The following is a 72089-nucleotide window of genomic DNA, read 5'->3' as shown; positions in this document are numbered from 1 at the left end:
ATCTCCAGCAAAGAATTCTAAATACGTCTCAATACTATTAATCTAAATATTCCTTAGGATGCAGCCACAGCAGGTAAGAGGAAACTGTAGCTGTATAGTTTGAAAGAGATCAAAGATTACAAATAAACTGTGTACACGTGGCCTTGCAGGAATAGGCTACATATAGGGCAAGGGTTATAATGTAAGCCTCTTCTGTTTGTCTTTTGAACTCCACCTTCCATTAGTATTCTCGGAGTTAATTAGATCAGGATCTCATGTTTCCCTCACAGCAACAAGTTTGAGCGTAAGAAATACAACCCCGAAGCTGAGGTGGAAATGCCATTTTTACAGCACTTTTTACAATGGTTCTTCCCGTCCCAGAGGCTGGCAGGATTCCAGAATGATGACAGAACAGCCCCAAGGATTTCATTTTTTCTATTGCTTAGTAGCCTTGCCACCACTGCCTTTTTTGCATGTTGCATAGATGAAACAGAAGACAGCCTTCCGTCTGAAGCAAAAAACAAATACAAGGCACCGATGCAGAGACTTATTTGAGCAGAGCCAGCATATTTAAGTATGACTCTGGAGACCAATGTTTGAATCCTCACTCAGACATGGAAACCCACTGAATGACCTTAGGCAAGTTAGCCTCTCTCAGGCCTCTTCCACACAGCTGAATAAAATCCCACATTTTCTGCTTTGAACTGGAATATATGGCAGTGTGGACCCAGATAACCCAGTTTAAAGCAGATATTGTGGGATTTTCTGCCTTGATATTCTGGGTTATATGGTTGTGTGGAAGGGCCCTCAGTTTCAGGGGAAGGCAAAGGGAAACCACTGCTGAACAAAACCTGCAAGAAAACCCTGTGATAGGTATGCCTTAGGTTTGCCTTGATTTAGAAATGAGGACACATAGCAACAGTAAAGCATATTAGAGCAACACGGAATAAACTTTGGGCTAATTTAGTGATCTACTTGAGCCTTTTTTGCCCCTCCCCCCAGCTTTCTTAATTCTCTGAGGTCTACCAACCAACTATTGTGTGTCTTCTAATAATTTCTGACTTATGGCAATCCTATCATTGAGTTTTCCTTAGAATATTTGTTCAGAAGGGGGTTGCCTTGCTTTCATTTGAGACCGATATGATGTGACTAGTTTAGCCATTGTTTCCATTTCTGGGAAGAAATCTGAACCCTTGTCCTCAGAGTCTAAACCAACACTTTTTTCGTGTCAGGAACGACTTGAGAAACTGCAAGTCTCTTCTGGTGTGAGAGAATTGGCTGTCTGCAAGGACATTGCCCAGGGGACACCCAGATGTGAGATGTTTTTACCATCCTTGTGGGAGGCTTCTCTTATGTCTCCGCAAGGGGAGCTGGAGCTGACAGAGAGAGCTCATCAGCGTTCTGCCTGGATTCAAACCTGCAACCTTCAGGTCAGCAACCCAACTTTCAAATCTGCAATCCTGCCAGCACAAGGATTTTAACCCATTGCGCCACTGAGGGCTCCACCTTAAACCAAGACTCAAACCACTAGATCATGGTGACCATCAACCCAAATGCAAAATGATGGGAAAAATTAGTCTGGATAAAGAACATACCACCTTCAAAGGAAAGACTGCATTCCTCAAAGCTCATGCTTGCTTACACATTTGTTTTCATCATCAGGTCTGAATGAACAGTTCCTTTAAACAAACAAGAACACTCCTTATTTTTCCTTAAGGCCTTTTAATTTCAGCAGCCTAATTTATTTACTTTTAATTTGCTGTTGTGGTTATTATACAACAGAGTCATCAGCTCTTCCTGATCTTACCAACAGACCTGGATCTACATTCTACTTGTCCCTGTTTTAGGCGGCTGAGGGCCTTTTTTTACACTGCAGACTCAAAACCCGTAATCCAGCGGGAGCCAAATGATGCCTCAGGTTAACCCGAATTAATCCAAAGTAAACTGGGATTTTCCAGTTTACTCTGGATTAATAAAACACCTGGATAGAGCTGGACCTTGCGGCAAGGTCTGGATCTTTCCAGGTGTTGTGCCTATGGAGATTGACTTTTGGGACCACCGTCTGCGACCCCAGGGGTCAATCCCCATTGCCATCCTGGTTCTTTGGGCTCTAGGAGCTGGATGGCACCCCCACCCTACCCTCCCAGCCCCCCTTTTCCCAGTAAACTTAGCAGAGGAGCCTGGCTGAAATTTCAGGTCCTTTGGAGAAAGCTCCAGACTGCAAGATCCGGATCTTTTGAGGTGTTGGGCCTGTGGGGATTGACTCTTAGGAGTGCCTTCTGCTATCCTGGGGGCCAATACTCATTGCCATCTCCGTGCTTCATGCTGTAATCCCCCCTTTCCTCCTAACATGTTATTTTGAGGTACCAGGAGCTTTTTCCGAAGGGCCTAAAGGTGCAGCCAGGTCTCTCCAGTGTGTTTGGAGTAACTAAGGCCCCTTCTAATCCAGGTCAAAGCAGATAATCTGGATTTTATATGGCAGTGTAGAAGGGGCTTAATACATTTAGTATTTGACCCAAAAGAGATTATAAATTTCTGCAATGAACTCAGTGAGAATGACAAATATCACATTATAGTAGCATGAAGTGAAGAGCCTGCACCAAGGCTACAGGAGAATAGGGTTCAAATGCTGGTTCAGTCATGTCTCACTCTGGGGGTTTCTAAGCCGAAGAGCCGGGGTTGTCCGTAGACACCTCCAAGGTCATGTGGCCGGCATGACTGCATGGAGCGCCGTTACTTTCCCGCCGGAGCGGTACCTATTGATCTACTCACATTGGCATGTTTTTGAACTGCTAGGTTGGACGAAGCTAAAGCTAACAGCAGTCGCTCATGCCGCTCCTGGGGTTTGAACCTGGCACCTTTCGGTCTGCAGGTTCAGCAGCTCAGTGCTTTAACAAACTTCGCCACTGGGGCTCAGCCATAGAAACTTCAAATAACACCTTAGGTTAATTTGGTTTAATCAAGAGTAAACTGGCAAGGGGCCCCTGGTGGTGGCGCAGTGTGTTAAAGCACTGAGCTGCTGAACTTGCAGACCGAAAGGTCCCAGGTTCAAATCCCGGGAGCGGAATGAGCGCCCACTGTTAGCCCCAGCTCCTGCCAACCTAGCAGTTCGAAAACATGCCAATGTGAGTAGATCAATAGGTACCGCTCCGGCGGGAAGGTAACGGCACGCCATGCAGTCATGCCGGCCACATGACCTTGGAGGTGTCTACGGACAACGCTGGCTCTTCAGCTTAGAAATGGAGATGAGCACCAACCCCCAGAGTCGGTCATGACTGGACTTAACGTCAGGGGAAAACCTTTACCTTTTACTAAACTGGCAAGGTCCAGATCTCTTGAGGTGTTGGGCCTGTGGGGATTGACCTTCTGCATTCCCAGGGAACAATCTCCAATGCAATCCCAGTTGTTTGGGCTCTCATCCCCCTCTCCTCTCCAAAACTCCTGGTATGTCATTTTGACATGTCAGAAACTTTCTCCGAAGGGCCTGAGGACACATGAAGGCCCCTCTGGCAAGTTTAGAGGGGAAATGGGGGGCGGAGGACTGGCTAGATGCCCTCACAGGTTGATCCCTGGTGGCCACCTCCCCTGCAACATCCCCCAGGGTTGGGGCTTCTGTGTGGTCCAGTTCCTGTTGGGAATTTTATCTGTCTGGAAGGGCCCTGAGGCTGGATCTATACTGTCCTATATCCCAGGAACTGATCCCAGATAATCTTATTCCAGATTGCCTAGTAGTGTATACTCATATAATCCAGTTCAAAGCAGATATTCTGGGATCGGAGCCTGGAATATAGGACAGTGTAGAGCCAGCCTAAGAAAAGCTACTTTTCCAAGCTCTTCAACTTTCCCAGTTCTGTCCAGCTTCCGAACTTTTGCCTTTTCCCCCCTGGTGTGATTTTTAGTGGCAAGCACTATTTCACTTTGCAAAATAGAATGGCAATTTCTAATTGCTTGTTCATGATGGAACCTGGCAGAGATGTAATGTTTTCCAACAAGTGAGGAAACTCCCTATTGATAAGGCTTAATTATTGGCTGATTTATTGATTTGACTGTACCAGGAAGTTTATCAAATCCAAATACATTTACTTACCTGCAGTTTTTAGAGCCAATGACGGTATGATTGATGCATGCAACATGGGTCAGAGCCTTGGTCCCACAGGTCCCATCCAATCCATTAGATCTGGTTGACAGAATGTTCACTTTCCCATTTCCTTCCATATGTCTCACCCCCTTCCTTGCCAGTTGGGATAAAATTCCCTTCTCTCATTAAATATGTAAATATTTAGTACCATACAAATTACTGATACTGTCACACCCAATTTTGCTATTTGTGTAATACCAATGGCCCTGAGAGTGGAATTAATGAAATGTCGGTATGAGTGACTACACCTAATTTTTCCGTGTCAAAAGGCACATGGAAAACGAAAGCTCACTCAGATAGAGGCTACTGTATTGTCACATAATTATCTCTCAGGCTGGATCTACATGGCTCTATATTCCAGGATCTGATTCCAGATTATCTGCTCTGAACTGGACAATATGAGACTACACTGCTGGATAACCTGGGATATGCAGAAAATCTGGGATCAGATCCTGGGATATAGTGTGGATCCAGCCTTAGAGATAAATTACTTTTCTATAGTACATTTTTACACCTTTGAAAGACATATGAATTCTCAAGTATCAATACAAATAGTTTGATTTCTGGTAAGGTTTTTGGGATGTATGGCCTTGTTCCAGTAGCATTATCTCATGACTTTTCACCTGCATCTGTGGCCGACATCTTCAGAGGCCTGTCGGGAGTGAGGCAAGTGGAGTGTATTGCCTCACTTGCAACACACCTCTGAAGATGCCGGCCACAGATGCAGGCAAAACGCCAGGAGAGAATGCTACTGGAACATGGCCATACAGCCTGAAAACCTCATAGTGACCCAGTGATTCTGGCCACGGAAGTCTTATAATAATAACAATAATGATGATGATGTTTACTTGTATCCTGCCACCATCTCCTTGAAGGGACTCAGGGTGGCTTACAAAGGCACTCCAGGGTACACATATAACATACAATAGGTAAAAACGGTACCTAAGTATAAAACAAGTCACATAAAATTATAACAACAATCCCTAAGGAGTGGACCATGTTCCCGGGCATCCCTTGATAGGAACCCGTACCTTGTCCTCCTGGCGCTGTCTGCCAGCCAGGCCTTCTGAGACTGGATCCATACTGCCATATAATCCAGATTATAAAAATAAATAATCCAGATTTTCTGTTTTGAACTGGATTATCTGAGTCTACACTACCATACAATTCAGTTCAAAGCAGATGATCTGAATTTTATACAGCAGTGTAGATGGAGCCTAAGAGCATGGCAAAACCAGGAAACTTACTTGGAGGGGCTGATCCTTATTGGCATTTATCAAAATTATTTTTATTAGTAGTGGACTAAGTGACTTGAAGGTTGGGTTGCTGACCTGAAAGCTGCCAGGTTCGAATCCCACCCAGGGAGAGTGCGGATGAGCTCCCTCTATCAGCTCCAGCTCCATGCGGGGACATGAGAGAAACCTCCCACAAGGATGGTAAAAACATCAAAGCATCCGGGCATCCCCTGGCCAACGTCTTTGCAGATGGCCAATTCTCTCACTCCAGAAGCAACTCAAGTTGCTCTTGACACGAAAAAAAATTAGAATATCATAATTGTAACAATAACACAGTTTGCTTTTTTTAACAGAACAAAATGTTGAAAAAAACTCACTGCACTTGTTCACATAAGAATTGAGGTTCAGCAAAAGAAAGCCACACAATCTGAGATTTATTAAAGGGACATCAAATTGGATTATTTCTTAATAATGATGATTGGTTTCTAATATGCATCCCCTACTTTTAATTTAAATGGGGAGAGGGATTCATTGTTGCTTGTCTTGTTGTTGCTTATCTTGTTGCTTATCTTTACCAGCAACAATGAATAACCCCCATACACATATTATTACACACTTTCAATGATTTTTTTTGCAGTTTAGAACTGAAAATTTCATGTATGTAAACATTGCTTTTGTGCAAAAATCTTACATGTTGCATGACATATGTGCATAAAAAAGTTCAAAAAGAATTATAAGGTGTGACAAATCTTATTGAGCCTGACTGTTTCCACAAAAATTCCAAATTTCAGATCATCCTCCATCCAAACTTGAAAATATAGCTTGTGATTTAAAAAAAAAAAAAACTGTGTGTGTTGGTGTGCCGAGACATTTTTTTAAAATATCAGTGATTTAATTTTATTACAGCACAGGAGAGAAGGATTTCAGTAGGCTGAGGAAGAAAAGGAAGTTTTCTTTCCCTTCCTCCTGAGTCCCTTCATCCCTCAACCCCATCAACACAGCAAGGTCTTGTTCCAGGAATTTAACCACTGAACAAGAAAACAACTGTTAAGAATGGTGGGGCCTTTAAAAAACTATTATTTAGTATATATAAAGTTAGAAACAAGTGTAATTAAAATAGACTGGTAGCATTCTGTGAGATAGATACCAGCACTTTAGTAAAGCTATTTGAGTCAACCTGTTATCATATATCAAATCTAAGAAAACAGTGGCCTCTACAGGTAGAGAAGTGTAATAGCTGAGGGTTTTTTAATTTTTTTTACAAGAAGTAGTAAGACTTTTTTATAGCACACTGACAATCTATAACAACAACAACAACAACAACAACAACTTTATTTTTATACCCCACTTCCATCTCTCTGAAGGTACTCAGGGCGGCTTACACTGGGACAAGCTCAGGTGGTTACAAACATAGTAATAAAACACATCAATATAAACATAGATAAACACAATAAAATCACATTAAAATAAAACATGCTTTGATAAAAGACCTGAGAAAGTTCATAAAAATGAACTGGGCCAGAGAAACAGTGAGGAATGTAAACTAGAGAAAGAAGTAAGTAACCCGGGACTATTATTATTGGTAAGGGGCTTGGGATGAGGTGAACATAGAAACTATTTCCAACTGAAGGAGTAGAATAAAGTGCAACAAATATATTATTGGTCACGAGGATGAGCATATGAGGGCGAGGATCATTCACCAAAGGCCTGTTGGAAGAGCCATGTTTTTAGGCTCTTCCAACACTTGCAATTAGATTTATGTATACAAACAACAGTCAAACAAGAGATTATGGCTCAAATTTACCGGATAATGCACATGACCATCATGAGTATGTGACATGATAGTCATATCCAGTCAGCACTGCCTTGCAGAATACTTAAGCACTTCTGAACGGAAGGTCCTACCACTCCTATAAAACCCACATCAATCTCATTTGCTGAACTTCATATTAATTTGTATATCAAAAGTAGATCAGTGTTGGATTAGATCTTCCCAGGAAGACAGCAGGTGTGTGACCACTTGCTCTTTTCCTCCCTTCCACCTATCCCCTGGAGAAACAGGTCTTTTAATTGAGCTATATTATTGCAGGGGTAATTATAAATATACACATATTGAATAGATGCTGAATTCACAAGACTAGGTAGTTTGTACACTAGTGCTAAATCACCTGTTTCCCAAGCACATAAGATATGGATATGTTCCAATATACATCTTTTGTATATCTGCCATCACTCACCTGTCCCATAGCATACAATAAGTAATATACCATATTTATGGTATGGATCAGATAAATTCAACCATATAAGAGTGAGCAGAATTTGACTTATGTTTTGAAATCGTATTAGCATCTGTATTTTTTCTTCTTCTGTAAGAGACCTCACTGCAGTCAACACTCCAGTTTCTGAATCCAGATTATCTGTCTGCTTTGAATAGGATTATATGGCAGTGTAGATCCAGCCTAAACAACCAGTCATAGTTAACTATCATACAAAAACGTGACCCTCAAGTGTACATCAATGAAAATCTCACACTGAAATCTTGCAACTCTATGTGGTACCAATGTTGGTATGAATGTTGGTATGAATGTTAGTATGAAGTAGAATGTAGACAATTCTGACAGGAATATTTATATCTGTTTTCCTAGTGATTCAGGTTTCAGCAAACAAAAGCATATGGATTCTTCTTATCTACTGTAAATCTATAAAAGGGCAACTACCAAAGTAGAGAAAAATGCTAACAATTAGGATATAAATCATGACCATCTCAGCTACATCAACACCATTTTTGGAAAATAACTTTTCAAGTAGTTGAAATATTTGTGTGTTTGTGTGTTGATATGGTTTAATTACTTTTAGACACACCTAGAATTTGAAATGTTGGTATATTTTTCAGATTAACACTTGCCAAGCTATCACTGTAATGACTTGTTTTGATGGGTGCTACCATGTCTAAATGGAGCCTGCATGGTGTACTGGTTTGAGGTTTGGACTATGACTCTGGAGAACAGGATTTGAATCCCTGGTGACCTCAGGAAGGTCACATATTTTTAACTCCAAAAAATGCTGTGATAGGTTGTAGGGCTGTGTTACATCAGAAATTGTTTAAACTGACAAAACAACAATGGACCATGATTTTCGTGGTATCTGTGTATTTTGTAAACACAGTCATAAATATCAATTCTTCTAAAACCTCTCCTTTTAGAGGTTTTAAAACCTCTAAAACAATATTAACCCTACTCCTTCTTCACTAGCCTTATTTGTATTTTTTAAGCAAGGCAAATATTCTGTCCTCAACCCCCCATCTCTGCTTAAAACAAAAAGTTCATTGATTATGTGCATAGCAAAATCAGCCAGAGTTCTTTGTTTTGCTGGTTTACATGGGAATGATGGTGGGCATTGGATAGAAAGATGGTCCATATTGTAGTTGATGAATGAAGCCAGAGTTCCATAAAGGTGTCTTTTGAAAATTGCTTTTCTGCTTCGTTGAAAATTGAAGGTTGATTTTCCGCGCCAATCCAATCATTAGATAAAATGATAATAATAATGAAATAATAATAATGAAATAATAATAATAATAATAATAATAATAATAATAATAATAATAATAATCTCCCTCGATGGGTGCCACCTTGTTGTGATGGGGGGGGGGACTTAACTGCTCCAAGGATGTGAGAGTTGTGCTGGCGGTAGTGTAACTACCGGCAGGTCCAACCAAGCCAGAGAGGTCTTAGTTGAGGAGTGGAACTAAGAGCACCTAACCCATTAGCACTATGGAGAAACAAACCAAAATGAAACCTACACTGGCTCGGTCGTCGCCCAGGATAAAAAGGACTGCAGTGGATGTTGCTGATTCTGGACATCCATCGACAAGTGGGCTACAAAATCAAAATACAAATGAACAGTCACAGAAGCGGCAGAAATATACAATGCCAGAAAACCGCACAGTTATGAAATGCTATTACAAATCAGAATCTCAGAATCGTGGCTAACAAAAAAGAATGCATCAACTGTGGAAACAAGAATACCCTGACTCACAGATAACAGAACCCCGACTCGCTGATCAATGAAAATTCATAATCAGAAACAAAGTGTTCAGTGAAGTTGAACTCAAAGAAATTTAGAAAATCTGCAAAGTAAATTACCATCAGGCCACAGTACAGACCAGGGCCGGCCCAAGGAAATTTTCAAGTGTAAGCGAAACAGGATTTTGGTGCCCCCCCCCCAAAAAAAACCCAATCACCGAGAAATAAAAGGTAGAAGGTAGAGGTGAATAGAATGGATAAAAGAGTTTACCTTACAACCAGAAGTTTATTAACAACATTATGTTCATATAGTAACATTACATAGAATTAACACCAATCTTGCATTTTAATAAATAAATATTTTAATAAACTTTGCAACAATTTTAATTTTTTTGTTATTTCTAGTCTACAAGTACTACACAAAGGTTTCCTGGTCATGATATCTCTTCAGAAGATTTTTCAGACTTCAGACTAGCTTCAGATCAGTTTTGTTTGGGAGAACGCAGCCCCAGGAGAATAGACACTTCCTTTCTCAGGAAGTGAACTCTTGTCCTTCAGAAGTGCCACGCCAGCGTGGACCATTGTAATGGGTGTAGCAAAGCAGGGGAAATCCAGTCATGAATCAATCAGGGCCAGCTAACACCTCCCAACAAAGTATTCCCATCATCAAAGTCTGGTAAATGCTCTGTTTTCTCACGGCCACAGACGGCAGAAGCACATACCATATCGCAAAGAACACCACTCTGAAAACGGGAATTCCAGACAGGAAACAATCAGGGTCAGCTAACACCTCCCAACAAAAAATTCACTCAGAGAGGAAACAGCCTGGCTGTAAATCTGCAAAGCCATTACATCCTTATCATTTTTCCTAATTGCAGCATTCATACTTACCTCTAACAGACAAAAAAAAATCAGAAATATTGTATATTCACAACCTTTAAGAAATAATATCCCCTGATGGCACAGCATGTGAAAGCGCTGAGCTGCTGAAATTCTGGACCGACAGGCTGCAGCAGGTTTGAATTGGGGGACCAGAGTGAGCCCTCACTGTTAGCCCCAGCTTCTGCCAACCCAGAAGTTCAAAAACATGCAAATGTGAGTGCATCAATAGGTACTGCTCCAGCGGGAAGGTAACGCCGCTCCATGCAGTCATCCCACATGACCTTGGAGGAGTCTACGGACAAGGCTGGCTCTTTGGCTTAGAAATGGAGATGAGCACCAAACCCCAGAATCAGACATGACTGGACTTAATGTCTGGGGAAAAACATTTACCCTTTAGGGTTGTTGTATGTCTTTCGGGCTGTGTGGCCATGTTCCAGAAGTATTCTCTCCTGACGTTTCGCCCACATCTATGGCAGGCATCCTCAGAGGTTGTGAGGTATACCTCACAACCTCTGAGGATGCCTGCCATAGATGTGGGCGAAACGTCAGGAGAGAATACTTCTGGAACATGGCCACACAGCCCGAAAGACATACAACAACCCTGTGATCCCGGCCATGAAAGCCTTCGACAACATGTTTACCCTTTACCTTAACTACCACAAGTTCCTCAATACTTTATTTCCCATACCACCATACTTCGCCACAACAAAGCGTGGTCGGGCACAACTAGTATATATAATATATAATTATTAAAACTATAAATCCCAGCAACTACAACTCCCTACTCAATTAATTAATTAACAAAACATTCAGTCACCAACTACAACTCCCAAAACAAGGGATTAAACATTAAACATGTAGAGTAGAGTTTCACTTATCCAACATAAGTAGGCCGGCAGAACGTTGGATAAGCAAATATGTTGGATAATAAGGAGAGATTAAGAAAAAGCCTATTGAACATCAAAATAGGTTATGATTTTACAAATTAAGCACCAAAACATCATGTTGGACAACAAATTTGACAGAAAAAGTAGTTCCATGCATAGTAATGCTATGTAGTAATCACAGTGGAGTCTCACTTATCCAACACTCGCTTATCCAATGTTCTGGATTATCCAACGCATTTTTGTAGTCAATGTTTTCAATATATCGTGAGAGGGCCAGCTAACACCTCCCAACAAAGTATTCCCATCATCAAAGTCTGGTAAATGCTCTGTTTTCTCACGGCCACAGACGGCAGAAGCACATAACATATCGCATAGAACACCACTCTGAAAACAGGGGAATTCCAGACAGGAAACAATCAGGGCCAGCTAACACCTCCCAACAAAAAATTCACTCAGGGAGGAAACAGCCAGGCTTTAAAGCTGCAAGGTCTTTACATCCTTATCATTTTTCCTAATTGCAGCATTCATACTTGCCTCTAACAGACAAAAAAAAACCAATCAGAAATATTGTATATTCACAACCTTTAGGAAATAATATCCCCTGATGGCACAGCGTGTGAAAGCGCTGAGCTGCTGAAATTCTGGACTGAAAGGCCGCAGCAGATTTGAATTGGGGGACCAGACTGAGCCCTCACTGTTAGCCCCAGCTTCTGCCAACCCAGAAGTTCAAAAACATGCAAATGTGAGTGCATCAATAGGTACTGCTCCAGCGGGAAGGTAACGCCGCTCCATGCAGTCATCCCACATGACCTTGGAGGAGTCTACGGACAAGGCTGGCTCTTTGGCTTAGAAATGGAGATGAGCACCAAACCCCAGAATCAGACATGACTGGACTTAATGTCAGGAGGAAAACATTTACCCTTTAGGGTTGTTGTATGTCTTTCGGGCTGCTTGCCCATGTTCCAGAAGTATTCTCTCCTGACGTTTCGCCCACATCTATGGCAGGCATCCTCTGAGGTTGTGAGGTCTGTTGGAAACTAAGCAAGAGAGGTTTATATATCTGTGGAAGGTCCAGGGTGGGAGAAAGAATTCTTGTCTGTTGGAGGCAAGTGTGAATGTTGCAATTAATCACCTTGATTAGAGTGAAAAGCCTTGCAGCTTCAAGGTCTGGCTGATTCCTACCTGTGGGAATCCTTTGTTGGGAGGTGTTACCTGGTTGTTTCATGTCTGGAATTCCCTTTTTCAGAGTGTGTTTCTTTATTTACTGTCCTGATTTTAGAGTTTTAAAATGATGTTTGCCAGATTTTGTTCATTTTCATGGTTTCCTCCTTTCTGTTGATATTGTCCACTTGCCTCCTCCTTGCCCAATTCTCCCTTCCTGGACGCGGCCGCAGGTCGCCAGGGCGAGCTGCGGCTGCGTCCAGGAAGTAAAGGAGGATTGGGCGATCTCTGCTGTGTGCATGCACACAGCAGGGATCGCCCAATTCTCCCTTCCTAGAGGCGGCCGCAGGTCGCCAGGGCGAGCTGCGGCCGCGTCCAGGAAGTAAAGGAGGATTGGGCGATCTCTGCTGTGTGCATGCACACAGCAGGGATCGCCCAATTCTCCCTTCCTAGAGGCGGCCGCAGGTCGCCAGGGCGAGCTGCGGCCGCGTCCAGGAAGTAAAGGAGGATTGGGCGATCTCTGCTGTGTGCATGCACACAGCAGGGATCGCCCAATTCTCCCTTCCTAGACGCGGCCGCAGGTCGCCAGGGCGAGCTGCGGCCGCGTCCAGGAAGTAAAGGAGGATTGGGCGATCTCTGCTGTGTGCATGCACACAGCAGGGATCGCCCAATTCTCCCTTCCTAGAGGCGGCCGCAGGTCGCCAGGGCGATCTGCGGCCGCGTCCAGGAAGTAAAGGAGGATTGGGCGATCTCTGCTGTGTGCATGCACACAGCAGGGATCGCCCAATTCTCCCTTCCTAGAGGCGGCCGCAGGTCGCCAGGGCGAGCTGCGGCCGCGTCCAGGAAGTAAAGGAGGATTGGGCGATCTCTGCTGTGTGCATGCACACAGCAGGGATCGCCCAATTCTCCCTTCCTAGACGCGGCCGCAGGTCGCCAGGGCGATCTGCGGCCGCGTCCAGGAAGTAAAGGAGGATTGGGCGATCTCTGCTGTGTGCGTGCACACAGCAGGGATCGCCCAATTCTCCCTTCCTAGAGGCGGCCGCAGGTCGCCAGGGCGATCTGCGGCCGCGTCCAGGAAGTAAAGGAGGATTGGGCGATCTCTGCTGTGTGCATGCACACAGCAGGGATCGCCCAATTCTCCCTTCCTAGAGGCGGCCGCAGGTCGCCAGGGCGAGCTGCGGCCGCGTCCAGGAAGTAAAGGAGGATTGGGCGATCTCTGCTGTGTGCGTGCACACAGCAGGGATCGCCCAATTCTCCCTTCCTAGAGGCGGCCGCAGGTCACCAGGGCGAGCTGCGGCCGCGTCCAGGAAGTAAAGGAGGATTGGGCGATCTCTGCTGTGTGCGTGCACACAGCAGGGATCGCCCAATTCTCCCTTCCTAGACGCGGCCGCAGGTCACCAGGGCGAGCTGCGGCCGCGTCCAGGAAGTAAAGGAGGATTGGGCGATCTCTGCTGTGTGCGTGCACACAGCAGGGATCGCCCAATTCTCCCTTCCTAGACGCGGCCGCAGGTCACCAGGGCGAGCTGCGGCCGCGTCCAGGAAGTAAAGGAGGATTGGGCGATCTCTGCTGTGTGCGTGCACACAGCAGGGATCGCCCAATTCTCCCTTCCTAGACGCGGCCGCAGGTCGCCAGGGCGAGCTGCGGCCGCGTCCAGGAAGTAAAGGAGGATTGGGCGATCTCTGCTGTGTGCGTGCACACAGCAGGGATCGCCCAATTCTCCCTTCCTAGACGCGGCCGCAGGTCGCCAGGGCGAGCTGCGGCCGCGTCCAGGAACTAAGGGAGAATTGGGCAATCTCTGCTGTGGCGCTATGGGCTGCTGTCGACACCTCGACAGCGCCCCTAGCGGCCAGCGCCCGAGGCCGCCGCGTCAGCAGCCTCATATGTCCAACCGGCCCTGGTACAGACAGTAGCAGAGACTCCAGCAACATTTGGAACGCTGGAGCAGACTGAACCAGAAGAAAATGTGGAGCTTTTGCAAGAATTTGAAGAACCAACACTTGAAGCACTTGGTGAGGTACCAGGAACATTGATAGCAAGACAGCAGGAGCTCAAGGATAAAATCATGGCCCGTGCTGCAGCAAATGCAGTAAGAAAGAGACTCCCAACTTTAAAAACAGTGAAGAACCTGCTTTGATTGAAGTCAAAAATCAGAAACTCCTCAAAGCACAGCAGACAAAGAATCAGTACAAGAAGACTGCACTACAAACTAGAGCTGACAGCTGGCATAACAAAGCATTGCATGGACAGTTCCTTGACAAAATTGAAGGAAAAGCTGATAAGGAGAAGACCTGGCTATGGCTCACCAATGGAACACTGAAGAAGGGAACAGAAGGCCTGATTATTGCAGCCCAGGAGCAAGACATCAGAACAAATGCAATTAAGGCCAAGATTGAAAAATCAGCTAGTGACCCAAAATGTAGACTGTGCAAGGAAGCTGACAAAACGATTGATCATATCCTCAGCTGCTGTAAGAAAATCGCACAAACTACAAACAGAGGCACAACTGTGTGGCCCAAATGATTCATTGGAACTTATGTCCCAAGTACCACCTGCCAGCAGTAAATAACTGGTGGGATCACAAACCTTCAAAGGCAGTGGAGAATGAGCACGCAAAGATACTGTGGGACTTCCGAATCCAGACTGACAAAGTTCTGGAACACAACACACCAGACATCATAGTTGTGGAAAAGAAAAAGGTTTGGATCATTGATGTCGCCATCCCAGGTGACAGTCGCATTGACGAAAAACAACAGAAAAAACTCAGCCGCTATCCGGACCTCAAGATTGAACTTCAAAGACTCTGGCAGAAACCAGTGCAGGTGGTCCTGGTGGTGATGGGCACACTGGGTGCCGTGCCAAAAGATCTCAGCCGGCATTTGGAAACAATAGACATTGACAAAATTACGATCTGTCAACTGCAAAAGGCCACCCTACTGGGATCTGCATGTATCATCCGAAAATACATCACACAGTCCTAGACACTTGGGAAGTGTTCAACTTGTGATTTTGTGAAACGAAATCCAGCATATCTATCTTGTTTGCTGTGTCATACAATATACTACTACTACAACTACTACTACTACTACTACTACTAATAATAATAATAATCCAATCATTAGAAAGAAATATTTTAAGGTCTGAATCAGTCCCATCTAACACTAATTAACAGCTGGTTTGCTTACTGGCAATCTTGTCTTCCAGCATTGACTGGGAGAAACCCAGATTCCCACAGCAGGTTTAAGATGAAATGAGGGAGAGAATAGCTTCTCGCAATTGTTTTAATTTGATCGTTGTCTCCCTGGCTACACACCAATATTTCAGGGAGTATATAGCTTTGGGGAGCCCCGGTGGTGCAGTGTGTTAAAGCGCTGAACTGCTGAACTTGCAGACCAAAAGGTCAGAGGTTCGAATCCGGGGAGCGGAGTGAGCGCCCGCTGTTAGCTCCAGCTTCTGCCAACCTAGCAGTTCGAAAACATGCAAATGTGAGTAGATCAATAGGTCTACTCTGGCGGCTCTTTGGCTTAGAAATGGAGATGAGCACCAACCCCCAGAATCAGACACAGCTGGACTTAATGCCAGGGGAAACCTTTACCTTTACCTTATCATAGAATCATAGAATAGTAGAGTTGGAAGAGACCTCATGGTCCATCTTTAGCCCAACTTTATAGCTTTAGCCCAACTACTAACATATCTTTCAAAGGGTTGGGGTTCTGGATTGTTTGGGCTTTTTATTACTATAATCTGTTTTTTCACAGAAGATGTTTTGAAAAAATAACTTTTCAACCTGTAGTTGCTGTTTGTCCACTCAAATAAACCCTCCCCTCCCCCACTCTCTCTCAGTATATGCATATCAGGATTCAATTAGATCCTCCAGAGGTATGTATAAAGTTAAGAGTGCTATTGTATAACCATGACCGAAATAAGGCCCCATCTACACTGTCATAAAAAAGTTGATTGTCTGCTATGAACTGGATTATATTAGCCCACACTGTCATATAATCCAGTTCAAAGCAGATAATCCAGATTTATAGGCCTAAGGTTCCACTGAAAATTTCATTGTCTCAAATTCTTAGCTTTGTAGCATTTAACACTGTGCATTCTTCTGTCTGCAGTGTTCATATTCCCTTAATTACATTGCACTCCTATTTCTTTTAGAAGCCTAAACTTTACTTATGAAAATCCTAAATGAAGTGTTATGTTGCTTTAATGGTAGAAATGTTCACTGCTGGGGCAAATTTGTATTTGGGGAGGCAACACCCTCATTTGCCCCTACTATACCCCAATATTTCCACTGAGAGACGTTCTGTCAGAGGACGTTGAAAGAAATGATTTCTCTTTCCACAGCACCCTGAAAGCATTGTCAGAGCAGAACCTAAGTGGCGTAAAGGCTGTGTGTGTTAAAGAGCAGAATTGAAATGGGAATGAGACAAATTCCTGGAACATATGTATTATTTGATGTTACATACTTGGATCCTCGCCATGATGCTTCTGATTTGGGAAAAAGGTGCAAGGTAACATTCCCGTGCTCTGAGGAATGCCTCCACCTGAGTTCTTCTGCTTTTGAAGGTGGGCCAGGCTTTACTTCAGTCATGTTTCAGATGGCTGAGCTCTGCCAAGCAGCTGTCTAATGCAGCTGTTTACCTCCCTTCCAGGAAAATCCTGTGGTCAGAAGGAAGTTAATTGAGTTCAATAGTAAGTAGAAATAGGGAAGCAATTTAAATCATTATGCATGTATTTTCATATTAAAATAGGAAAATTTATTAGGATCACACATTACTAGAGAAAATTTCCTCTTTGTTTGAATCTTTCCATGTTTTCTAAGGTTCAGTCACAGTCAGAAACACTTTCAAATGAGCATGCCATAGAAGGAAAACAAGACAAATATTGTTTTTCGTTTAGGAATGGCCTTCCTTAACACAGTTAAAGTCTCAAATTTAGGAAGACACCTACAAATAGTATAGTTTTACCATTTTTAAACAGTTCACAGCTTGGCAACCTGACACACTTTGACCCCTGTGCATATCTTTGGCTCACATCTATGTTGCCTTGTGTGGACATAATAACACAAACCAGGAAAAGAAGCTAGCTATAATTTATTGGAGCTAAGCATTTTTCCCTTCTGGGAACTGCCATGGAGAAGGGAAGTTTCTGAGCAATTGACTCCTGCTTTATTGGGATTGTTATGACACAGTTAATCTTGTTTTTTGATGTACTGACATCCTTTCTGGAGAAGTGTAAAAAGATCTGTAAGCATTTTTTTTTACATTCTTTTAATACTTGACTCAAATGTCTGGAGGGTAGTCATTAAATTAATGATTTAATGCTATAATTTTACGGGGGGGGGGGTCATATTTCATATTTGTTTTCCTTTTTTCTGATCCCCTTTGATACATATATAATTCCAGTTTCTTTGCTGAGGGATGGGAGGTTTAGAGCACTTTCAGTGCCAAAATCCACTCGGATTCCCATCCGAACTCCCCCACCCCAAAATCCGGGCTTTCTCGAGGAGGGTGGCTACATGCCATCCCAGTAACTACTCCAAAGCCCCCCAAAACAACCCTTAAAACTTTACAAACCTTACCCGGCCTACATTAAGGTGCTCATTGTGTCCTCCCGGTGAGAAGAAGTGATTTTCCTCCTTGCCCCCCCATCTCCTGGCGCGTCATTTCTTTGCCTCAAGAAGACTCACAGAGCACCTTAATGGTGGCTGGTTAAGTTTTTGGGGGGCTGGGGTGTTGGGTGCCATCCCAGACCTTTGGGCTCCAGGAGCCCAAAAGGTTCAGGGTGGCAAAAAGGTGGCACCCTGGAGCAGTTCTGGGTAGTCCTGGAACTTCCTGGGGGGGGGGGTGTGAGTCCCCACAGGCCAAATACCCCATTAGACCCAGAATTTTTAGGAAGGCCTGGATCTAATGGGGGTATTTAATTAATTTGGAATAACTGAGGTCATTACGAATTAATTAATTTTCCCAGCAACATTTTTAGATGACAAGAAAACCTAAAATTAATGCCTCAAAACTATAACAGAGAAACAAAATCATAACTTCAGTGATGTCCAAGAGAGTTCCCAACATAGACATCATTTGTTGAATATATTTTCAAATTAAAAAGCTAGTTTATATTCTGGTAAATTCAATGTAAACTATAATTGATTTTTTTCTGAGAAGTCTGCTAATGTATCTTTAAAAACTTTGAAGTTGAATCTTCTGTCTCAGCCTCCCAGCAGAAGGCCATCCAGACAGCCCCTTTAATGCGGGACTTACTGCAACAAAAAGGGGGCTGTCCAGACAATGTCTTTGGAAAACATGAATTCACTACAAACAAGGTAATTTTCAAGTGTAAGCAAGCAGTATTTTTGCCCCCCCCCCAAACCTATCACTCGCCGCTTCTCTCTTCGTTGCAGCAAGAAAGGAGGCCGGCACTTGGGGAAGGAGAGAAGCGGCGTTTTTCTGCTCCCCAAAGCATCGGTCTCCTTCCTTGCAAGAAGGAAGGGAGTCACCGCTTTGGGGAGTTTCTCTGCTCCCCAAAGTGCCGGACTCCTTCCTTGCAAGAGGGAAGGGGGTTGATGCCTTGGGGAGGAGAGAAGCAGCGTTTCTCTGCTCCACAAAGCGCTGGGCTCCTTCCTTGCAAGAAGGAAGGAGGTCGCCGCTTTGGGGAGGAGAGAAGCGGCGTTTCCTTCCCTCTTTTTGCAGCTGGAGTCTGGGCACCTGAATGCGCCTCAACTACGCCCCCTAGCGGATGGCGCCTTCAGAAAATGCGTAGTTCGCTTACCGCTTGAGCCACTCTGACGAGTAGCAATGTCGGGGGGGGGGGGCGGGGGGAGGAACGCTTTACTGTCAGTCGCTTTGATGCTCTTTTGTAGACAGAAAAGTGGGGTAATAATAATAACCTTGTTTCGCTCTGACCATTGTTCTGATGCAGCTAACCTTGTTTGATGCACTGAGGTGCCCTTTATTGTGAAGTGTGAGACAATTTGTATTTTTTTTTACCCCCTTTATTTACAATTCATCTTGATTCCCTTTGAAACAAGTTTGATCCTTAGTTGAGGGATGGAAGGTTCACTGTCTTATGTTTTGCCAATCTGCTTCGAGCTAGAATTCTTCAGGCCTACTTTCTAAATCCATTCACTCTTCAAACTCAGCCATACTGCAATGTATTTTCCATGCTGAATATTACCACTGAATAATTGTACACCTCTTAGGAACTTGGGATTTTTTTTTTTACCAACCTTCTATTTGTTGTCATTCAATTTACATGAGGTTGTAAAGAAGTGTAATGAAATCAGAACTGAAACAGTCTTAGGTATTACCTCTTCAGTAAGGGAATTTGAGTCATGCTGCTGTGATGTGCTTTCAACCTGAGAAAATAGCAGTCTCTACAAGCAAGGAAGTGAATATTTGTTTTTTGTGTTTAATGCAAAGCATCATAGAGAGCCAGTGTGACTTAGTGGACTACAGCTCTGGACATCAAAGTTCAGATCACCCATGAAAACCCACTAGGTGACTCTGGGTAAGTCGCATGCTCTCAGCCTCAAAAACCCATTGCTATAAATTGGAATAACAATAACAATATTTTACATTTATTTGTACCCAGAGCACTGAAACCCAAGGTGGCTCACAACTTTAAAACCATAAAACCATACAAAAGAGAAATATTAAAACAGAATTAAACATTACATGTTATGGCACTGAGAGAAGGACATTTCCTGATTGTTGAGATTTCAGCTAGGACTGCGGATAAGGAGGTCCATGCCTGGGGAGCTTTTCAAAACCAGATCAGCCCATATTGAGAACAAGAACTCAGGATTGAAGGCAAAGTTATAGAGGTTTATTACGATTTGGCCAAATAGGATGCAAGTACAAGCAATAATTTTCAAAAAAGTACAAGCACAAATTCATAGAAAAATACATGGCATTTTATACATTTCTGACAGTTATTTAGACTTCCCACTCCCTCCCCTGATTGGCTGAGAAGAGAGGCAAGCTAGGATCCATGCCAGGATTGCCTGGGGATTTCCTTACATTACAGTCTGCAGGAGGAGATTCCCATGGTAGGAAGAGATTCCCGTAGTTGGTCAACCTGAAGGACCAATCTTTTGCAGGGATGTCCTCTAGAGGGTGCAACCCTGGAGGAAATGGTGATGTGGATATGCTGATAAGGTTTTTTTGTTAACTCAAGTGTACAGTTCTGCGTGAGACCAAGGGTGCACGACCCATAAGATAAAGGTTGTAATTTTAGACAATCGAGTGCTTGGCTGCCCATTCAAAAAGTTAATAAATTCATGTTTACGGAGCCCCTTCTTCTGCGGGAGTGGCATACTCTCAACCTCAAGTTGAATGAAAATCATTCTGGGCTCATGCTGATGACAAAGAGAATAATCTATCTGCATATACACACAAAGGTTTTTATTTTAATTTTATTAGTGTTATGGTACATACCAGAACAACAGATCATAGCAGATATCATCAAGTAACAATAATACATGCATATCTACATTAGTCAAACAAGCTATCTTTGACATTGCATGCATATTAAAATCAGTAACTTAAAATACATAATTTAGTCTTGCTATTTCTACATATAAAGTTGCTACTTCTTATTGTTATCCACTATTTTCAGTCTATACTTTCTTCTCATTTAATTTTTCGTAATATAAGAGTTCACCATAACATTCAAACAACAACACACGATGTATTACAGACTATACACGCACCCAAAACCCCTATCCCACACAAAATAAAACCTCTTCCTCTATGTCACTAACTCTCCACTCAGATATGCCATGACCAACTTCCACTTTTCCAAAAAGTCCTCATTACTTTTGTTCCTCCTGTTATTGGCTAGGTTGACCATTAGCATATATTCCCACATTCTTTCACTCCAATCCTTTTTAGTTAAACCTTTTCCCCCTCACACACACAGGTGTTGATATTTATCTGGCTTCGGAAATAGCAAGAGGGACCCTAGCCATGTTATTCTTTCCCAAGGGATTATGCAAACTGAAGACAGAGGGAGGCAGCTGCCTTCAAGACACATTTTGATACATATATCTGATACAGTTTATATATTTAAGAATTGACACAATACATAAATGATACAAGTTGATACATTGATTGAAGGATTAGATTTGATAGAGTTTTAGGGTACAGCTGCTGCTAGGTCCACCCCAGAGCCTCTAAAAGCTTTGACATTTTGCAAGTTTGGAGTCATGGAAAAAATTTCAAAAATAACAAAAAAAATAATATCTTACTTGGAGTCTCTTTATGGTCTATAAATCTTTGAGGGGGGTGCTGTGGCTTGACAACATGATGATCTCAGAGCCTGGGCCAGTTCATACAGGGAGATGCAGTCTGCCAAATTGCTTGAACGTGAGCCATATAGAGCTTTATCGATCATAGCACAGCACCACTGGCAGTCATTGGAGTTGTTGCAAAAAGGGAGTGGTGTGCTCCTTGTAGAGTGTATTACAGTAATTTAAATGAGATGTAATTAAGGCACTTATTATCATAGCTAGATCCAGTATCTCAAGGAACAAGTACAGTTGGTGTATAGGTTTTAAACTGTGAAGCCACTCCTGGCCACCATAGAAACCTGGGCCTCCAGATTCAATGCTGAGTCCAGGATTATACTCAAATTGCAAACCTGTGTCTTTAGGAGGAGTGTAACCTGTTGTGCCTAGGTTTCTATGGTGGCCAGGGGTGGTTTTGCAATTTAAAACTTATGTACCAACTGTGCTTATTCCTTGAGATGTTGAATCTATGGCTTTAAATTTTGGTGGCCAGACAACAGACTCCCACTAAAGCATGTGAAAGAAATCTCTTAATGTGTATCAGTGCTCTGTCTATATATATAAAAGAGTGATGGCATCAGGGCAGTGGACAAAACAACAAAACTACAGGCCCCCCAACCTCGAAATTTGACAACACAACCCATCATCCACGCCTCAAGGTTGATACAACAAAAAGAAAAGAAAAATAAAGTCCTAATTAGAGGGAGAGCAATAATTGTTTTTATCCAATTGCTGCCAGTTTAGAGGGCTAATCTCTGCCCACTTCGTTGCCTAGCAACCAAGGGACAGCCAGGTTTCAGTTAGGGGACAGGCCGATGTAGGCTTCTTCCACAGATTATCTAATTTGCACTGGATTATATGGCAGTGTAGACTCAAGGCCCTTCCACACAGCTATAGAACCCATTTATAATCTTGTAGTTTATATAATCACTATCTGGGACTCAGAGTGGTTCCAGAATTTTCTGTGTAATAATCGGCACAGTGAAAACTCTTTCTTCAGTATTGGTTGAAACTGCATTAAATGGTCAGTGTAGATAGAGTATATGGGGCCTATGGCTAAGAAGTAAGAGGTAATGAAATAACACCAAAACACCTAGAGGGTCCTGACGTTTTGGAAAGGTCAGAAAGTTTAAAGTCTTTAACAAATACTTTGTACTTGCATGTTTCTGCTAGGGATTATGACTGAGACATAATAAATCATCCACTAGGTCTTTGTTTGAAGCGGGAACTATCATTAGCTTTCCCAAGTCCCAGTTTGTTTTCTCAAATGTGCCACAGACTGGTGTACATAATAGTCATTAACCCAGGGGCTGGGGAACCTCCTCTAAATGATATATTTTGCCATGCATTTACAGTAATATGAAGATAAATGTCACCAACAGTACCATTTTGCTATTTTTAATATAGTATCTGATATTTGAAGTTTATGCATGTATAGGATAAGTGAACAATGCTAACTAGTCTAGTAGAAGTATATGAAGCAGAAGATCACCTAGGTATGGAGTCCACCAGTTACCAAGAAGAAGATTTCTCATTTAGGATGTAGTAAAGCATTTCACAGTCCTTTGTTTTATGTCCTCTTGTAATATGGCTTTTGAAGTGATTTAAATTCCCGAAGAATACCAAAACTCTACAAGTAGGCAAAACCACCTTTGTAGGCAGAAATCTGGGGAGAAAACACACAATATTTCTGGTTAGCTCCAGGAGAAGAAGTTGTTTTTAGGACTGACCTCAAAATTATTCACTTCATCCTTTGTCCCAAGATTATTTGTCAGCTGGAAAGATACGGGTCTTTCAAAAGAACCATGTCTTTCCAGTTGTGGGGGCTGTGTGAATTGAACCCAGGGAACGTGTTGCACAACTTCCAGTCCCAATTCACACAGCTGTCTCAGGATTAATTGGCTCCTGGAGCCCAAGAACCCCAAGACAGCCCCAACCCCCTCCTAAAACCCCTTAAAAAGCCTTTTAAAAAGCAAAACAACTAATCAGGCTTTCTTTTTTTTCCTTTGGCCCTTTCCTGGGTTTTACCAATGATACACCTGGAAAAAAAGGGGGGGGGGGGAGGGGGAGGAAAATCGCTTCCTGCTCCCCCTTCCAGGTGCATCATTGGTACAACCCAGAAGATGGCCGGATAAGGGAAAATGGAGGTCTGGTGAGTTATTTTGCTTTTTAAAGGCTTTTAAATGGGATTTTATTTTGTTTCCAGGTGCCCTGGTGGAATTTTATATTTTAAATTTAGCATTGTTTGTAATTTCCCCCCAAACATTCATTTATATTTTTTTAAATGTTGCCTAATAAAGTTACTTAAAAAGAGGTCTACATGTGAATGACTTTGCCTTACTCTCTGAAATGCTAGAAATGGAGGGGCTGGTGAGGCAAAAATCTTATTTGAAGGACCATTACCTCCATTCCTCCCAGCCCTCACCAGCTCCACCACTGAGTGTTGAAGGTAGAGTTTTTCTTCCAACTGGCATGTCTTTGGTCACCCAATATCACTGTATCCAGGAACACCATCCAGAATGTATCTGGAGTCTCACCATGGAAATGGATGGAGAAACTTCATTCCAATGTCCATGAGTTTGGGGAGTGGAGTAGAGTGTTGTTCCTCCAACTGGCATCTTTATTGGGGAACCAATGAAAATTTTCTCCAGGAATTAGGTAAATTTGGACTCCCTCATCTGTCACTGGCTGGAGAAATTATTCCAAGATCTGGTGAATGGCATGAGCATAGGCATGAATCTGCCCTCGGAAGCCATGGACTACCTGAATGGCAGTGCTGTGCTTTCACAAGGAAATGAAGTCAAATATAACATTTTGCTTGCTTTAGCATAAAATGATAGGGACCTATAGTATACATGATCAACTATGAACATTCTTAGGGTAAGTAAGAAGAAAAAAACATACCAGTCTTCAAGAGGAAGTCCCGTTGAGTCCTTTGTGACTTGTCCTCTTTGAACTTCACCTCTGAAGTGATCTAGATTATTGAGGAGACCAAGATATTCTACAAGAAGGAAAACCACTTTTGCAGGAAGAAATCTGGAGAGAGAACAATGTAATATTTTAGATTTAGCTCAAAAAACACATCATTATTCTTAGGGCTGGCCAGGTAGCCTCCATTCCACCAGACTGAGGCTGTAATAGTCCTTTGTGCTTATGAGACATGAACTTAAAAATTTCAAAAACATCAATTTGGTGAGGGACTTAAGACATCATTAGATGGGACTTTTCCCTCTGACATATGCTGGTTGAGCTTTAGATGATCCACAGAGTCTGCCAGCTCCCATCTCATGATACACAATGCATGGCAATTCCGGCAGCTCATGTGACGATGCCACTCATTACATTAAAAGGGACTTACATTCATAGGAATAAAAAAAAATAGTCAAGCTGTTTCTTTTAAAACATCTTTCGCTCTTTCTTGCTTTGAGCATATATTTCCTACTGTTTTTGTTGCAATGGCAGATATTTCCCTCTGTCAGGATCAGCTCATGTCATATTACATCTGACAAGCAACCCAGGTGTATTGTGAGATGAGATAGTTATTGATGAAAAAGGATCAAGGCCATTGTGGGAAAGAATCAGCCCCAACAGTTCAACTTTGAAAACAAAGACAAGCCTCTGAATGTTTTGCCATTTTCCAATACCATAAAATAAAATATCGATGTCATATTGTCTCAGTTTCATATATGAAAACCAGGTCAGGTATGGCCAAATGATATTAGACTATGGTGAAGATAGTAAAAGTTAAAAATGAGGATGAACAAACAAGCTAGGCATGGCTTAGATAGCTTTTCCTGATCCTATTAGGAAAATGGGAAAAAATGTCCCTTCGCTCCTCTTTCCCCTACTGAAATAACTGAAACTGGGACATTTTTTAACAGTGTGGTGAAAAAATATAAGAGTATGTATTTGAATTTTCCATTTTAAATAAAAGCAGTTGGATTCTAACTTTGAAAGTCATCAAAAAGTATCCCACTCTACTCTGTTTGGGTCATTTTGTTTTACACAAGTGTCAAAGTTCATATGAAAATATTTTGATAATTATTTTAATTCTAGTTACCATACATTCAAGGCAGAAGCAAGCAACTCCTGCACACTTTGTGGGCAACTCCCTAGCTATAGGCAAACTTCACGTCCTGTTTTTCCAAACTTGTATTTAAAAAAATACTGAGAAAGTCTCTGTCATCCTCTAATGGCCCTGGTTGATCTGTTTCTGAAGTGTACTTTAAACATGTTGATTTTTGGATGCTAGAGAAAACTTTTTACATACTGAGAAGATTCTTTAAAAATATATCGATTGGATATTGAGGCTTGGCATATTTGTCCTTTATAGTCCAAATGTAGACATAGAGAGCACTCATCTATTTTAAAACTTGAGAGTTCATATATCCTATAACTGTTCAGTTGGTTATATACTTGTTTTAGATGGATGTCCTTAGTACGTTAAAACCATTAAAAATCTATTCAAAATAAATAGAACACCACACAACACACCCCGACTTGGTCTTTAAAATGATCTTCTTTAAAAGCCTGCTTGAATAAAAAAGACATGCTGCTGAAAGGACAACAGGAAGGGGTCATTTTGCTCTTCCTGGGCAAGGGGCTCTCTTGTATCCCAACCAACTGTGCTTGCGATGGTATTGCCACTCCTGAGGACTTCAGGGCTGGGCAGGTTTATACATGAAGATATGATCTGCCAAGTATTCCAGACTTGAGCCATATTTGACTTTATAAGTCATAACCAGCTCTTTTAAATGTGCCCCAAAACAAATTGACACTGGTAGCCAATGGAGCTGTTGCCACAAGGCAATTGTATGTCCCTGTAGCCAGTCCCAGTTAACAACCTATCTGCTGCTCTTTGGACCAGCTGAAGTTTCTAAACACTCTTCAGAGACAGCCCCATACAGAGTGTGTTACAGATGGCACTGCACTTCAAAACACTGGATGACATCTCCCAGTAGTTTTATGTGGATGTCAAACAGCATGGGGGACACAACAGAGCCCCAAGGGAGCCCACAGAAAAGCAGTCAGACATTTGAACAGAAGACCCCCAGCACCACCTTCTGGGTTTGTCTGTCCTGGAAGGAACAATGCTACTGTAAACCACCTCTTCCAAGCCGCGTCTCAATGTGTGGCCTAGAAGGATAACGTGGTTGATAGTACTGAAAGCTCCTGAGAGGTCCAGGAAAACAGGGACACTCTGTTTAATCCAGTTATCTCCGTAGATCATCCACCAAGGCAACCAAAGCCAGTCCTGAAACCAGATTGAAATAGATCTAGATAATCAATTTCACACCAGAAGCCACTGGAGTTGGGAAACTACCATACTCTGCAGTACCTTGCCCAGATATGGAAGATTGGACACTGGTCTATAGATACAAGTAGGGTTCAGGTAAGGCTCAGTTGTTCCACTGACATTGTGTATAACTAAACCCAGTTTGGGTTTATTGGTTTTTTACTACAATTTCAAGACTTACATGTGAGTATATAGGGTACATATAAGTGCTACAACAAATTGTAACCTGTCTAGTTTTATATTTTATGCTATGTATATATTGTTCACTTTTCTTTCTTTAATTTTTATTAACCCCTGAAGAAAGCTGTTAAACAGTACTAAGCTGAAATGTGTTGGGCTAATTGGAAATATAAAATAATATTTTTTCAATGTCCTGAAACTGTCTTTCTTCTCTGCATCCTTTTTAGTGGGTGTTACTAGTCCTTGCTGCTTTTTGCTTTCTAGGAGCATATGTGCAAGGTCTGGCCAAGGCCAAAGAAAAGCCTTTTCCATATGAGGGAGTGGTTTCATAATGCTAGAGGGTGTTATTTTATAATTAAAGATCAAATTATCAAATGGAACAAAATTGCTACTCCTCCCTTTAAACCACCTCATCATACGAGGCTAGATTCTGTGGAAAATGTCGATCTAGCCTCGGTGACCCATGGAGCCAGCCAGCTCCCATCAGATGAAAGCATGTGCCACCACCCTGGCAACACAGGATGCATCTTCTATGGAGGGAAGCCACATGCTCCAAGCGCACACCATGTTTCTCTGCATGGGATGAGCTGCCAGAGCAACCCAATGAAGTGGGGTGTGGGGCGGCCGCTTTCCCACATCCAGCGGAGAGAGGGAATGATGAGGGACATTTGCAACAGCCATGTGAAGAGGTTCAAAGCTTCAGCTTTACTAACAAAGCTTGTGCTTTTGAAAATTCTAATGAAAAGCAAAGGATGATTGCAAATGGAATCTATATAGATAAGGAAAAGCTCATACTGTGACAGAAATACATCTTTCACCAGTGGGGTATTGAAGACCCTCTGCAAAAATGCGATTTGAGAATAATCTAGTACAACTTTTCATCATTTACAGATATTATCTTATGCATGTTGTATTGAAAGTGAACTTTTTCAAAACACAAAAGAATCTTTTTCCTTTTGTTTTCAATCTATCTTCAAGATTCCGTGCTCAGTTAAGTGTATTTAGGATGGCTATCATTATTGATATTTCTGTCTTATCCTGTACAGTAGTCTAAAGGAAATTATAATTTTGAAGAAAATCAAATGATAACTCACACATATGAGCTCAAAGTTTAATTTAATAAATGTCAAAAGCTATATTCACATTTCAATTCTATAAATGACAATAATCTCTCATGTTTTATTATGTTATTTAGGAATATTTTTGAACACAAAATACCTGTACAGGGATTCAAACATTGCTCACCAGCTTCATAGTCTAACTGTCAAACTAAAAAGCCACACTGCCTTTTTGCATCATACTGTATGTTTGAACACAAAGATAACAAGTGATAGCAGAGATTTATGCTTACATTTTAAGAAGAATGAATCGGGCATATGGTGGCAAGACAACATAAAGTTTCTCTTTCAGAATACCATCCACAATTTTCTTCCCAACATAGCCTACATCCAAAATAGGAAATAGAAATGGCCGGCTGTAGGAAGATATTTAAAAAGATTACTCAATAAGCTTGAAAAAAAAAAACTGCATTTATAAAAACTCACAAGGAGCTCTTTGAACACTTCCACACAGCATATAACCCAGAATATCAAGGAAGAAAATCTCACAATATCTGCTTTGAACTGGATTATCTGAGTCCACGCTGCAATATATTCCAGTTCAAAGCAGAAAATGTGGGATTTTATTGAGCGGTGTGGAAGGAGCCTTAGTTCTCAGAATAAGAGCTGGAAGGGTTGCAAAAGCACTGCCATGCAGGAATATATAACTAAAGTTATAATATATATAACTAAGCTAAATTGAATCTTTGCCCTATATGCGTAATGTGATCTGCCCTGAGTCCCCTTCGGGGTGAGAAGGGCGGAATATAAATATTGCAAATAAATAAATAAAGCACTTCTGAAAGATTTACATCTAATGAAGTCTATTCCATTGTCAAGCAGTTCTTACAATAAATAAGTTTTTCCTATTGTTTGATTGAAATATCTTTTCTAGGAAAAGGTGACTCTGACATGCAATTTTGACATTTGTTGCATCAGCATGAAATTCGTCTTGCATTAGATGGAATCAGGGAATGTTTATGAGAGTGGCAAACTTGAGTGCAGCCCTTTACTTTAGGGGTGGTGTGGACGTAGCCTGTGTGCATTCAGAAGAAAACCTACAAGCCACTCTAAACACCTTTGCAGAAACATACGGGAAGCTCCACTTCTCATTGAACATCAAGAAAACCAAAGTGTTCTTCCAGCAGTCACCTGCCAATCCCTTTGCAATGCCAGAAATAACTGCTTAATGGTATAACATTTGAAAATGTTGACCATCTCCGCTACTTTGGCAGCCAATTCTCCACATAAGTCAACATTTACACTGAAATACAACACCGCCTGAGGTCTGTGAGTTCAGTATTCTTCCAAATGAAACAGAGTGTGTTTGATGATCAGGATATCCATAGGGATACCAAGGTGCTTGTTTACAAAACTATTGTCTTCCCAATCCCACTATACGCCTGCAAATGTGGACTGTCTACAGACGTCACTCTCAACTCCTGGAACAATTCCATCAATGTTGCCTCCAAAAAATCCTGCAAATCTCTTGGGCAGACAGGCGGACAAATGTCAGCATGCTGGAAGAAGCAAAGACCACCAGCATTGAAGTGATGCTCCTATGCCATCAATTCCGCTGGACTGGTCACATTGTCCAAATGTCTGATCACCGTCCCCCAAAGCAGTTACTACCTACTCAAGAATGGAAAATGAAAGGTTGATGGACAGGAAAGGAGATTTAAAGATGGCCTTAAAGCTAACCTTAAAAACTGTCGCATAGACACCAAGAATTGGGAAGCCCTGGCCCTTGAGCACTCTAACTGGAGGTCAGCTATGACTAACAGTGCTGTGGAATTTGAAGAGGCACGAATGGAGGGTGAAAGGGAGGTACATCAAGCCAACCCTGATCGGGACCACCTTCCACCTTGAAATCGATGTCCTCACTGTGGAAGAACATGTGGGTCCAGAATAGGGCTCCACAGTCACCTATGTATCCACCACCAAGACACTGCACTTGGAAGGCCATTTTACTCAGACAAAGAGGGTTCATCTAAGTAAGTAAGGACATCTACACTGGCTCTAAATCAAACCAGCCTACTAACCACACAGTCCAGTATCACATCTCCTTTCCTCTGCACTCATGGCAGGAGATGGGACAAATTAGTGCTCTCTCATTTATGTCGCTGCAACATCAGTAACAACACTGTCAGGACAAAGAATGGGGGCATATCTCTCTGGGGTTGCCCTGGGTTTGGCCTGACTAGGTGGTCTGGACTTTGATCTAACTCTTGCTGTTTCTGTTTGGGAGCAGAGCATCTTTCTGAACAGCTTTGTGGAATCTGGGGCCAGTACAGAGCAGAAATGCTGCAGACTAAGGGCCCTTCCATACAGCTGAATAAAATCCCACATTATCTGCTTTGATTTGGATTATATGGCAGTATGGACTCAGATAACCCAGTTCAAAGCAGCTATTGTGGGATTTTCTGCCTAGGATTCTAGGATATAGGGCTGTGTGGAAGGGCCCAGTGACCAGATTTTGCTGTCCATGTATATGAGCGCCCACCCCGATTACAGAAGCAGTTCCTGATATATCACAAGCCCCATCATATATGGTCAAGCTCTGTGACAACATCTATGCATGTGCTGCTACTTGAAATTCTTACAAACACTTACGTAGTTTGTACCCCTGTAACTAATTCTGTGTCCACATAATAAGGACAGACAATGGTGGTTTTAATGCCTTTCTTTCCTGCCGCTCTCATTTCAAAAGCAAGAGATTCCAAAAACCCAAATGCTGCAGCTTTACTTGCAGTATAATCTGAAAAATTCAGGAAAAAAAGCAAAAGGATGAAAAATATTGAATTTTGCATAAAAACGAATAAAAGTAATATGAAATATATGGAGTCAGAAAGCTTTTAAATACTGCTTTAAACACAATTCAACTGAATAGGTACTTATTCAATAAATGTTGTAATAGTAAATTGTTACTATATCCAACTAATATTTTGGCATGTTACTTTTGGAAATTCATGTAAAATAATAGAGATACCTTAAAAAGTACTGGACAAAAGAGAATAGACTGCCTAATGCCTAACAAATAGAAGGGAAAGCTCTATGCAAAGATTTTGCATACACATCTCTAACAGAGTGGGAATATAATTGTGGAAGCTTCCGTGAAGCACTGGTAGAACACAGAATGACAGAATTATCTTTCAGGTTGTGTTCTGATGGCTTGTTCAAATATTCAGGAATGATGTTTGTTACAACTTTTCTTGGGCAGATGTAAGTATTTGAACGTTCCCCTATATAATTCACCCCCTCAACTTGAAAAGAGGTCATAGCATGAATACTAACTGACCAAAATAATAACATGCTATTTTCTTGTTCTAATATTGTTTGTTTCTTTATAGATGTTTCCTTCTTTTATAGTAAGTCAAATCTCACACATTTTATTTAGATACAGCTGTGATTATTTTCAAGTTTGCTTAAGCCCAAGTAAGACTGATATAAATTCTGTTTGGGGCATCTGCTGTATATGACCAGATATTCCAATTACAATGGCTCTGAAAAAAAGTTAATAAGATTTTTGTCATTCCCCTCCTCTGAGGCTGAAAAGGACTTGTCCGAAGTCACCCAGAGGGTTTAATGGCCGGGTGGAAAGGTAACCCAGTTTAATTGAAGTCGTAGGTCAGCACACAAATAGTTGCATCACACTGGCTCATTAACCTAACTGTATGATCCCCTAATTCTCTTCTAAATTAAGATGCTATGGTTTGCACTGATTAAATTCCAGTTATGCCAGTTAACCTTGAGTCTATTCTTTGATAGCATGAAGAATGAATAGATAAATAGCATACTGACCTGTTAGTTTATTGGACGCCACTAGTGATGATACACTAGCAATAGAAACCAAATGACCTTTGTTGCGGGCAATCATAGCTGGAAGAAAGGCTTTGCAAGTCTGTGACACAATTGGTAAATCTTTATTAAGGTTAGGCATATTTCATGTCACTCCCACATTTGTTTCCTCAGAATCCTGAGGTAAAACATTAATATTAAAGGACATATATGCTAGTATACTTTTTCAGGATTTTTATGCCAATTTACTCAATGCTAGGAAGTAGTAAATGTAAAAAGTAACACATTACTTGTGGTTAATTATTTAATCAACTGGTGGGAATTGAACATAAGTACCACCTGAAAGGGTATGATTAATAAAATAATTACTTTTATCTTCAACTACAATAATTGGATTTTGTCATCTTTATCATTGTGGGTGGAGTGAACTGAATGTCACCAAAAAAGAGAGGTTTCCATTACAGTCACATTGTTATTTGGCATGTCATGCATTGCTTTTTATGTCACTCTTGTAAGGTATTGAGCAAGAGACAACAGGCCCTGGCATACCAAATTCTGACTACTTCATTTATTAATGTCCAAAATGCTGCATATTAGCCTCATATTCATGGTGGTCTCCTAGATAATTATGTTTTTGGACTCAGTACATTCAGCACCTGCAGGTTAAGTTGGTTTTTTGTGCGTGTTTAGTCCCTGAAGTTGGAATGCTTATGTGTAAGATAGTGGACAATATATTAGACACATGCTAGTTTCAGGCCTGTAGCCAACCTAGCTGTGAATAGGATGAAGACTGAAAAAGAAGAAGGAATGGTTGCTTCTTTGACTGGTCATCTGTGAAATTCGCATGATGGTACTCCTTGCACCAGCGCAGTGATCTCACAGTTTGAAGACACCAGATAGGTTGCCGAGATATCTGAAGCTTCTGCAATGTCAGCAGATCACAGGAACTAAGGCTTCAACCCCTCCCACTGATTATATGCCTCCTGTTGAGGGGGTCAGGGTTGCAGCCAGAAGACTTTAAAAGCTATCTAGAAGATATATATGTAGAAGTACCATCAGTGCAATTTTCACAGAGACCACGAAGAAGAAATATAATTGGATTATAATAAAACAAATGTGTAGGTTTACATGGTGATGAAATGTGATGGAAAGCAATCAAGAGTCAAGTGATCTTAGGTCCCCTTCCAAACAGCTGTATAAAATTCACATTGAATTGGATTATATGGCAGTGTGGACTCAGATAATCCAGTTCAAAGCAAATATTGTGGATAATCTGCCTTGATATTCTGGGTTATATGGCTGTGTGAAGGAGCCCTTAGAGTGTTACATTAGTCCTTTCATACTTGTTCTAATAGGAGAATAATGTTAATATAACAAGAGAAGAGTATATGTCCAAACCTTTAGTGCCATAAGGATAACTACTTTTGCTGTTGACTGATATATTTCCTCTTTTGCTGCTACTGTAGATAGTTGGTATTTGGGTGCCAAAGTAGTAAACTATGATTCTTTCTCAATATGATAATTATCTAATACTGAAACAAATGCCAGTGGAAATTTCTGGGTTCTGGATAGTCTGTTAATGTATTTGTTTTTATTGTATAGGCATCAAATGTTTGCCTTCTGTTGCTGGAATCTTCCCTGAGTCCCTTCAGGGAGATAGGGCAGAATACAATTGAATTTATTTATTTATTTATTTATTTATTTATTTATTTATTTATTGTAACAATGCATTCAATGTATTCTAAACAAGTGAAAGGCTTGATATATGACTTGTACCTTGATTGTTCAGGGACTATATAAGCTGTGCCACTGATGACAGTGTGTTGTTCTGTGACTTTTGCTAATGAGTTTAAGGCCATGCTAAGCAGCCTGGGGCCTTGTTAGCCCACACCACTTCAACGTGACATGAAGCCACCATGAAATTGATCCATCTTTGGAATAAAGGACCAATGTAGATGTTCCCACCATCACAGTGTTTTATAAGGCTAGTTTTGTGTGATTTCCCCACAGTAAACCAGTGGGTCTTTTCAAATGGGGATTCTCTGAGATCATACTCAAGAGTTGTAGCCAATACTTAAAACATTATTCCACACATCTACATTCAAACCGTGCATTTACTGGTAAAACAATTCCATGTAGTTTCAAATGAAAAAATAATTACCCAGAAATGAGCAGTAGTGTTCACTTCTAATGTTTCTTCCATATCTGAGTCAAGAAGATCAAGGAAAATCTTTCCTTTAAGGACACCTGCATTGTTGATTAGGATGTCTACATCACCCACTTCCCTTTTAACCTATAAAAAGAAAAATGAAAACTTGGGTGGTCATTTCCAGTACTCACCCTAATTTGTTAAAACAACCTATACAAGGGGAAGATAAGACACCTATGGGGCAGCACTAATGGCTCCTGAACCCTTGAACGTTACTCAATCCTGTATAAAAACTAAATTGACCTTTAAAGCCCTAGATCAGGGGTCCCCAAACTAAGGCCCGGGGGCCGGATGCGGCCCTCCGAGGTCATTTACCTGGCCCCCGCCCTCAGTTTTATAATATAATATATTGTATATACATATAATATTTATAATAATATTATAATGTAATACAATATAACACTAATAATATTACCATATAATAATATTAATTATATATTCTATATTACATATAATATTACTAATAATATTACAGTATAGTGGTATAGTTCAATATAGTAATATATAATGCTAATATTGTGCTATGCTAATAATATAATATATTGTATGTACATATAATTTGTAAGCCGCTCTGAGTCCCCTTTGGGGTGAGAAGGGTGTGATACAAATGTAGTAAATAAATGCAGTAAATAAATAAATAATAAATAAATACATTTTAGACTTAGGCTCGGCCAAATTTTGAAATGACTTGAAGACACACAACAACAACAACAACAACAACAACAACAACAATGACAACAACAATCCTAATTAACTTGACTATCTCATTGGCCAGAAGCAGGAGCACACTTCCCATTGAAATCCTGATAAATGTATGTTGGTTAAAATTGTTTTTATTTTTAAATATTGTATTGTTCTTTCATTGTTCTTCTTGTTGTTGTTGTTGCACTACAAATAAGACATATGCAGTGTGCATCGGAATTTGTTTGTATTTTTTTTTTCAAATGATAATCCGGCCCCTCAACAGTCTGAAGGATTGTGGACCGGCCCTCGGATTAAAAAGTTTGAGGACCCCTGCCCTAGATGGTTCTGGTCTAGGCTATTTGGCCCACTGTATCCTCTTGTACAAACCTGCCCGGGCCCTGAGGTCTTCAGGAGAGGGTCTTCTCTCCGTCCTATCTCCATCTCAAGCACGGTTGGAGGGAATGAGAGAGAGGGTCTTCTCGGTGGCTGCGCCTCGACTCTAGAACTGAATGGCCCCCTCCCTGCTGTCCTGCCAGTAGCAGGCTAAGATCTTTTTATTCAGACAGTCTTTTAAAGAAGAAGGTTTTAAACATCAGTTCAGGGAGTGCTGTGGTTTTTAAATCAGGGGGTACTGTAGGTGGGCTTGGGAGGAATATGAGTTTTACATGCCATTTTCGTATATTTACTGTGTTTTAATTTTGTTTTTACCACACTGCTCCTATTTAATTGCTTTTTAACTTGTGTCTTGCACCTTTTAAACTTTCCTCCCCATGGGGAGATAGGTGGGGTATAAATAAAGATAATAATAATAATAATAATAATAATAATAATAATAATAATAATATTAATCAAAAAGAACTTCATGTGTCAATTCTTAGGCTTGCCAAAATCAAGTAAATTACATACACACTATGGACACAACTACACTGATCACTTTTGGTTTGTAAAGAAGTGAAGAGAATTCAAGCTTTCCCCTGATTTATGTGTAGCTAGCAAGGGCAGATGAGACAGTTTTCAATTGGAAGTGGCCACAGCTGTCTGACCCCCAACCCACGTTCCTCACGTTCAGATGGCTTGTGACACAGACAGCCTCACTTCCCTTGTTGTAGCTCTCTGCAGTCATGGCTTGGCTCCTATGTTTTCCCTGTCACTCATCCTGACAGGAGGAGCCCCCGGTGGTGCACTGGGTTAAACCCTTGTGCTGGCAAAACTGCTGAGCTGAAGGTTGGGTTGCTGGTTCGAATCCAGGGAGAGCACAGATGAGCTCCCTCTGTCAGCTCCAGCTCCCCATGCGGGGACATGAGAGAAGCCTTCCACAAGGATGGTAAACACATCAAAACATCCGGGTGTCCTCTGGGCAACATCCTTGCAGATGGCTAATTCTCTCACACCACAAGCAACTTGCAGTTTCTCAAGTCGCTCCTGACACATGCACACATAAAATTCCTGACAGCAACCATGGCAACAGGGGGGGGGGATTTCCTCCTCTTTACCCTCCATCCCTGGAGGCCTGGCCGATATTAAGGTAAGTGATGGATAAAACGTAGATGCTGAGTAATTGGCTGGACACCACTGTGATAGCGGGGTCGAGGAAAGGAAATGTAAAGTTGCCCCCTAGTTGTGCCAAACCCTATTTAACACCACAGGTCAGTGAGGATTCCCTCCCACTTTCATACCAGGTGACAGAATCCTTGTGCAGACACCTTTTGAGTCCAACTCACCATCTGGCATTCAGCACACCAGATCAACCCCGAAGCAGGGGTCAGTATAGATGGGCGGCATGATCTACTTCATTTACATTTTAGGTTCATATGAACAATTATCAGTTTGGATGACTTAGACATTGCCTTCAGATGCCTAACAATGTACATGCATACAGTAAATAATATTAACATTTTTCAAATATGTTAGTTAACTTACAGACTTTATTTGTTTTATTAAATATATGTTGTATTTCCTTTTTCTATAAAGAGCAGTTAGAGGGAGAGAGAGAGAAAGAGGAAATAATGTGAACTAAGGATGAAGGATGAGAGAGAAAGAGATTGATTAAAGATTTAAACTAAATATTTTAGCAAGATAACCTAGAATTGAAATCTGGCCACTGGGCAAATAGTCTTGTTTACCCAGCTATATTTTATTCATTATAGCAAACATTTTGGAAGACTTCGAATGGCTTTGCAATATTTATAGTGTCCATATAGGAAATAATACATGTATTTCAATCCTCATATTTTGCACATTGGGCAAATCATCATCAAATAGGGAAATCAATGAAATTCTCCAAAAACTTTAGTTATTATATCTGCAGCCTAATATGCATTATACTGTATATGAAACAATTCTCCTATTAACTCACATATCCTTCTGTAGGCATCCCTGGCTTAAAGAATAGTCAAATAATTTTCCCAGTTCAATTCTCCAAACACTTGGATGGTTGCTTAACAGAGCAGCAGCTATACATTCCCTTTTTGAACCATAAATAAAGCTTTACCTGTTCTGCCACTGCGTAGATTTCTTCTCTTTTGCGCAGGTCACACTTGTAGGTATAAACGGCTAGAGCCCCATTGGCTTTGGCAAGCTCTGCTGTTTCACAATTGCCTTCTTCGTCAATGTCCCAGAGAATGAGAATGGAACCAAGACGTGCCAAATTTATGGAAACCTCTCTTCCAACTCCATTCGCAGATCCTGTGACAAGCACTATTTTCCCAGCAACATTTTTTTGAAGACAAAAAAACATTAGAATGAATGCCTCCAAACAGTAATAGAAAAATAAAATCAGAAATTCAATGGTATCCAGGATACTTCTTATGATTAACATGGTTCTGTTCAATCTATTATCTAATTTTAAAATTAGATAATTTACTAGTAATATCAACATAAATTATTTTTTCCTGAAAAGTTTTCTGGTTTATTTAATATCTTTGATGTTGATCCTTCAGTCTCAGCCTCTCAATAGAGAAAGCTACTGGCTATGCTATTGTGGGGATAAATATTTCAAACGCTCTGCTTTTTAAGAATGTCCTTGGGAGGCCCATTTAATTCTCCTCCCACTTACAATTAGATTTGATTATACAAGCAACATTCAAAAAAGGGGTTAAGGCTATAATTTAGCAGGATTCTGAACATGACCAGCTTGGATATGTGACAAGATATTCAAGTTCAGCTGATCTTGTCTTATCGTAGACTTAAGTGCCTCCAGAACGAAGGTGCTGCCACTCCTTAAAAGGAGAAGAAAAGGGAGAAAAGAAGAAGAAGAAGAAGAAGAAGAAGAAGAAGAAGAAGAAGAAGAAGAAAAGGAAGATCAGAGTCATTTGCTGAATTTCACATTACATTTTATGTGAAAGCAGAACATTATATCCTGGATTACTTTAGGTAGGAACTCAGGTGTTAAAGCACTCCGTCCCAAGCATCCCCAGGAGAAATAGTTCTTCTAAGTCACCTGTATGATTGCAGGAGAAAATAATTAAAATAATTAAAAGTATACACATGTTGAACAGTTGCTAAACTGGCAAAACTACTGGACAGTTCTGAACTCTTATTGCAAAATATACTTCAGGTACAAGTCTACATCAAATTAAAAATAAAATCTATAGGTATGCAAGAGTGAGGAAACATATATTTCCTTGAATCTGTATTGGATAGCATTATAGTCAGTATTTGTTCTTCATAGGCATTTCTGACAAGAATATGTATATCTGTTGCTTCTAGTGAGTTGACATTTTTACAAGCAAACTTGAACAATTTATTGTTTTTAACCTACTAGAGGTATGCTAAATTCTGGATGTTGTTTCAGATTTTGGAAGATTCAGCAATCGAGACTAACAAAACCTCGAAAACCGCACTAGCAAACCAGCTTCTGAATCTTTCCAAAAGTAAACAGCCGCTCCCATAATATTTTGGAAAGATTTAGAAATTCTGAATGTTGCAGGCTGAAGTTCTGTATTAGGAAATGCAACAATTTTCTGGGGTGAGAGGGAGAGTGCCAGGTGGATGTGATTGACCACGGCATGCCATTTTTTTCACTTGTCAGACAACTAGAGCTTTTTGCAAAGTTTCTGCAAAGGGGAGGAGCCCCAGGCTCAGCTTCTGTGGAGAGTTAGCATTTGGAGAAATTAGACCTGTCTTTTAGAGCTCTGTTCTTCTCTGTGTGCAGTTACTAGCCTAGCCTTTTTAACAGTCCTGATTTCTGTTTTGTTCCTATTCCTCTGTTGCACCAAACATTTTTTCTAAAAATTCCATAGTGCTACTCCCTCTCTAAAGCCCTTTACAGCCCCGCTTCCCTTCATCAATTCTTCAGCTTGTGTCTGTGATGTGTGCTGTATGCTGGTCTGTGCACCCCGCCCTCGCTATATTTTAAAAATACAAAAAAAACCCACCTTTCTCACGTTTGTTCTACTCTGTCTTCGGTATTTTTCCTTTTTCTGCTTTGTGTGTGCCTTTTGCACAAGTGGTGCGTACAAACATTTCACACACACACCTATATAGATCTAGATATCGATATATAAATAATTATATATATTAATTATAATGGGGCATGGCCTTGGTGTGGGTGCTGCTGCTGGGTTTAGTGGCACTGGCCAGGCTTTGAGAGCAGCAAAAGGGAGAGGTGCTTCTGCTCCTCCCACACTCACTAAAATTAAAAGGATCTCTCTTGCTGCTGAAGGAGCGTCTCAATCTGGGTTGGCAGTGCTGTCCATCATTAATTCCTGTGAGCAGTCAGAGGAGACACAGCTGGATCTGCCCCTGGAGGAAATAGTAGAGATTGTGCAGGAGTTGGTAGAGAGGAAGGTTTTGAGATGCAATCTCCCCTGTGTCAGCAGGGAGAAAGACCTCAAGCATTTGTCAAATGACTGCATCTTAAGAGGCACCACCCCATTGCCTCCCAGAGTCCTGAAACACCTTTTCACCTCAAACCACACTCTGTCCAGGTTATCCAGTAAGTAGAAGTTTATTTCAAGAAGAGTATATATAAAAATAAGCAAATTCAAAAAAGAGAAAGTTCAAAAGGTTAATTCCAAGATAGCCGAGTGTCCAAAATCCTTTCAAATACAGTGTTCCCTCACTACTTCGCAGTTCACTTTCCGCGGATTTGCTGTTTCGTGGTTTTTCAATAAACTCTAAAATACTATTATAAATCATAAAAAATTACAATTTACAGCCTAAGTAAGGGAGGAAGGAGAAGCCAAAGGAAGAGAAAAGGAGCCCAAGCGGCAACAGGAGGAGAAGGAGGCGATTTATCAACACACAATTGTTGATAAAGACTTAAAATAGTGTATAAATACTAAAGTAATGTATAAATATTAAAATAAATATAGTGTCCCTACTTCGCGGATTTTCACTTATTGCTGGTGGTCCTGGAACCTAACCCCAGCGATAAGTGAGGGAACACTGTACAGTCTTTAGGGTCAATCCACAAATATATCCATAAACAAGATAGCATGAATCCAAGGCAGGCAACCTATGCCACACATGAACTAGAAGCAAGAACAAACTTAAAAACTTGAATACATGAATTCCAAGAACATAGGACCAAAAACTGAGAGCTGTTCACCTCAATACAACATTGCTCTCACAAATGATTGTGCCAGCAGGAACCACTTAAAAAGGTCTCAGGTCTCTCCCATAACATCATTTCTCATACACCTGCTATTCCTCTCCTTATCACTAGTTCTCTGGGAAAAAGTGAGCCTGTCTTTGTTGTATGCTCTGTCTTTGTAATTCCAAGTGCCTTGACCTAAACAAACATTTGTCTCCCACATTTCTCTCAGCTTGCACTTCTAGCAGGTTCTCATGAGAACTGATATCGCTTTCTCCAGTCTCGTTGGAACTGCCAGGAGATTCCAAAACAACTCTAGCTAGGCCACTTCTATCCTCCTTTGGTCCCTCTTAACTTATTCCAGTATCACCTTCCTCATCTTCATAGCACTCAGAATCTGACCAGGCTACAACAACCTCCTGCAGGTTGGGATGGCTCCTGAATCTGGGACAGATGGAGGCAGAAACAAGCAGCAGCAGCAAGGCTCCTGCCAGTCCTCCGGCAGGCCTCCCTTGAGCAGTGAAGCATGTCCAGGGGCAAGGGCAGTGTGGGTGGCAAGCTGCCCACTGCTAGGGAGATCACCCAGTGTCTGGAAGAGATGCTGGCTCTTGACTACCAGTCTTTGATAGTGGAGCAGGAAGGGTTTTGTCACTTGATGGTGCTGTGTCTCCCCACTACAAGGACTTCTCTCATACCACCTTCTCCAGGATGGTGGTGCCATCCCTGTATCGGGGCTGCAGGAAAAGAGTGGAGAAGTTGCTAGATGGCGCAGCCTGGATGTCCATCCACTTCACCACAGACATTTGGTCCAGCTGTGGTGGAGCCCATGCATACCTCTCCCCCACTGGCAGGTCTGTAGTCGAGGGGTGCGGGTTAGGTGTTCAAACCACCCCTGAAATTTTTATTCACACTGTTATTGCCTACCTTTCCACCAATAGCCAATATAGTGGAAGCAACCAAGTTGGCTCACCCACAACTGACAAAGCCTAAGGTGCTGGGGGGAATTATGAAGGAGACGAGACTTGGTGGGGGTGATTGACAGGGATGGAGCTGCAGGTTATTTGAGGCTGCATTGCCCCTCTGCTATGCTCTTTGCTTCAGCTTGAGGTAGGAGGCAGGTTCCCTCCCCCAGGGGATGATAGTCCCCATTGCTATGCCTTTGCCCTAGGGATTCATACTACAATTTGGGCAGTTTCTACCCTTGGCATTTATTGGCAGGGATTTCCCAGCAGAACGTAAGGGCTGGTGGTTTGAGTGGCTGCACTAAGCAGAGTTCTCCTTCTCATCCAGTGGCACCTAGGCCTTCTAGGTTGCCTCAAGGAAGACACATTCTGTAGCAGAGGAGGTTTGCCCCCTCCCTGCTTTTAGTTAATAAATTATTGCCTGGATGAGTCATACTCTCTCAGCCTCAAATCTTGATTGCTGGGCCACAGAGGAAGGTTGCAGACCACTCCTTCCTTTAAAATAATGCTAAACAAATTTTTATTTAGAGGGAGTCACACTCTCTCAGCCCTAGAAAGGCCCAGTCAATTCCACTCATTAACTGTGTCATTACATGCTGAGGCCTAAATTTTATTGCATGACTCATGTTAGGAGTTAAGCTTTGGCCTCATGTTCGGCCTTAAGCTCTCTTTTGTTTCAGATCTCATGTTAGGCTTGAAATCTCGCCATTATATTGGGAGGCCTTCATTTGCTTTCAGGCCATATGTTCAGGCTTTAAGCCTTTGATGGTATATTCAGAGGATAGCACTTTGTTTTATGTCCCATGTTAGGCTGTAAGCAGAGCCGGCCCTAGGTATTTTTCAAGTGTAGGCAAACAGAATTTTGGCGGCCCCTCAAAAAACAATCACTGAAAAATAAAAGCGTTGGATAAGCGAAAATGTTGGATAATAAGGAGGGATTAAGGAAAAGCCTATTAAACATCAAATTATATTAAGATTTTAAAAATTAAGCACCAAAACATCATGTTTTACAACAAATCAACAGAAAAAGCAGTCTCGACTGCGCCCCCGTATGTTTGGCGCCCGAAGCGACCGCTTAATTCACCTAATTGTTGGACTGGCTCTGGCTGTAAGCCAGGAGCCTTCGATGGCATAGAGGATTAAAGCCTTGTAACTTGAAGGTTGAGTTGCTGACCTGAAGGCTGCCAGGTTCGAATCCCACCCGGGATGAGCTCCCTCTATCAGCTCCAGCTCCATGCGGGGACATGAGAGAAGCCTCCCACAAGGATGGTAAAAACATGGGCAACGTTCTTACAGACGGCCAATTCTCTCACACCAGAAGTGACTCAGGTTGCTCCTGACACGAAAAAAAAGGCTGTAAGCCTTTGCTATTGTATTTGAAGGACTCCATTGGGTTTCAGACCTCACGTTAGGCTGTACATCTTTGGCAGTACATTTGGAGGTGTCTGTCTTGTTTTAGGCCTCATGTTCAGCTTTATAGCCTTTGCCAGTATATTAGGAGGTCATCATTTGGTTTTCGGCCACACCTTCAGGCTTTTATACTTTGCCAGTATACCTAGAGGTCTCTAGTTTGTTCAGGCCTCGTGTTGGGCTCAATGCCTTTGGGTTGTTGTTGCTTCAGCCTGGAGCTGTCTGGAAGAGGCCATGTGATTTCCCCCTATTTCTACCTATGAGACCTTCCAGCTTCTGCCAGGTCAGGCTCATGGCCTAACAAACTACAGGGCATCAGATCTGGTCTGTTCTTGAAGCTGTGCAGTCATACTCTCTTGGCCTCAGAACAAGGCATGGACACACTATTGTAAGTATAAATCTTCGTTATGTGGCTGACTGCCTGGTTTGAGGTGTATATCCTGTGGCCTTGAGGGCTGTATTTTCATCTCATGCTAGGCCTCATATTGGGCCCTTCCTAGAAGAGGTTGTTTGCTTTACTTCGTTGTCACAGGGCATCATTTTCTATAGTGTTTGAGAGAAATTGCCAGGTCCTGCTGGCTCAGGCTCCTAGTCTAACCCCCTGAAAGGCACAGAAGTTACGCAATCACATTCTCTCAGCTGTAGAGTAAGATACATACACTGTGATTAAATATAAATCTTCATTCTATTACTTACTTCATTATCTTTTAGGACTGTGCTTTTATCTTATGCCAAGCCTCCTCCATTTGGAAGATTGCAGTCCCAAAAAACTCCATGAAAAACTTAAGTTTAAATACAATTTATGATGTTTCCAGGTATATAACAACTATGATAATTTGTGCTTGCTTTAAAATGTTCTGAAACGTGGCAGGCTTAAAGTGGTAAATGTGGCCTACAAGTTCATTGATTATGTGCATAGCAAAATCAGTCAGAGTCTTTGTTTTGCTGATTTAGATGGGAATTATTGTGGGAGTTGGGTAGAAAGATGGTTCATATTGCAGTTGATAAATGAGGCTAGAGTTCCATCAAGATGTCTTTTGAAAACTTCTGCTTTGTTGAAAATTGATTTTTTTCCTGCTTTCCAATCATTTGAAAAAAAATATTTCTAAGGTCTGAATCAGCCCCATCTGACACTAATTAATTCAACAGTTAGGTTTTCTTACTAGTAGTCTGGTCTTCCAGTCTTGACTGAGAGAAACCCAGATCCCCACAGCAGGTTTAAGATGAAATGAGGGACAGAATAGGTTCTTACAATTGTTTTAACTTGATCATCGTCTCCCTGGCTACACACCAATATTTCAGGGAGTATATAGCTTTAGCCCAACTACTGACATATATTTCAAAGGGGTGGGGTTCTGGATTGATTGGGTTTTTTTTTAAAACTACAATCTATTTTCTCACAGAAGATGTTTCGAAAAAGTAACTTTTTAACCTGTGACTGCTGTTTGTCCACTTGAATAAACTTTCACTCTCTCCCTCCCTCTTTCTGTGTCCATATATGCTCATCAGGATTCATTGAGATCATCCAGCGGTGTACATACTGTAAGGAGTTCAATTGCAAAGTCATCACCCAAATAAGGCGCTTTCTACACTGCCATAAAATTGATTTTCTGCTTTGAACTGGATTATAATCCAATCTACACTGCCATATAATCCAGTTCAAAGCAGATAATCAGGATTTTATATGGCAGTGTCAATTCCCACTGAAATTTTCCTTAGGCCCCAAATTATTAGCATTGTAGCATTGAATACTGTACATTCTTCTGTTTTCTGTGTTCATATTCTCTTAATCACATTGCGCCCCTATTTCATTTAGGCCTAAACTCCTTATGAAAATCCTAAATGAAGTGTTATATTGCTTCAGTGGTAGAAATGTTCACTGCTGGGACAAATTTGTATTTGGGGAGGCAACACCCTCATTTGCCCCTACCATATCCCCATATATCCACAGAGAGATATTCTATCAAAGGACCCTGAAAAAAAAATGATTCCTCCACCACAGCACCCTGAATGCATTGTCAGAGCAGAAACTAAGTGGTGAGTAGGCTGTGCATGTCAAAGGACAGAATCAAAATGGGAATGAAACAAATTCCTGGAACACCTATTATGGATGTCACATACTTGGATCCTGGCCATGATGCTTCTGATTTGAGAAAAAGAGACTATAGGTGCAAGGTAACATTCCCATGCTCTGAGGAATGGCTCCACCCATCTCAGAGTTCTTTTGCTTTTGAAGGTGGGCCAAACTTTACTCCAATTTAACTTTGCCAAGCAACTATCTGATGCAGCTGTTTACCTCCCTTCCAGGAAAATCCTGTAGTCAGAAGGAAGTCAATTGAGTTCAATAGTAAGTACAAACCGGCTGTATGTATGTCTTTTTAGACGTATCTATTTTCACATTAGAAATAGGAACATTAGGATCACCCATTATTAGAGAAAATTTCCTGATTACTTCAAACTCTTTTTTAAAATCTTTCAGTGTTTTCAATCACAGCCAGAAACACTTTCAAATGAGCATTCCATAGATGGAAAGTCTCAAATTTAAGAAGACACCTGCTAATAGTATAGCTTCGCCCTTATTTATTAGCTTTATTAGCCACACTTTGACCCTGTACATAACTTTGGCACATCTCTATGTTGCTTTGTGAGGGCATAATAACACAAGTCAGAGAAACAAACTACAGTGTTTTGGAGCATTTTTCCCTCCTGGGGATGGCCATGGAGAAGGGAAGTTTCTGAACAATTGAACCCTGCTTCATTGGGGCTGTTACGACACAACTCATCTAGCTTTAGATACACTGATATCCTTTCTGGTGACGGGTAAAAAGATTTATAAGTCTTTTTTTACATCCTTTATTTATATTTGATAGGGGTGTGCCAAACTTTGTTTGAAATTTGTTTGTCATATCTATTTTGTAAGAATTGTGTATGCAAACAGATATTAAGAAACACAGGGCGTGGGGGAGGGGGACACAAAAACTTAAGGATCAAAACACTCACTCAATACTTTTCATTTAAATTCTGTTAACCTTGGAAGCTTCCCAAAGTCAGTAGCATGAAGACAAATGTCACCAACAGCACCATTTTACCAGTTTTAATATAGTACCTAAATTTTGAAGTTTATGAAAGACAAAAACTAGTAAAAATATATGAAGCAGAAGATCACTTAGGTATGAAGTCCACCCAGTTACCAAGAAGATGTCTCATTTAGAATATAGTACAGCATTTCAGTCCTTTGTTTTCAGTTCTCTTGTAATATGGCCTTTGAAGTGATTTAAATTCCTGAAAAGTATCAAAAACTCTACAAGAAGGCACTTGTGTAGACAGAAATCTGGGGAGAAAACACACAGTATTTCTGGTTAGTCCCAGGAGAAAAAAAAATGTTTTTAGAACCGATCTGATTGTTCACTTCATCTCAGCTCAGTCTGAAAGTAAGGAAGTGCACTTCTATATTAAAGGATGAGCCGGAAAATTTCAGATTATTTCTTATGATGAGGGATTTTCTTTTTCAGCAATTGGTATCAGCGGAACAACCACATTTCCTTCATTTTTTTCTTGCTTCAAACTTTCACCACTCTTTCTTACTTCAGATAGTACTTTTATTAGCTAGAGCAATATCTCAACCCTACCTTTATTTTTGAAATTTTCATCAATTCTTTAAAGCAAAAAAACCCAGTTAAGTCTTTTCTGTAGCTTTCTTGGGGTGGGGTGGGGGAGGTAGCTGTCCTTTTCCATCAGGATTAATTTCTCTCACAATACTGACCTTGTGATGAATGAAAGATGTATGTATTGCCAACCAGTAAGTTTCCACGTGTGAGCGTGATGGTGAGGTAGAACTCTAAATGGGACTTCTGACTATTTAAGAGGGGTGATTCTCTATGCTAAAAGTACGGTGACCAATGCTTTCCCATCTCAATGTAATGAGGTGTATAGTTTATGGTTAATGCTTAAGTTTTCAATAGTTTACTTCAATATGTGTGCTTTATCTCAGTTTTTCCTTGATAGAAGTCATGACATGAGAAAACAAGTAGTCCCATCAGTTAGAAATCTTCCTCATTTTAGAACTTTAAACTATACAGGGACTTTAGATAGTTGGATGTGCAGTGTTGGTGCCAGCATCGTTTGCTGCAATGCAGCAAGGCTTGATCTCGCCTCTTGATCACCTCATTCAATTGAAAGAATAAAGCATGGATGACTGTCCCTTTAAGAGTAGAAAATCACCCTGCTTATGTAGTCAGCAGTCCCGTTTCTGTTCTGCCTCCCCATCACACTGATACTTACACATAGAAACTTAAAAGCTGGCAATACATTCAACATACAGTCATCACAAGGTCAGTATTACTTTTTTAAAAATCAGAAGAAACAATATCCGAAAACCAAGAGACCCCTTGCCCTGACCCAAAGCCCCTTACATTAAAGGAGACCAACACTAGTTTAAAACCACTTATTTGTATGGGATCCTATTGTTTTGCCCCAAATTCCATTGGATTCAAGAGGCAGTGATTCAGGATAAAATCATTTATTTCCATGGGATCCTATTGTTCTACATCAAACCCCATAGGATACAAGATACTTCTGATAGTTGAGGACTGAAACAGGATGGGGAACTTCGATGGTTTCCATCTTACCTGTTTTTCAATTGGAACCATGGGAGTAAAGTGGGATAGGAGATAGGAGCTGTAAACATGATTGCTTGCCCATGCTCAGAGTTCTCTCTTTTCAGGATATTTCTGCCTCTTTTCATCCCTGGAACATATGATGAGCTGCATGCTTCTCCCTACTTGAAAAGAGGCTGAAATGTTCTGTGAGGGGGAAATTTCTCAATGTGATGTGGTCGATTGTTGGAATTCCCTCCATTCAGGACAATTCTGCTTCTTTTCAACCAAGGAGGGCTATGGATTACAGCTGGAAGTATCACTCATGTGATAAGCTCAGTGCCTCTCTATGCTTGAAAAGAGGCTGAAGTGTCCTATGACTGGGAAATTTCTCAATGTTATAAGGTGGTTGGATAACATGGCTGTCTTAAGAAAAGAGAAAGGTTTCTCTGATTTAGATGGACAGGAGAACAGCAAAATAAAAACATCTATGATGACTAATTTTCTAGAAACAATACAAAGAAAGGATTCCCTGAAATGCACAGTCAAGAGGCCACTATAGCTAGAAATGTAATCCAATAATATGAACTATAAAACAGTAATTAAACCAAAACATAATCCATGTGTTACCAACACACATACATTCATAGAAAGTAAAACTCTATATTCAGAGTTTGTGAGTCCAATGCCCACCAGAGTTCATGTTCCACATGGAGGACTGTATAAGTCACTAATTGTGAGTCCAAATTTAAACGTCCAAGTAAGTGAATCCTTTTATGAAATATACTCTGAATATAGAGTTTTACTTTCTATGAATGTATGTGTGTTGGTAACACATGGATTATGTTTTGGTTTAATTACTGTTTTATAGTTCATATTATTGGATTACATTTCTAGCTATAGTGGCCTCTTGCCTGTGATTTTCTAGAAAGACTTCAGATGAGAAATAAAGAAAGTATAAAGAGTGGATTCACAAGGAACAATAAGGAGAAATTGAGAGAAAGGTGAGATACATGAAACAAAAACATTTTGACTTTCGAAATATAACTGTTAGGGCCCTTCCAGACAGGCCAAAAATCCAAGAGCAACTGGGTTTTTTTAAATCCAACTCTTGGAATTGAAGTCACACAGCTGGCCTAAACCCCCTGCTTTTATAGGGATGTAGGGGATCAGCAGGGATGAGCATTGCCAGCCTCCTCCTCCCTTCCCTCCATTTTCCTCTGTTTGTGACCTGCAGCCTTCTTCCCTCATTCCCCCCTCCTTTGGAACAGCTGAAAGAGGGCAGGGGAATTTCTCCTCCAAAGTCCCCAGTTGACTGTTGGAGATCTGAAGGAGGGGGCAAAAGACTGCAGGCCTGCATTGGAGGAAGGCTCTGGTAAGATGGGAGGGGGGAGAGTGGGAGACAGGGAGGGAGTTCAGTCCTTTTATAAGTGTATTTGTGTAAATAAGGAACTGTACTTTAAAAATAACCCAAAATGTATAAATACACATTCACACAGAACAATACAAAAAACAAAGATCAACTTTAAAATGGCAGAAACACTCTGTTCCATGTCTTTTTCCATTGGTCTATTTTTATCTTTTGGCCTATGTTTTGAGCCCATCTAACCATCAAGTCTTTTACTACTTTCTCTTCTGTGTACCAAGTCAGTAGATGTGTGTCTATATAAGATATAAGTCCCTTTGGTTTCTGGAACATAGACACATTGAACCATGTTTTCACAGTCTGGAAGTCCAAGTTTCTAAGTTGTTCTTTAAATTTCACATACAACTGCATTCAGGGCCCATTTGGTCCAATTCTTCTAGATATTTCATTTCTGTTTTTTTAAAATGTATTTTCATAAAATGCATCTATGGTGGTATCTCCCTCCAGAGAGATTAATGAAGATGTACAACTGCACTGACAAATGTTAGAAATATGGAAAAGAAAAAGGCACATTTTATCACATGTAGTGGACATGCCACAAAGTAAACAACTACTGGAAACAGATCCATGTATACCTCGAAAAGACGCTACATACGAACTTCGAAATGACACCACAAATGTACCTTTTGAACATGCCAGATGAAGAACTAGAAAAGAAATTCAGAAAAATTTTATTTTACATGATAGTGGCAGCTCGAACAGTGTATGCTAGATGCTGGAAAATCTCAGATATCTCCCTTAGAAGAATGGGAAAAATAAATTATAGATTTTCTAATAATAGACAAATTAACTGTACTCTTGAGAAGATCAGAACTAGAGAACTTTGTTAATGAATGGCAACCAGTGATTCAACACCTTAATAAAAAAGTAAAAGAAAACTAAAAAGGCATATAGGGGATCCTGAAAGACTGTAGACAAGTAAGAAGTAGGTATTAATTTAGAACCTATGATGTTTTTATTTGTACTAATGAAACACTAATAGCTGGAAAATATTATACTGTATGCAACAAACACTTATTAATGTACGCCTATTTTAATTAAAAAAACAAAAAAAAACAGGAGCAGCACAAAGTTGTGGCAAGGAATCACAAAAGCACAAAATGAAGAGGCAGAAGCATCATTTTCTTCATACTATACTCATTCCAGCCTCCTTCCCTCTCTTGCTCTCTCTCTCCCCCCCTCTTCATGAAGTTAAACATACCAGGAATATAAACCACTCAAAATCAACTAACCCAATGTTCCTCAAAGCAGACAAAAGCAACACAGACAGCAATCTCCCAAAGTACAGAAAAGCATGAGGCACGGAGGTTGCTCCCTTGAAGCCCTAAAACCCTGTTCTCTTGCACTAGCATTCCTTCTAGCACTAGTTCTTAATTCAAAATGCTGCTCATATGTCAAAGTGAAATCCCGGCAAAGTGACGGTTCTCAACTCAAAATACTCTTAATTTGGGATGCTTTTAAGTCAAGGTTCCACTGTCATAAATCTTGGAAGGTGTTCAACAAGATTTTAAAAAATGGAACAAACTAAGATTATTATTTCTAGATAAGATTTAGATTATAAAAATTCATGTTTGGCACAAATGTCATTTCTGTTTCAAACAATTCATGTATTGATTAAGGATTTGCCATTTAAGCAGTGGAAAAAAGACACACATTATGTGCCTCACTCAATGTGGTGGCACAGAACAACCTATACAGTACAACAGAGCTGAAGCTGACTTGGCCCTGCTGAACAGTCACATTACCTTTCATTTTTCCATTGCCACTTCAGATAGGTACAGAGCTCCACATGAGCTCTTAGACCTTTGTTGATGTCAGTGTTTATGCTTTATTTGAAGAGGAGGTGGAATAAGTTGATAATTAAAAGTTTACATGAGAGATCTGAAGTTCATTCTCTCCCCCTTTTGTTGTTTGTATTTTTGTGTTGTAATGTATTTGTGTAGTGGGTTAGCAATCCCATTAAACATAGCTATAATGTAATAATTTTATATTTTGTTATTGTTTGTAAAGGAGCCTCTAGTGGTACAGTGGGTTAAACCACTAAGGTGCTGAAATTGCTGACCAAAAGGTCGGTGGTTTGAATCACCAAGGCACTGGCTGGAGAAACTTGATCCCAATGTCCACGAGTGTGGGGAGTGGAGTGGAATGCTGTTCCTCCAATTGGCATCTTAACTGGGGAATCAATTCTAAGTTTCTCCAGGAATTAGGTAAATCTGGACTCTCTCATTTGTCACTGGCTGGAGGAGTTATTCCAAGATCTGGTGACTGACGTGAGCATGGGTATAAATCTGCTCTTGGAAGCCATGGACTACCTGGATGACAAATGTAACATTTTACTTGCTTTAACAGAGTATCTAACATAAAATCCTAGGGACCTATAGAAAATATGATAGACTAAGAACATTCTTAAATAAATAATAAGAAAAAACAGAAGATCAGTCAAGTATTAAACATACCAGTTGTCAAGAGGAAGAATTCCTACTGAGTCCTTTGTGGCTTGTCCTCTTTGAACTTCACCTCTGAAGTGATCTAGATTATTGAAGAAACCAAAATATTCTGCAAAAAGGAACACTGCTTTCTCAGGAAGGAATCTGCGGAGAGAATAATGTAGTATTTTACATTTAGCTCTAAAAACTCATATCATTATTGTTAGGACTGGTCAGGAAGTCTCAAGCTGAAAAAGTCTTTTTTTTTTTTTGCCTGTGAGACATTCATTTGGTTAGGGACGTACATTGAAGAGACTTAAATTCATAGAAATAAGAAGCAGTAGAACAATCAAGCTGTTCCTTATAAAACATTTCTCACTCTTTCTTGCTTTGAGCATATTTTCCCACTGCTATTTTGCAGTGGCAGGTATTGTCCTCTGCTAGGGTGGGCTCATGTCATATTACATCTGACAAGCCTGGTTATTGATGAAAAAGGATCAAAGCCATTGAGGGAAAGAATCAGCCCCAGCAGTTCAATTTTGGAAAAAAAAGACAAGCCTCTGAGTATATTGCCATTTTCCAACACCATAAAATAAAATATTGATTCCCAAACTTTTAAAGTCATCTAAAAGTGTCCCACTCTACTCCATTTGGGTCACTTTGTTTTACACAAGTTTCACATTCTGAAAATATTTTGAGCATCCCTAATTATTTTTATTCTAGTTACCATACATTCAAGACAGAAGCAAGCAGCTCCTGAAAGTTTTGTGGGCAACTCCCTAGCTATAGGCAAATTTCACTTCCTGTTTCCCCAAATTTGTATTGAAAGCCTCTTCCTAGGCAAGTGGCTCTCTTGTGTCCCAACCAATCGTGCTTGAGATGGTGGTGGAACCAAGAAAAGGGCCTCTTCTGAGAATCTCAGGGCCTGGGTAGATTCATACAAAAAGATATGGCCTGCCAAGTAGTCCAAACCTGAGCCATATATGGCTTTATAGATTATAACCAGCACTTTTAAATGTACCCAAAAACAAACTGGCAGCCAGTGGAACTGTTGCCACAAGGGGCTTGTGTGTTGCCTGTAGCTAGTTGCAGTTAAAAAGTGTTATTTCCTGTTTCTTTGGGTTGTCTTTACTTTGACTACAGGAAACTACAGGAAATGAGATTCCACCTGAACATCAGGAAGAACTTCCTCACTGTGAGAGCTGTTCGACAGTGGAACTCTCTCCCCGGGGCCGTAGTGGAGGCTCCTTCCTTGGAGGCTTTTAAGCAGAGGCTGGATGGCCATCTGTCGGGGGTGCTTTGAATGCGATTTCCTGCTTCTTAGCAGGGGGTTGGACTAGATGACCCATGTGGTCTCTTCCAACTCTACTATTCTATGATTCTATGATTCTATGAAAGTCGTTGTTCTACTTCTGAAACTTTGTTTTAGTGGCTGAAACTTTGTTAAATTGGTGGAGAGAGACTCAACAAACCATCACGTGCTATTTATAGGGCGATGTCCCTTGCACAAAGACAAAGCTTTGGCAGTGTAATAAAGTTTCTCCATGTTTTTATGACAGAACCAATTAGGAAATGATATTTATCAACCAGGAACAGAAATCAGAGCACACCATCAAATCACTCCTGACAGATGGCTATCAGCCTCTGAATAAGGAAATCTGTTCCTGGTTTGAAAGTGTTATTTCCTGTTTGATTGGGATTTCTGGGGCTGAGAGTATGTGACTTGCCCAAGATCAGCCAGTGGGTTTCCATGGCTGAGTGGGGAATCAAGCCACAATTGTAGTCCAACTCTCAAACCACTATACTACACCATGCTCTCTCTCTCTCTCTCTCTCTCCCCCCCCCCCCTCTCTCTCTCTAAACTTCTCATACCCTCCAAGAATTCATAGATGAAAACCAGGACACCTATGGCCAAGCAACATCCAAGTTTGGTCAAGATGGTCAATGTTATTAATAAGGAAAGAGTGAGGACAAAAGGGGGTGGGGGATGTCTAGAGGAGAGAGGAACTGGGATATCTGGGAAATGTTTTAAGGCATATGGCTCCTCCGTTACTATTGGGGAAACTTCAGGGGCTGCTATCTCCCTTGTTTTTAAAGCTATTGGTGTGAAACTTGCTACAGTAGTAGGACACATTTACCACACTTTGCCCATCAAGTTTCATGTTTCACTTATCCACGGAATTTTAGGAAATTATTATAGCTTTTTAAAAATATCCTCTCTGCCTCTCCCTTCCTCCTCCATCAGCCTTGATTGGCTGAGAGGCACAGGTTTAGCTTCCTTAGTATTGACACACAACCACATAACTTTGCACAGGTTTATATACTATTATTGTACTAAGACTACAAGAACGATGCTTCCGCCTCCTCCTCCCTCCTCCGTCACAAAATACCTGTGCAGGGATTCAAACCTTGCTCTCTAGCTTCATAGTCAACTGTCAAACTAGGAAGCCACACTGCCTTTCTGCATCATACTGTATGTTTGAACACAAAGATAACAAGTGACAGCAGAGATATATGCTTACATTTTAAGAAGAATGAATCGGGCATATGGTGGCATGACAACATAAAGTTTCTCTTTCAGAATACCATCCACAATCTTCTTCCCAACATAGCCTACATCGAAGATAGGAAGTAGAAATGGTCGGCTGTAGGAAAATGTTTAAAAAGGTTGACTCAATAAGCTTGAAAAAAAAGTCATGTCTAAAAACCCATGCAGTTCTGCCAAAGAGCTCTTAGTTTATAGAATCACAGAGCCGGAAGGGCCTGCAAAGCACTGCCATGCAGGAATTTATAACTAAAACTCTTCTGAAAGATGCATATCTAATGAAGTCTATTTCAGTGTCAAGCAGTTCTTACAATAAGAGGCTTTTCCTATTGTCTAAGTGGAATCAATCAGCAAATGTGCATGAGTGTTAGCAAACTTGGAAGCAGCCCTGGAATTTAGGGGTAGTGTGAACATCTACATTGGCTTTTAATCAAACCAGTCCACTGACCACGCAATCCAGGATCACCATCACCTTTTCCCTGGACAGATTAGTACCATGTCACTTATGTTGCCACAACATCAGTAATGACACCATCAGGGCAAAGGAGCAAGAGTGGGGGCAATACCTCTCTAAGAACCTTATCACATTTGGGTTGGGATTCGCCATGCATCGTGACAAATCTGAGGGGTCCCAGTCGGGAGCATGGACAACCCATCAGCCCATGTCCCGCATTGTCTGACTTACCACTGGCCCCACCCCACGGGGGAAGTGTCCACCACCCGGCTTCCCCCCATTGTTGCAAAAGCAACACAGGAAGCTTCGCGTGTTTCTGCCATGCAGAAACACGCTCTCCTGTTCTGAAGTGTATGTAATGGGCTCCGTGGCAAAAGGGGAGAGTAGGTGGTGTACAACAGGCAGATTAGCTTGCATGATGAAGTCGTTAGAGCTCTTTGGAGCTCCATCACTGGCTGTCATTGTCAGGTTAGGCTGACCATCCAGTGGGGTTGCCCTGGGTTTGGCCTAACTGGGTGGTCTGGACTTTGATCCCACTTCTGCTACTTCTGTTCAGGAGCAGAGCATCTTTACAGCTTGGTGGAATCTGTGGCTGGTATAGAGCAGAAATGTTTGAGACTAATAGCAGATTTTGCTGTACAAGTATATGAGTGCCCACCCCCTGATTACTGAAGAATTCCTGATACATCATAGATCCCATGATATATGCCCAAGCTCTGTGCTTAGACAATGACAAAATCTATGAATATGCTGCTACCTGAAATTCAGGACTTACGTTGTTTGTACCCCTGTAACTAATTCTGTGTCCACATAATAAGGACAGACAATTGTGGTTTTAATGCCTTTCTTTCCTGCAGCTCTCATTTCAAAAGCAAGAGATTCCAAAAATCCAAATGCTGCGGCTTTACTTGCAGCGTAATCTGAAAAATTCAGGGAGAAACCAAAAGGATGAAAATTTATTTGAATAAAATGATTAAAAATAAGGTGAAATATATTGAGTCAGAAAACATTTTTAACATTGTATTACTATATCTACCTAATATTTTTGCATGTTACTTTTAGAAATTCTTGTAAAATAATAGGGATACCCTCAAAAAACTGGATGAAGGAAAACAGACTGCCTAATGAAAAAGGAGGAGAAAGGAAAGCTCTATGCAAAGATTTTGCATACACATCTCTAACAGAGTGGGAATATAATTGTGGAAGCTTCCGTGAAGCACTGGTAGAACATAGAATGACAGAATTATCTTTCAAGTTGTGTTCTGATGGATTGTTCAAATATTCTGGAATGACGTTTGATACAATTTTTCTTGTGCAGATGTGAGTACTGTATATTTGAATGTTTCCCCAAATAATTCCCCATCCCCAACTTGAGCACCTTGGTCTTCTGAAAAGGAAAGAAGTCATAACATGCATACTAACTGGACAAAAATCATAACATGCTATTCTTCTAGTTCTAATTTTGCTTTTTGTTTTTTAATAGATGTTTTCTTCTTTTATAGTAAGTTAAATCTCACAGATTTTACTTAGATACAACTATGATTATTTTCAAATGTGCTTAAGCCCAAGTAAGACTGATATAAATACGCATTCTGTTTGGGGCATCTGCTTTTTAATGACCAGTTAATTACAATGTCTCTGGGAAAAATTGTTAACAAGATTTTAAAGAGGTTTGTCATTGCCCTTTTCTGAGGCTGAAAAGACTAGTCCAAAGTCATCCAGAGGGTTTCATGGATGAGTGGAAAGATGATCCAGTTTTATTGAAGTCATAGTTCAGTACACAAATAGTTGCATCATCCTGGCTCATTAACTTAACTGTATGTACTCCTAATTCTTTCCTAAATTAAGATTCTTCACTTTGTACTGATTAAATTTCAGTCAGGCTGGCTATCATGGAGTTTATGCTTTAATAGATGACTCAGAAATAGTTATGTAGCATACTGACCTGTTAGTTTATTCCCCCCTGCTAGTGCTGTATCACTAACAATAGAAACCAAATGACCTTCGTTGTGGGCAATCATAGCTGGAAGAAAGGCTTTGCAAGTCTGTGAAACAGTTGGTAAATCATTATTAATATTAAATAAAAAAAACTTTATTTAGACTTCGCCACCATCTCCCCACAGGGACTCGGGGCATCTCACAAAGGTACTACAAGGTGCTGCGTATAAAATATACAATACATAAGCATGAAAACAATAACAATATAGATTATAGTGACACTCACAACAAAACACACATATCTTTACATTGTTAAAATTTATAAAATGCAGAAGTACCTGTGGATAAAACTGGCTGCTATCAATTAACAAACTAAAGTGCCAATGTGAATAGTCAGTCCTCATATGCACCCATTTCAGTCTACTCCAAGTCAAAGGCCCATTTAAAAAGCCATGTTTTTAGGCTAGATGGAAAGGTATGGAGAGTGGGGCTAACCTAGTCTCTCTAGGGAAAGCATTCCAGAGCCGGGGAGCCACCACCGAGAAGGCCCTCTCCCTCATCCCCACCAATCATACTTGAGATGGTGGTGGGACCGAGAGAAGGGCCTCCCCGGCAGATCTCAAATCCTGCTTGTTCATAGAAAGAGATGCGGTCTCAAAGATAGTTTGGATCCGAAGCATATAGGACTTTATAGGTGATAACGATTTAACGATTGTTTTTACTGTAATTGATGTTTTTATTGGATAACTGTTTTATTGCTGTGTTTTGATATTTGATTGTTTTATCGGGCAAGGCCCTATGTAAGCCGCCCCGAGTCCCTTCGGGGAGATGGGGTGGGGTATAAAAATAAAGTTGTTGTTGTTGTTGTTATTATTATTATTATTATAACCTGCACTTTGAATTGAGCTTTAATAGGGGTGTGGTATGCTCCCTATAGCTAGCCCCAGTTAGTAATCTGGCTGCTGACCTTTGCATTAATTGCAGTTTCTGAGTTGTCTTCAAAGGCAGCCCCACGTAGAGTGCATTACAGTAGTCCATTCTGGATGTAATTAAGGCGTGGACTACCATGGCCAAGTCAGGCTTTTTGAGGTACGGTCGCAGCTAGTGCACAGGTTTTAACTGTGCAAAGGCCCTCCTGGCCACCACCGCCACTTGGGCATCAAGTGTCAGCTATGAGTCCGGGAGAACCCCCAGATAGCGGACCTGTGTCCTCAGGGGGAGTGTAACCCTGTTGAGCTTATTTCATGTAATCTTGACATCTGTTTTCTCAGAATCCTGAGATAAAACATTACAATTAAAGGACATATATGCTGGTATACTTCTTCAGAATTTTTATGCCAATTTTCTCAATGTTAGGAAGTTGTAAATTTAAAAAAGAACACTTTACTTGTAATTCATTATTTAATCAACTGATAGGAATCGAACATAGTATCTGAAAGGATCCAATGAATAAAAATAACTGCTTTTCTCTTCAAATACAATAATTGGATTGGACTGAATTCCACAGAAAGATAGAGATTTCCATTGCCATCACATCGTTACTTGGCATATCATGCACTGCTTTTTCATGTCACTCTTGCATGCTATTGAGAAAGGTCAATGGGAACAGCAAGAGAGGCCAGGCCCTGGGATACCAAATCTTGACTACTTCCTTCATTAATGTCCCTAATGTTGTGTGTCAGCCTCATACTCGTTGTGACTAATGATTTTGGACCTAGTGCATACCTACATCCTGGTCAGGTTAATTTGTTCTTTGTGTTTAGTCTCTGAAGCTGGAATGCTTGTGTGTAAGATAGTGGTATGTTATGAGCAACTTATTAGACACATGCTAGTTCCAGGCCTGTGGTCAGCCCAGCAATGGATAGAAAGAATACTGAAACAGAAGAAATATAATTGAAATATAATTAACCCAAATGTGTAGGTTTACTTGCTCATGCAATGTGATGGAAAGCAATCAAGAGTCAAGTGATCTTGGAGTGTTACATGTTTCATACTTGTTCTAATTGGAGAAGAATGTTAATATAATGAGGGAAGAGTATATGTCCAACGTTTAGTGCTGTACGGATACCTATTTTTGCTGTTGGAAGATCTATTTCTTCTTTTGCTGCTATTGTAGATAGTTGATATTTTGGTGCCAGAGTAGTAAGCTATGATTCTTTCTCATTGTGAAAATTATATCTAGTTCTGAAATGAATTCCAGTGGAAATTAGTTGTAACAATGTATTCTAGGAGGGTAATTTGTAACACTCTTCTACATTTCTAAATCAGTGAAAGGCTCAATATATGAATTGTGCCTTGATTGTTTAGGGACTATGTACGCTGTGCCATTGAGGATAGTATGTTGTTCTGTGGCATTTGCTAATGAAGTTCAAGGCCATGCTAAGCAGCCTTGTTAGCCCAAACCACTTCCATGTGACATGAAGCCACTATGAAGCTGATTCATCCGTGGAATAAAGGACCAATGTAGATGTTCCCACCATCACAGTGTTTTCTGAGGATAGTATTGGGTGGTTTTCCCACAGTAAACCAGGAGGTTTTTCATGGCAAAGTGGGGATTCTCTATGAGATCATACTCAAGAGTTGCATCCAATACTCAAACCACTATTTCACACATCTACATTCAAACCATGCATTTATTGATAAAACAATTCCATGTAGTTTTGAATGAAAAATAATTACCCAGAAATGAGCAGTAGTGTTCACTTCTAATGTTTCTTCCATATCTGAGTCAAGAAGATCAAGGAAAGTCTTTCCTTTCAGGACACCTGCATTATTGATTAGGATATCTACATCACCCACTTCCCTTTTGACCTACAAAAATAAAAATGAAAACTTGTCCAGCCACCTTGATTTATTAAAACAGCCTATACAAGAGTAAAGTAAGACACCTATGGGTTAGCACTAATGGCTCCTGAACCTCTGGAGGTTGCTCAATCCTGTATAAAAACTTAATTGTATTAAACAAAAGAGACTTCATGTGTCAGTTCTTAGCCTTACCACAATCAAGTACATTACACACGAGGAGCATATCTACGCTGACCACTCTTTATTGGTATAGAAGCGAAACAGTATAGAGCTGATCTGTGATAATGTGAGGCAAGGCCACCTTAATGCAGCCTTGCCCAATGTTATCCAAAGTTGGGGAAAAATTTAAATCCTGCCCCAGAATTTGAGCTTTATGGACAGTGAGGGAAGACAAGACAGTTTTCAAGCAGATGTGGCTGCAATTGTCTTGAGTGCCACCCAACTTTCCCTATGTTTGGATGGCCGGTGAAACAGATGGCAGACTCTGGTCCCTCACCTCCCTTGTTGTAGCAGTCCCCAGTCATTACATGGCTCCTATCTTTCCCCTGTCACTCATCCTGACAGCAACCATGGCAACAGGTCCTCTTCCCCCCACCCAGGGGCCTGACTGATATCAAGGTGAATGATGGAGAAAGAGTAGATGCTGTATAATTGGCTAGACACCCAAGGAAAGGAAATGTAAGATTACCCCCTATTTCCACACCAGGTGGCAGAATCCTTGTGCAGACACCTTTTGGGCCCAACTCAACATCCAGCAATCACAAAGCGGGGATCAGTATAAATGGACAACATGATCTACTTCATTTAAATTTTATGTTCATATGAACAATTATCAATTTGGATGGCACAGACTTTACACTCTGATTGCCTAACAATGTGCAAGTACACAGTGGAGGATATTAATATTTTTCAAAGATGTTAGGTAACTTATAGACTGTATTTGTTTCATTAAATATATGGTGTATTTCTTTTTTCTATAAAGAGCAGTTTATGAGAGAACGACAAAGAGAGAGAGAGAGAGAGAGAGAGAGAGAGAGAGAGAGAGAGAGAAGAGAGTACAGTGTGTGTCGGAGGAAATAATGTGAACCAAGGAGGAAGGATGAGAGAGAAAGAGATTGATTAAAGATTTAAACTAAATATATCAGCAAGATAATCTGGAACTGAAATTTGGCCACTGGGCAAATAATCATTTGTTTACCCAGTTATATTTTATTCATTATTGCAAACATTTTGGAGGGTTGTTGAATAGTGTTTATATAGGAGAGAATACCTGTATTTGAATCCTCATAATACTTTGTACATTGGATAAATCATCATCAAATTGGGAAATCATTCAAAAACTTCAGTTATTATGCCTACAGCCTAATATGCTGCTTTATATAGAATATTACTTGTATTAACTTGCATATCCTTCTGTAGGTAACCCTGGCTTAAAGAACAGTTAGATAATTTTCTCAGTTCAATTCTCCAAACATTTGGATAGTTACTTAAAAGGGCAACAGCTATACATGCAATTCTTGAACCATAAATAAAGTGAGACATGAGAGAAGCTTCCCACAAGGATGGTAAGAACATCAAAACATTTGGGTGTCCCCTGGGCAACGTTCTTGCAGATGGCTAATTCTCTCACACCAGAAGCGACTCAAGTCACTACTGAAACGAGGGAACAAAATAAAGCTTTACCTGTTCTGCCACTGCGTAGATTTCTTCTCTTTTGCGCAGGTCACACTTGTAGGTATAAACAGCCAGAGCTCCATTGGCTTTGGCAAGCTCTGCTGTTTCACAGTTGCCTTCTTCGTCAATATCCCAGAGAATGAGGATGGAACCAAGACGTGCCAAATTTATGGAAATCTCTCTTCCAATTCCATTTGCAGATCCTGTGACAAGCACTATTTTCCCGGCAACATTTTTTTTGAAGACAAAAAAACATTAAAATGAATGCCTCCAAACAGTAATAGAAAAATAAAATCAGAAATTCAATGGTAGCCAAGATACTTCTTATGATTAACATGGCTCTGTTGAATCTATTCTCTAATTTTAAAATTAGATAATTTACTAGTAGTAGCAACATAAATTATATTTTCCTGAAAGTTTGCTATTCTTATTTAATAACTTTGATGTTGATCCTTTAGTCTCAGCCTCTCAGAAGAAAATGTTTCTGTCTATGCTACTGTGGGGATAAATATTTCAAACACTCTGCTTATTTGAGAATATCCTTGGGAGACCCATTTTCTTCTCCTCCCACTTACAATTAGATTTGATTATACAAGCAACATTCAAACAAGAGGTTAAGGTTATAATTTAGCATTATTCTGAAAACGACCAGCATGGATACGTGACAAGATATTCAAGTTCAGCCGGCCATGCCTTATCGTACCCATAAGTGCCTCCAAAATAAAGGTGCTGCCACTCCCAAACAAAGAAGAATAAGTGGAAAAGGAGGAGGAAGAAAAGCTTCAGAGTAATTTGCTGAATTTCATATTAGATTTTATGTGAAAGCAGAACATTATATCCTGGATTATTTTTAGGTAGGAACTCAGGTGTTAATTCACTCCCTCCCAAGCATCCCCAGGAGAAATAGTTCTAAGTCACCTATATTATTGTAGGACAAAATAATTAAAGTAATTAAAATATACACATATTGAACAGTTGCTAAACTGGCAAAACTACTAGATAGTTCTGAGCAATAGTGCTAAATCAGCTGTTCCATGTATATAGGGTACAAGCATATAAACTGCAGATTTGTTCAAATGTATCTACCTCTGTCTGTATGTATGCACCTTCATTCACAATTATTACATTTATACTATTTGTTGACAAACCAACCCAACTCTGATTGCCGAATATACTTCAGGTACAAGTCTGCACCAGATAAATTTTAAAACATAATCTATGTAAGAGTGAGGAAACTAAGCCTAACTAGATCTTGGAAGTGTTACTGTTCCTAGAATTCCCTAGTTAGCATGGCTAGTGATCATACTTCCTTTTTTAATTTATAATTTTTGTTATTGTTAAAACAGTAAAACAGTAAGAAAACAACAACAGAAAAAGAAAAGAAAAAACAAAAAAGAAAAAACACAAAAACAACAACAGAATAAGCAAGTTTACAAAATGGTATACAGTCAGCAGCACTACTTAAAAATGTGAAAAATTAAATTTGGCTGTACAGTTATTGTATCTTAACATTTCTTATCCCTCTAACCCCTGAGCTAATACATCTTTTAAATAATCTGAATAAGCACATTTCCAGGTTTTCTTGACCTTTTTGTTGATCATATTATTTGTTTTTTTCATCACTTTTTTCCAGAATTCTTGAACTATAGTATAGGTTCACCATACATGGAAAATGATCCCTTCACCTAGTGATCATGCGTCCTGGAAGATTCTGAGAATAGCCATCTGCCAGGCTTCCAGTTCTTAGTGGGAGGAGACCAGGTCTCTACAACAAATTCTCACATTTCTTTTAACATGATCATCTTCTCTCTGGCTGAAAAAGCAATCCACATAACCTTCGCCCACTTGGTAACATAACTTTCAAATGGGAAGAGCTCTTGTTTGTTTGTTTACCTGCAGCTCCCATAATCTGTCATCACAGCTGGAGGTGTTTAGAAAAAACACCTTTTCAAACTGTGGCTGTCATTGGTTTTTTGTCCATTCTAATACAGGGTGTTTGAAAAAGAACTCCCTAGTTTTAAAACACATTAAAACTAGAGAGTTCTTTTTCAAACACTCTGTGTATTCTATAAGCACATATAGTTCAGGCTTCAATTGGATACACCAAGAGGCATACATATAGATGAGAAACTGTGAAATTAAAAAAATGCTATCAAGATAATCTCTTTCCCTGAATTTTTCAGGCTGGCTTCTAAAGGTTTTCTCTTTTGGGATATACTGAATATTTTCCAGCAATATTGTATGTGTGTAGGAGGGGGGGGGGAATTTGTGGGCTTGTAGTATGTTATGAAATGTAGAAGTATACCTATATAATATTTCTTAAAGGTAGTGGACTAGTTAGAATTAAAAAAAAAACCAACAGAGAGATCTGTACAGTAGTCTTTATGCTCATTAATTAGCATTGTTTAATATATAGGGTGGAGCCCCGGTAGCGATGTGTGTTAAAGCGCTGAGCTGCTGATCTTGCAGACCGAAAGGTCCCAGGTTCAAACCCCGGGAGCGGCGTGAACGGCCGCTGTTAGCTCCAGCTTCTGCCAACCTAGCAGTTTGAAAACATGCAAATGTGAGTAGATCAATAGGTACTGCTCCGGCGGGAAGGTAACGGCGCTCCATGCAGTCATGCCGGCCACATGACCTTGGAGGTGTCTACGGACCACGCCAGCTCTTCGGCTTAGAAATGGAGATGAGTATCAACCCCCAGAGTCAGACATGACTGGACTTAACACCAGGGGAAACCTTTACTTTTACCTTAATATAGTGTAAGTGTTTCTGTATTAGTTTCTGTATTAGTTTCTTTTATGTTTCTGTATTAGTTTCTTTTATTTTTTGTGTTTATATTTATTGCTGTCATGTGTAGTTTTTTTGTACTAGTTAGAAAGTAGATTAGTATGGTGTTTTTTGATATATAACTTTATAAAGTGCTTGCTCATATTATATTTTATGTTTTTTTTCTTTTGTATCAAGAAAAATGAATAATTAAAAATTGTTCAATCTTTATGATTCCCCCAGATTCTTTGTTATTTGTGCTGCATCAGACTAACATGGCAATTCCTAACCCTAAACAATTTTGCACATAATGTAATTTGTCATAAGAAAGAAACTAGATGTTTAATGTAACCGCATGATTATGAGAAAACCGTAATTAAAGATATGGCACATATTAGCCATAAGTGTCTCCTGGAGGGTTCCTCTTTGAGAGAATAAGTCCCAGAATCCTTTCATCTTTTTCCTATAGGTGGAAATCATGTAATTGCATTCTTAGATATCTAGGAGTTGCACCTTTTGGCAGAGAAATAGAAAAAAAGAACAAAACAGCAAATCTTCAATAAAACTTATGGCAGAAAAACCCAGTAATGTACAGTAACAGCATAATAATAATAATGATGATGATGATGATGATGATGATGATGATGATGATCTGGAACACAACACACCAGACATCACAGTTGTGGAAAAGAAAAAGGCTTGGATCATTGATGTCGCCATCGCAGGTGACAGTCGCATTGACGAAAAACAACAGGAAAAACTCAGCCGCTATCAGGACCTCAAGATTGAGCTTCAAAGACTCTGGCAGAAACCAGTGCTGGGCACACTGGGTGCCGTGCCAAAAGATCTCAGCCGGCATTTGGAAACAATAGACATTGACAAAATTACGATCTGCCAACTGCAGAAAAAAAAGGAATAAAATAGAAAAAAGGAATAAAAAGAGAAGAAACAACAAAAAAAAAATACAAACAGGTATAACAATTTGCACTGTAGTGTCGCTAAACTAATGGATGATCACAGATTTGCTATACCATTGTTGTACCTTAACTTATCCTTGTCCCCCTTACCCCTCGCCCGTGAACCCAACCCCCTAGACCTCCGATACCCCTCAGTAAGTATCGCGTAACTGACCGTCAACTACCCCTGTATCTTCTTTCGCTAAATCCCCTTTATGGCTGTCATCAAATCTACCTTTGTCTTCTTTTCCAAATACCCAAGTGCCAGCCTCCATTTATTTGCAAACTCCTCATTATTTCCTCCTCTGTTGCTATTTGTCAGCTTGGCCATTTGGATATATCCCCCCAGTTTGTCTCTCCAATCTCTAATACTTAGCTCTTCTTCCCCCTTCCATGTTTTTGCAATTATTAGTCTAGCCGCAACAAAACAATATTGGCAAATTTCTTCATCTCCTGCGCTAATACGCCTTCTAAATAAACCTAATAAGCATGTCTCGGGGTTCTTCTTGACCTTATTGGTAATCATATTATTTGTTTCTTTCACCACTTTTATCCAGAATTCTTGAACTATATTACAGGTCCACCATGTGTGGAAGAATGTTCCTTTTACTTTCTTGCATCTCCAACAGGCCCCTCCTTCTGTTTTCTCTATTTTCGCCAGAAGCTCTGGAGTTATGTATGTTCTGTAGAACATTTTAAACATATTCTCTCTAATTGAGCCGGCCAGAGAGAATTTAAACCCCTTTTTCCAGAGATATTCCCATTCTTCCAGGTCTATGTTTCTACCAAAGTCTCTGGCCCAAGAGATCATAACGGTTTTTATTTGGTTGTCTGCAAGGTTGTAGTCTAGAATAAATTTATAAAGCCTTGAGAGTAAGCCTTTGTTGCCTCTGTCAAAGATACATTCTAACTCGGATTTTTTGGATGCAAATCCCACCGCCGCATCCTTTCTAAATCTATCATGCAGTTGGTAAAAACTGAACCAGTCTTTTAACCCTAATTCTTCTCTGCCCTTAAGTGCCCATTGCCCTCTTTCTTTAACTAAATATTCCTCATACGTTCCCACTTCAATACATGTAGCTGGTCTCAAGACTGCTTCAAGTGGGCGCAGCCACAGAGGGGTTTTGGGCTCTATCCCCTTCTTGTATCTTTTCCACGTTGTTAAGAGACTGGATCTTATAATATGCCTTTTAAATTCTTTATTCACCTTATCCTTTTCATCCCATAGATAAGCATGCCAGCCATATCTTAAATTGTGTCCCTCTAATTTAAGTAATTTTTTGTTGTCCAATTTAATCCAGTCCTTTAGCCAGCTAAAGTTAGCAGCTTCATAGTAGTATCTGAGGTCTGGGAGTGCCAGGCCCCCTCTGTCCTTCACATCAATAAGATTCCTATAGGCAATTCTAGCTTTTTTCCCATTCCAAATGAATTTAACCAAATCTTTCTTCCAGTTTTCAAACACCTTTACCCCCTTGATAATTGGTAAATTTTGAAACATAAACAGCATTTTGGGTAGCACCATCATTTTAATCACAGCAATCCTCCCTAGCCAGGTAAGTTGGAGTCTTTGCCAATTTTCAAGGTCTCCTTTTATCTCCTTCCACGTTTTGTCGTAGTTATTTTGATAGAGTTTGCTGTTTTTGTTAGTTAACCATAGTCCGAGATATTTTACTCTTGGCACTACCTTGCAGTTAGACAGTTTCTCTAGGTCAGCCGTATCACAATTGGATAAATTTTTGGTTAGAAAAACCGATTTCTCCTTATTGATTTTGAAGCCCGACACCATGCTAAATTTGTTAATAACCTCAAATAATGTGCATGTACTTTTTAATGGTTCCCTTAAGAAGCAGACCAAATCGTCTGCATAAGCCTTCCCTTTAAATTCGTATCCTTTTACCCTGACTCCTTTGATTTCGCTGGTCTCTCTAATTCTGATGTTCAAAATTTCTAATATCCAAATAAACAGTAGCGGCGACAGAGGACACCCTTGTCGAGTCCCTTTTTGAATTTCTATGTAATTTGTCATTTCGTCGTTTATTTTTAGCTTGGCCCTTTGTCTAGAGTAAATGGCTCCTATGGCCCTTCTAAAATGTTGTCCCACTCCAAAGAGCTCCAACACTTTCAACATATATTCCCACCGTATGTTGTCGAATGCTTTCTCTGCATCTAAAAACAATAGTGCAATCTCTCTGCTTGGGTCTTGTTCGGCATATTCTATTATATTTAGCACAGTTCTTACATTTTGGCTCAGATGTCTGCCCGGAAGGAAGCCTGCTTGATCCCCATGTATTATTTTTACTAAGATTTGTTTCAACCTGTTTGCTAAGATTACAGCAAATAACTTATAATCGTTATTGACTAATGAGATAGGTCTATAGTTCTTCACTTGTTCCATATCTCTGTCCTGTTTGGGTATCAGAACTATTGTGGCTTCCTCCCAGGACTCTGGCATCTCTCCTGTTAGGAGCACTTGGTTCATAGTTGAGAGCAGTAACGGGCCTAACTCTTCTTTATACAACTTGTAGAACAGAGCTGAGAAACCATCCGGGCCTGGGGTTTTATTTAGCTTGGCCTTATCAATGGCAGAGTTCAGTTCTTCCCATGTAATTTGTCTATCCAAGTCTGATTTCATGCTTTCAGAAAGTTTGGAGACCTTCATATCTGCTAAGTACTGATCTATTTTTTTTGTATCTATCTGCGTGTTTTTATAGAGGTTTCTATAATAGACTTCAAAGATTTTTTGAATCTTTCTTATATTTGAAATAGTCTCCCCTTTGTTTCTTATCCTGGCAATTAATGGTCTCCTCCTATGATCTTTCACCTGCCACGCTAAGAGCCTACCGGGTTTATTCGCATTTTCAAAAAAATTATGTCTCTTGTACATAATTTTTCTTTCTAATTCATTTGTTAAAAATAATTCATATTGCTGTTGGGCTTTTGCTAGTTCTTGCTGTACTTTTTTCCTATCCACCTTGGACTTTTCTAATTCTTTCTCCTTATCTCTGATTTTGGTAAGCAGCTGTACTTGTATATTGTTTTTTCTTTTACACCAGTTGGCATGTTGTTGGATTAGTAAACCTCTTATCACGGCTTTTCCTGCATCCCAGACTGTCTTTACCGCTATGCCCTCCTTGTCATTCTCTTTAATGTAATTTTGTATTCCTAGCCTGATCTTTTCCTTAATTTTTTGGTCTTTTAATATGTAGTCATTTAATCTCCAAGGCTTCCTTTCCCAAAAACCCCCTTTTAGCTGTAGCAACATCGGATTGTGGTCTGCAAATACTCTAGGAAGAAATTCCACCTTCTCTGTTTTGGTTACCAACTCCTTAGTTGCAAAGATGTAATCTATTCTGGATGACGATCCATGTCTATGGGAATAGTATGAATATTCCCTTCTGTCTAATTTTTGTATCCTCCATAGATCATATAAATCCCAGTGTTTTAGGTCTCTTTGTAGGATGCCCGGAAGTCTTCCTTCTTTAGAGTCCTTTTTTCTTTTGTTATTTCTGTCTATTTTTGTGTCCATTGCCCCATTGAAGTCCCCTAACCACAGCATTTCTTTCTCCCCTACTTCAGCTAGGATGTTAGATAGTTTTTTATAAAATGTTTTTTGATTTGTATTGGGTGCATAAATCCCTACTAATAGAATATGTTTATACTGAAACCTCACTTTGACCATTAATATTCTACCTTCTTGATCCTCATATATTTTCTCTGGGTTTAGTTCCCTATTTATATAGAACAGCACCCCATTGGTTTTCTTAACATTGCATGTAGTAAATAACTGACCTAATTTATCTTGGACTAACAGATGTTTGTCTCTGGATACAAAGTGGGATTCCTGAATACAAGTTATATCTACCTTATTTTTATATAAGAAGTGAAAAACCCGTTTCCTTTTTATGCAATTATTCAGCCCGTTCACATTCATGGAGATGATTTTTAACCCCTGTGCTTTCATTTTTGTTTATCTCCTCCCTCCCCCTCTCCCAAAAAAAAAACAAAAAAAAACTCCCCGATCTTCGCTACTATCTTGATCTTAAACTTTCTCTAAACCCGGCTCTTCTTCTTCTCCTTCTTCTTCAACTTCTTCTTCATCTACACCGTCTGCCCCTATCGGGTGACTCTGTGTTTCCCCCTCAGCTTGTTGGCTCTGTAGTACCGCCGTGGCCTCCTGATCCTTTGGTGGCCTTCTTTTTTGCGGGCGCGTCTCCTCTTGGTCCATGTCTTCCTCGAAGTCCCTGTTATATTTTCGTAGAAATTGTTCTGCCTTCGGTACGTCCAGAATGATATGTCTTTTAGATTTATAATGGAACGATAAACCTTGAGGAAACTGCCATCTAAAGACCACCCCTTTTTTCTTCAGTTTTGTCGTTAAAAAAGTAAATTCTTTTCTTTTCCTTAATAGCCTCGTTGGGATCTCCTTGAGAAACAGGATTTTGCGGCCCTCCACCATAACTGGAGCTTCATATTGCTGGTTTATAATAAGTTCTTTGAAGGATTTGGAGATGAGCTGGAGGATGCAGTCTCTAGGCACTTTTTTGATTCTTGCATACGCCGCATTGACTCTGTATGCTGCTGACACCATCGCATGCACCATATCTGTATTCTTTTCCCCCAGAAGTGTTGTAATGATTCGAATCAGATAATTTCTCAGATCGCCTTTCTCAACTCCCTCTGGCAGGCCTCTGATTCTGATTGAGCAGTCATTAAGTTTCAGCTCCAGTAAGTCCATTTGATCTTGCAGTGCCATTTGTTTCATCTCAGCCCCTCTGATCGAGTCAGTGTTTGACTCCACCTTTTTTTTCAGGGACTTGCCCTCTGTCTCTAATTTAGAGACTTTATTTTCCAGAACAAATTGTCTTTCTGCAATTTTTTTGACATCGTCTCTCAATAGGTCCATGCTCCCTTTTAGGTCCTGGATCATAGATCTAATTTCCAGAAGAACTTGTTCCGAGACTGAGCAGGTGGAAGTGCTAATGGAGGTGTTACCGCCAGACTGCTTTTTTTGTTTGTCAGCAGCACCACCGGCCACAGTGGCGTAGGATGTCATCAGTCCTTTGACGCTCATCCCAGTCAGTCGGGGTGATTGACCTTTCCTTTCCATTTCTGTTTTCGTTCGGAGTGCTTACTTTAATTTTTGCCTTGAGAGGCTACTTTAAATTTTCGAGGAGAGCCTTAATTACAGCAGCTGCACCAAGATTGGGGGGAGAGGAGGAATGTAGGCTTTACTTCTTAAACATGTAGAGTTCTTTTACTCCATTATAAATTCTTTTAGCAAGACAAATACAAAGACAAACTAGCCATATCTTGTGAGGCCTTATTTAGCACATTTAGCACATATCAAAATCCCCCACACAACCGCTTCAATAGATCTTTTACTCTATCTTCTCTTTCTTCTGGGGGAGTTAAGTTTGGAGTATATTGTAAAACGCTGAATCCAGACAATTAGATTTCCTCCCTTCGGCCCTCAAAGGGGATAAATCAGTCTAGCTGTCGTTAGCCCAGGGTATGAAAACAAACAGATCCTTACTGAGTGGTGAAACAAACAAACAAACAGAAACACAAAGAAAAAAAAAGAAGTAAGAAATGTCCTTATTGTGCACCGGCAGCAGGTTTTGCAGAAGAGATAACGAGACAGGAGTACCTTTGGCACCCAGTTGCTGTTTAAATTAACAGAAAAGGAAAAAAAAATCTTCCGTCCTGTACTTTAAACTGCTTCAGGTTTCCAGAAAACTCCTCTCAGTCTGTTTGCTCAACGATCTGCCAACTGCAAAAGGCCACCCTGCTGGGATCTGCATGCATCATCCAAAAATACATCACACAGTCCTAGACACTTGGGAAGTGTTCGACTTGTGATTTTGTGATATGAAATCCAGCATGTCTATCTTGTTTGCTGTGTCATACAATAATAATAATAATAATAATAATAATTGCATTACCCACCTCTCCCTGCAGCTCAAGGCAGGATACAATATTACTCAATCAAGAGATAAAACACGATTAAAAGACACAGAACAAGATACACAGAGAAAAAATACAAAGTAAATTCCATTGATAAAATGCAGTTTAAAATTCACAACTTAAAATTGACTAGGCAGGCTTGCTGGAAGAGATGGATCTTCAATTGTGCCTTAAATTCTGATAGTGGTGAAGCTCTTTTGGCAGGTCATTTCACAGTCTTGTGGCAGCTGATGAAAAGGTATTTTGGGTGGTGGTTGCTGGTCAGGTTCTTGTAGGCTGGAATAGATGCCACCCAGATAACCTCAGTGTTTGGGTCAGATTGTACAAGGAGAAGGTGATCCTGTAGGTAACGTGGACACAAACCATGTAGGGCCTTAAAAGATTGTACTTTGCCCAGAAAAGAATTGGCAATCAGTGGAGTGACTTTAATATCAGGGTGATATGCTCACTTCTGAATGTTGCTGTGACCAATTATTATGGTTTCACTGCCAATGCTGCATCATAAATTCCTGAGGTTTGTAGTTTGGTGAGGCAGAGCTCTCAGGCTTCTTTCTTGTTTTCTGTTGTCTGATATGACCAAATGCTCTCCTGGAGATCTATGACCATCCAGCAGCAGTGATGAGGGTGACATTTTTCAGAATTATGCTAGGAGCAAATGGGGCAATTGAGAGACGGAAACGTCTGTTCTATAATTCTAGTGTGATCTCACCCTTGAAGTATGCAATTTTCCAGTATGTGTGGGAAACCTGTGTACACATTTTAAGAATGACAGTCCAACAGTCCTATCCATGAGGTTTGAGCAATGGCAGGTTTAGATCTCTGATTTGATGGAGGGTTGTATATTGAGAACTGTGTGATTATGCTTTGTGTGTTTTTTGTCACATTTTATGTTAAATGTGCTTTGATTTGTATTGTATTATATGTATACACTGTGTATTTGCAATTTGACTCTGAATTAGCCAATCTGTAAGCCTCTCTCAGTCCCCATTGTGTAATGCTTATGGTTGCAAAGAAGATAAAATTTTAGCAAGTACTGCTTATTTTCTGCCTAGAAACGCTATCAACCCTATATGACAGTGTTTGGAACTGAAATACTATATTTTTCAAGTGCTTTGAAAAAAAAACCCTGAAAATTTTTTGAGTCCATAAATGTAACATGCCATAGTACTTACCCTTTTGTTTTAGGGTACCCCATTATGTATAGTCTTAATTGCCACTTTGGACACAACTCACTTATCTACTGAGCAAATGAATAAGGTGAAATTCAAAAATTTTGTTTCCTATGTAATGATTTGAAATATCTTGCTGTATAATAACAATAATAATTAAAATAATTATAGAATGGCACTAAAATGGGGGAAATTTATGTACTCCTTCTTCCAGTTGTTGTGTGACTAGGCATTACCCCTTTAACAGAATATTTAGTTTGAAAGGCAGAAGTAATACGGAAGGAATACATGTAGGTCTCTTTAAACGAGTCCTGCACAACTTCGGAGTAGTTCTGGGCTATATAGATTAAACCTCTTGGTGCCGCAAATACGTTTTTAGCATTTCACTTTCCAGCTAGGGTAATGAGGATTGTTGTAGCCGTTGTGTGTCTTCAAATCATTTCAGACTTAGGACGACCCTATCACACTATTTTCTTGTCAAGATTAATTCAAAGGGGATTTGTTTTTGTCTCCCTCTGAGGCTGAGGGAGTGTGACTTGTCTAAAGTCACCCAGTGGGTTCAGAGTTATAGTCTGAGGTTAAAACCACTACACCACATTTTCTGAATT

The 72089-nt window shown here is 40.4% G+C and overlaps 2 protein-coding genes across 2 annotated transcripts; both read right to left on the bottom strand.

Moving 5' to 3' along the window:
* Positions 1 to 20702: 20702 nt before the first annotated feature.
* Positions 20703 to 41263, bottom strand: LOC100557132 (epidermal retinol dehydrogenase 2). The gene is made up of 7 exons (XM_003228485.3): positions 37347 to 41263; positions 34124 to 34255; positions 31966 to 32065; positions 30778 to 30922; positions 28419 to 28541; positions 24496 to 24627; positions 20703 to 23257 (listed from the first exon to the last, which is right to left on the bottom strand). Coding segments are annotated over exons 1-7 (1020 nt in total). The 5' UTR covers positions 37734 to 41263; the 3' UTR covers positions 20703 to 23256.
* A 4579-nt stretch (positions 41264 to 45842) lies between these two features.
* On the bottom strand, positions 45843 to 61025 carry LOC103281170 (epidermal retinol dehydrogenase 2). The gene is given in 9 exon segments (XM_016998023.2): positions 45843 to 46094; positions 49408 to 49431; positions 51241 to 51375; positions 53733 to 53855; positions 54985 to 55129; positions 56155 to 56254; positions 58827 to 58958; positions 60636 to 60873; positions 60875 to 61025. Coding segments are annotated over 9 exon segments (1170 nt in total). The 5' UTR covers positions 61024 to 61025; the 3' UTR covers positions 45843 to 45970.
* Positions 61026 to 72089: the final 11064 nt, after the last annotated feature.

The sequence above is a fragment of the Anolis carolinensis genome, chromosome 4, assembly GCF_035594765.1.
Source record: "Anolis carolinensis isolate JA03-04 chromosome 4, rAnoCar3.1.pri, whole genome shotgun sequence".
Classification (NCBI taxonomy): Eukaryota; Metazoa; Chordata; class Lepidosauria; order Squamata; family Dactyloidae; genus Anolis; species Anolis carolinensis.
Note: the sequence above shows the minus strand (reverse complement) of the source record. Positions and strands in the feature narration are given on the sequence as shown.

Excerpts from the sequence above, each read along its gene's own strand:
- LOC100557132 (XM_003228485.3), bottom strand. The coding sequence starts at position 37,733 with ATGTTGATATTACTAGTAAATTATCTAATTTTAAAATTAGATAATAGA. Across the intron at positions 32,066-34,123 it reads ACACTACTGCTCATTTCTGG|ACTTGCAAAGCCTTTCTTCC; the intron begins GTAATTATTTTT and ends ATTGTGTCACAG. Across the intron at positions 28,542-30,777 it reads GTTACAGGGGTACAAACTAC|CCGGCCATTTCTATTTCCTA; the intron begins GTAAGTGTTTGT and ends ATCTTCCTACAG.